The sequence below is a fragment of the Carya illinoinensis genome, chromosome 11, assembly GCF_018687715.1.
Source record: "Carya illinoinensis cultivar Pawnee chromosome 11, C.illinoinensisPawnee_v1, whole genome shotgun sequence".
NCBI lineage: Eukaryota > Viridiplantae > Streptophyta > Magnoliopsida > Fagales > Juglandaceae > Carya > Carya illinoinensis.
The window spans coordinates 37,906,538-37,977,227 of NC_056762.1; the positions used below are offsets into that span (position 1 = coordinate 37,906,538).

Below are 70,690 nucleotides of genomic sequence, written 5' to 3' on the forward strand. Positions count from 1 at the left end.
GGGCCAGCCGTGCTGTGCATACATTTTTCTTAATTGTTTTGATGAAAAATCTTTTAAGACACTAAGGTAAGTAGTTGCATATGCTAAATCATCATTCAGCAAATAGCATCTTTAAAATGGTGGCAATATAAATTGTTAGCACCTAAATACATCTTCAAGATTAGGCACCACTCTATTCTATTGGGTTGTCACAAATTTTGCTTGAGGTGAGAGAGACAGTAAAAAGACTTTATATACGGCATTCAAGTAATTTTGATCTTGTTACTTGTACTATAATTTATAGGTTCTTTAACATCCTCCAAAATTTAATAATTTTGTGAATCCATTGGTTAAAAAACAAAATAGGCATGAGTTGTGAGAAAAATAGTGTCGTTGACAAGGAAGTGGATGGCTTGGCTTAACATGAACATAATTCTCTGCTTTCAACATTGAGTACCCTACTTACAAATTAAATACACCACTTAGCATGAGATCTCTTACAATTATAAAAAAAAAGTTAAAAAAGAAGACAATTTTTTTTTTTTAAACTTTATAAACTAACTAGTATGGTGGATTTTGACATGAGCAATATATTTAGGTCATGTTAAAAAAAAAAAGGTCCATGCCTAGTCCAAAATGACCCATGTGCACGCCAAGCTAATACCATAGGATGCTCAAATGCTTTTAAGACCCAAACACTTCTATACAATCCAACATAACACTATGATAGACATGAACTGAGTATGCGAATAATGCTATGCCAATGCATGATGAAAATGAGAAGCCAAACTTCATTGAGACATCTCACCAAACACTTGGAGTGCATCCAAGTGAGAAACTCGGGCATAACCCTTTGGGAGTTTCAAGAGCCTCCTAAATACAAATAATAGACAACAAACACTCCAAAAGTGTTTCAACATACCAAAAGGGCGGAGGGTTTTCAAGCATTTCACTCCAAAAAGAGCAAATCGAAACCCACAACAAAAACACCACAGAAAACCCCAAAAAAATTCACCATTTCGAAGATGAATAGAGGAGATGATTCTTACCGTGATTTTTAGAAGGTTTCGTGAAGAAATGGAAGAAATCACGCCTAGGGCAAAAGAAATGGTTCAAAAGAGCAAAAGGGAGAAACTGTGCGAAATGAGCTCGAGAGGCGCACAGTTTGCCTTTTATAACAGACTTTGCTCGAGCGGACGTTAAACCCTCGAGCGAGGATCGAGCGAATATCAATCGACACATCTTTCTTGATATCGCTCGAGCTACGTGTCGAGCGAGTTCGAGCGTTCCAATCTGCCTGATCTCGCTCGAGCTAAGTGTCGAGCGAGATTGAGCGTGACAATCTGCCTGATACTCGCTCGAGCTAAGTGTTGAGCGAGTGTCGAGCGGTTAACTCTGCCTGAACTCGCTTAAGCAACAAGTTGAGCGAGAGTCGAGCGACTACTTCTAGCTACTGACCAAAGAAGGCACACTTCAAGCCAACATGCTTCAACACTTGTTACAATATAAATTTACACAGGTTTTCACAAGAATATGCCAAAAAACTCATTTTGCCCTCAACAATAAATAATATGAGGTAAAAAAGTAAATAACGTTAATATTGGTGATATAATTTGTAGGCAGTAGTTCAAATCTTATTATGCTGGCAACTTGCTCAGTTCATAATATTGGGCAAATAAGATCCTTCTATCCACAGTCTAATCCCTTGTCAGTGAAAATTCTACATTCTATTCAAAAAGGAGCAATTTCCATATAGTTAATATGCACAACCTAATCACTACACCTAAATTTGACAATGAACTTTATCCAAACCAAACAAAAACTATTACAAATGTCAATACCCAGTATAAACATAACAATTTTCGCTCTTGAATTTTGAGATTCTTCACTCTCTATCTTACTTTTCTTCTATTTTCTGAACATTATATTCATGATGTAATACATCATCCCATGTCTTCGGCGCCTTATTCTCTCTTCACGGAAATTCTCCTCTAATAAATGAAGTATATCCACCCAAACGAAAAATTCACACTTCGTATTTCCCTGCACCCAGTACGAACTCCCAATTAACATGATAAAAAGCCACCCACAAGAACCAAATCATATCGAAAAAACTTTAGAAACTGGAATTTGCTTTACCGTATTATAGTTTGGGCAAACAAAAAATCTCCTTTCAGGGCTTTTCCTTATGTGAAACGTCTTTTGTATGTTTTTAAACCACACTAACATGTTGGTGATTCAAGTACAAAGTCATTAATCAAAGATGATGATTGAGACGATGGCATGACTGTAGTTCTAAAAAATCAAATACAAATTCAAACAATAGTGTACATGTAGGAAGCAAAATAACAAAAACTTGGCATATAGTTAATGAGGTTGCTGCAAACCTATTTTATCTTATACAAAATTTGAAATAAGTATTCGCCCAGAGTGTTGTTGGACTTTTCTGAATATGTCAGTTTCGTAAACAAGATTTGGAAATTTGAATCATATAGACTATAATGATATTCAAGTCTACAAAAAATAGACAATCCTAAATCAGACAAGGAGTGCATATTCATCAGGGGAAACAACTCACATAGAGCGCTACTACAAAAAGCAAAATGCCAAGGCTGGGACAATTGATTTAAACGGAAGACCCTGTTTAGCCAATTATGGCCTGTTTTGCTCTTTAATTACATATCTCGACCACCTAGCCAGTCAAAAGAATCAATTTATCCCAAAAAAGGTGTGGTCGAATTATGTCGAATGGGTGGACCAAATAGCAGTGGCAAAGATATGTTTATCAAAACCAAAGAGACAAAAGTGAAAAAGATAAAAAAAAGAAAATATCAAATCTAGGACATTATGTTAAAGGAACTATAACCTTGCCCTAGTTCATGTTTTTATTTTGTTATCCATTAAATGCACTTATTTGAGGACCCCTTGACTGTAGAAAATGAACAAACACATAGGCTTACTTTTGTCATATAATTTTATTTTACTTGTATAACAAAAGAAAGACCCATAAAGGAGGACAAAATAAATAAGGTTTGGATAAAACAAGAGGAAATTCACATATATAATTTTTCACACAATTGACTATTCAATCTTCACCAACCAACACTATAGTACATAGAGTCATCATAACAATCTATACAACATACTAGAATTGGTTTGTTCTAGATGTGATAAATCTATCAAAAAAATCTCTACATTCTCAACATAGAGCAATAAGATTATTATTTATAAATCTAAATAAAAATGAGAAAAGAAAACAACACAGAAGAAGGCCAAAATATGGATCACACAGTTTTTATTGCTAGGGATTAGGAATTGATTTTATTTGCTCAACAACTCATCTTATTTTCCAATATTGAAGAAAAACAGTTTCTATAAATGAGACTATTAACAAAAACAATATAAGTGATCCATCCAGATATGGTTCTGTTACTCCTGTAGCCACATAAACGTGTTATGCAACATCAGTTGTAAAACCATATATATCCCAAAATGAAGATACGAAGGAGATTTTCAGATCCACTTGGATCTGAAAAGAGTTGCTACAAGATCCACTTGGATCTTAAATAAATAACAAAATTTTGTTTGTATTTCTAATCCAAATGGGTTGTTGCAACAATGAAGTTAAGAGACGTTAATTTCTACTTCACTCACATAGGACGAGGAGCTGGATTTTTCAGGCTATTTTGGACGCAGCTCGTTGGGCAGGGGTTCGGAGCAGGTCATTGGTGAGGGGGATTGGAGCAGTGAGTTGGTCGGGGCAAGGAGGAGATGTTCTCAAAATTTTTTCCGGCTCCGTCGAGACCAAGATTGCCGTTGGAGCAAAGTGGGACTGCAGAACTCTTTCTCAGGTTCTGCTTGAAGATCCTAGACCAGTGCATTCACGTGGATGAGTACTGTCGCACTGTGTACATATTTGATATTTTGGGTATAATAGTCATGGGACCCACAACTTTCCCATTTTTAAGATGTTTAAAATTTTCATTTCAACTTTATTTCCAAACATATCTATATGGAACCCATATGAAATTTTACACTCAACTCAAAATTTTTTACTAATATTAACTTAATAATATTCATAAAATTTTTAAAATTCTCATCTTATCTCAGTGGCCAACACAACTTTATTATTTGAGCTTATCTATTTGGTGGTAGAAATTATTTTCCACCGACTTTGCTTCTTGCTGCCACCTCTCTCTGTTTGACGCCAGCTTAGCCAAGGCTATATTAGTTTAAGAAAAAAGCTAATACTTCTTATCGCTTTATATGATTGCTCGGTAAATTTTTTTATTTAATAATTAAACAAGTAATTTTTAATGTATTTTTAAAAATATATTAAAAAATATATGTAAAGGAAAAAAAAATGTATAGGTATTAATCAATATAATATATATAGCCCACCCTATCATCCTTCAGACAATTATTTATAACGTACCGTCTCTATATAATATGATCAATCTTTATTTCCGCGCGAGCTAACTAGTTCTCTATGGAACAAATAATGTATGAATCTTCATTAATTACAATTTGTAACATGGAACGATACTACTGATTTCAATTATTTTGCTTGAAAGTGGACTCAATTCAGCTAGCCGCTAGATAATTATATAAGACCTGAGACTTCGTCAATGAAGCCAAAATTAGGAGATACTTGGTCATGTATCAATAAACAAAATTATAATCTAATTATTTTTTAATTGTCGGAAATTTATAGCCTTCGAGGAACGCTACGGTACGATAATATTACTTAATTTTATTTGGAAATTAAGATCATTGCTAATTTCAAGTGGGAAATGATTGTGAAAGTACGGTATTGTACACTAAGCAAAATTTTAAAAATCTAATTTTGAAATTGATCTTGTTTCCATGGAGTAGAAATTTTATTTTTAAAAAGTTAAAGTCGGAGGCAGAGTCGGACTAACTCCGACTTTGTTTTGATGTACGAACTTTGACTTTATCCCTCAATTTCAACTTAAAATTTGATTGATATTATACATAAGTGATAAAAATATATGTATTTTTTTATTCATTCAATATATATAGGACTGAACAAAAAAACCGAAATTTCGATCCGACCCGAAACCCAAAAATATCCGACCCTAAAACCCGGACCGTTTATGATTAAAATTAAGAACGGGTATTACCCGTTACCCGATTTCAAAGGAGCACGAGGAAGAAAATTAAATGGTAGAAAGAGGGTGGGGAAGTGAAGAAGTTTCCACCGCCTCTTTCGTCATTGAGCCCGAACGGCCAACGAAATTTCTTTCTCCGTGCAGTAAGGAAGGATGGACGGCTTGAGCTCACCGAGATGAGGATCAATAGAACCGAGATTCTTCGGGCTTCAAGAGAAAACGGACGCTTGAGACTTCACCTCATTAGAGACGACGATATCCAAGACTCGGTAGAAGAGGAGGAGGAGGAGAATGTAGTAAATGAAGAAATAGAGGCAAAACAAGATAAAGAAGAAAAGAAAAGGAAAAAGCAGTATTAGTAGAAAAAGAAGAATAGCAAGCTGAAGAAAAGGAAATAGGCGATTTTGTGTGACCAAACTGTTGAGGTACTGCTAGTGCTCGGAGGCGAAGGCAGATTCAGTGCAGATGAGGGAGCTTCTAGTGGTGGGTTTGGTCAAGACTTGGGAGGTAGAGTCAAGTAGAGATCGCGGTCCTGTGAAATGTCAATGCGTTTGGATGAGACTCCGGTTTCTAGATCTTTCTGAGTTTTTCTATGAAATTTACATTCATTTCGGGTAATCGGTTAACTATTAATCGGTATAAACCATATTCAGATAGGGTCGGGTATTTCTATTTTCGGGTCGGGTCGGGTCGAGTCGGCGAACATCCCTGGATATATATATTATATAACTATAACTTTTAAAGTTAGTTAAATTTAATAATAAGATGAGCTAATTATTATAAAATAATATTTTATCCTATAATATAAATAAACTAAATTAATTAATAATAATTTAGAATATTTAATCATCATAATATGTGTAAGCAAAATTAAAGAAAAATCCTCTTCCAATGAGTGGCCGTGACGATACGTTGCTCCACGGTCACAGACACTGATCGCCGATCATGTGGTCCCTTCGCCATCCAGGAAAAAGATCGTAACCATCCACGTACTCATCCCTCAGACCCCTTGGATTACCCTAGCATAAACATTTTTTTAATGGAAAAAAAAAAAATGAAGAGAATTTGAGATAGAGAGTAGAAGAAGAAAAAGTAATTAGGGCTCGGAAGTTGCAGAAGCTGACCGAGTTCGCGAGCTACTGCTCTGTTCTTTCACTCACTCAGTCACTTACTCAATCTCTTTCTCTTTTTCTAAAGAGGTATGCTTTACTTCCCTTGACTTATTGTTTCGCTTTCGATCTTCTTGCTTTGTTTTCCTGCTTGTATGCACGTGCATTTAATTTTTATCATAACATCTCTTTGGATAAATAGAAACAATGGTAAAAGAGAAAAGATCATTTATAACTAATTTAAGTTGGATTTATCGTTAAATATTCTCAAAGCGTTGATCAAGCCTGATTCAATTCAACCGTTTTCTTTCAGTTCTTGCGGATTTTACGATTATTACTCGTGTTTAGGAGACTGACACACGGTAATGGATGAAAATTACTCGGCTGTTAGAGAGGCTTAAGGGTGAAGTGGGTTTTCGTTGTCTTGGCTTGAGTTTTATGAAGCAAATTCTGGCTCAGAATAAACCTACTTTCAAGGGGAAAAGTGGGAAAAAAATTCTCCTGACCGACCTCAATGATATATTTCATAAGCGGAAGGGAGTCTGATCTTCGTAATATTATTTTATGAAATATGCGTGGTTTTTGAATTGTGATGTTCTTGAAAAAAGAATTGGTATAATTGATTAGTATGCTAGAGAGGGTGTGGATTAAATGGCATATTATAGCATATTGTAGGGTGTGGATAAGTTATAGATTAGGCTCTTGCAGAAGTTTTACAATTCAATGGATGATTACAATTAAATATCAAACGTTGATGGATTAGTGGTAAAGGGCTAAGCTTAATTTTTCACCTTTATTACTTGTGACTTAAAAGCTATGGCCACCAATCAGGACTATCTGTTTTAATGCTTGGTGGGAGGTTGGACTAGGTTCAAGATGATGGGTGATGTTTTACACATTTTGAGCCACTTATAAGTGGTTTAGTTTGAATTGGGCCCTTGCCAACGCTTTGCTGATGCCTAAGGCAGTCAAACTCTGGAGACTTTAATGGAGAGCTGGTATTTGTAAACAGTATCACAAGATGTAGTGATGTAATGATTTTGTTCTCTATTAGTTTCAGTTTTGTGCTTGAATATATTTGTCGAACTTCTTGTTAATATATGCATTTCCTATTTATTTGCTTTGATGGTTGTTATTTGTGAGCAATGTTAAGTTGTACTTCTGGAATATGCGCCATCCAAGATGTTCAAGGGATTTTGCAAGAACTTTTAATAAATTTGGTGCATAATTTTTATGGTGGATGGGAAGCTCTGTATAGAGTAGGTTGTGGTAGATTTAGCACAAAGATTAAGTGCTCGCTGAAGCCTTGAATCCTCCTTCCCTTGGTGTTCTGTAGTTGAGTTATTACTTGGGAGTTTTGAACTTCTCGCCTTTGTGATAGTAGTGGTGAAAGTACTAATAGTTGGTTCATAAGTTGCTAGCATTTATTATCAATTGCTAAAGGAATCATTAGAAGAATGCTTATGTAGTTCCTGTAAAAATGGCAGTTGTGCCATTCTAGTTTCTACTAGGTTTGGAAGGTGATTTGACATTTCTTATATATTTTCATTTATTCTTGTGAATTTTTACCAATTCTTGGTATTGCTTATCTTTGTTTTGCACTCAGATCAGGATTCAGCAAAACATTCTATAGAATTCTGATGCTCTGTATCATTTAATGTAGATGATATTGCTATTTGTTTCTTCACCAGATACCTTAGTGTTGACTTCTCTACCATCCAGCTGTATCTTCGATATACAGATGCTTCATAACGTGGTAATTGATTCATCTGTAGGGACATGTCTTCGGATACTGCAAAAGAAAATGCATCTGTTGTCGATTCATCAGTAACTGAATGGAAACAAGACATGGGAATTTCGGATGACCCTGGTAATAATTGATGCAAATTAAACCTAGTGTATTTAATCCTCTTATAAATTCTCATTGAAATATGAATGTTTAATATAGGAATAATCTGAAATTTTTATGTCAGAGAGCTCTAGTTACAAAGCTAATGAGGTTAGCTATCCGTCAAGGGCAGATAAAGCTGGGAACTCTTATTATCCACTGGGAATTTCCACTACTGACAGAAAGGGTAAATTGGACAATACGAGATACTTCATCATTAAGAGTTTGAACCTTCATAATATCCAACTGTCAATTGAGAAAGGAATTTGGGCTACCCAAGTCATGAACGAACCTATTCTAGAAGAAGCCTTTCATGTAAGATCCTTCTTACTCTAATTTCTTGCTCTGCTTTTGCAATTATTTTTGCTTTATATACAAAGCATATGGTTTTATTGCAGAACTCTGGTAAAGTAATTCTTATATTTAGTGTAAACATGAGTGGTTTCTTCCAAGGATATGCGCAAATGATGTCTTCTGTTGGGTGGAGGCGAGACAATGTTTGGAGTCAAGGAAGTAGCAAAGGCAATCCCTGGGGGCGCAGCTTTAAAGTCAAATGGCTGTGTTTAAATGACTTACCTTTTCAAAAGACTCTTCATCTCAAGAATCCATTGAATGAATACAAACCTGTCAAAATTAGCAGGGATTGCCAGGTGTCCTTTTTATTAAGTGCTTCTTTCTTCTCTCGTTTTCCTTCTTTTTCTGTATTTTTTTGGGTGGGGGGTGTGGGGGTGGGCTGGTTGGGAGGGAGGTTTTATCCATTAAATCCAGTTTAAGAAAATGATTTTGAGTCGTATTCTCTTCAGGAGTTATCTCTAGATATCGGAGAAGCTCTTTGTGAGCTCCTTGATGGAAAGAGTGATGTGGATGACTCTCCAAGTAGGTATGTCTCTCAAGCAGCTGAATGGTCGACATGCTATGTTGAGGAAAAAAAAAAAGAGAGAGAGACTTCTGCCCAATTCCTAATCGATAACTTATTGCTTATTATTGCTATATGCTGAAGCAGTCTTTACCGGAGTAATCTTCCTTCAAAAAGGCTCTGTGTAGAGTCTCCATGTTCTTTAGGGGATGAAGAGTATAATGTGCCTCCAATGCACATGTCATGGTCAAGAACACCCATTCTTTATCCTTCGCCGCTGTATCCACATCAGGCTGAGGCGAATAGATTTCATTTAGCAAACCAGATTTCTGCAGGGGTTGCTTTTCCTAAAAATCTTTCAATCACTGCCGGTTCATCAAAAGTTGAAAGGATGAAACGCTCTTGCAATATCGGAGAAATTTCTAATTTACAAGCGGAAATGGATATGTCTCCTCATTTTGATGTTTGGGGTTTGTATGCAGAAAGCCCATTTGCTTGTACCCTGACTGAGGATGATCTTCTTGAACTGGTATTAGTGTCCTAGTTTAGTTTCTTTGTTCTGTTTGGCATCACCAATCTCTCTCTCTCTCTCTCTCTCTCTCTCTCACATACATTTTTATTGAACATCTCAAGGCTATCTTTTATGTGAACATTTCCTTACAATTTTGTGGAGTGAACTTCTCTATGACTATGAGATTATAAAGTCTTAGTAACCCTCTCTCTGTCCCTCTCTCCCACCAGCCGCTCCATCACACCAAAAAAAAAAAAAAAAACAACTAAAAAAAGGATTGGCGAAGTCATCATGAACTTGTTGATTGTTTTTCCCAGTGAAGCTTGATGGTCAAGGACTTTTTTTGGAGAAGGGTCTCTCCCTCAAATAATGGCTTTATTTTCACTTTAAGGAAAAAAAAGATAAATCCCTTTGTTAACTCTGTTTCTTATGTTGCACTTATCTCTTTTAACTGTGAATTGGGACTAGGCTATTAATGAAGCCAGACTGGCATACTGCTTCCTGAGCTATTAAGAATGGATTTTATTATTATTATTATTATTATTATTATTTTTTAATTTTGTTTTCCTTGTTTGTTATGGCAGTCTTATGAAGAATATCTGGAGCGTAGCAGAAGCAGTTCACGATTATGCCTCCCTGTCAGTATGCTTATCCAACAACATTTCACTCATTTTTTTCTCATCTTTTAAGTAGGTGTTCATTTTATTGTATTTTCAGACTATTGTATCTTTCGTGAAATGATGCATCTTTTGAGCACAATATATCATCTTGACATGCTGACTTTGTCCCCGCTATTATAATTGTGGATAATCTCAGTGTCCCAATTTGTAGCTTATGCCCTTCTTTGTTTTGGTGTTGGAGGATTTTGATGATAATTGTGGATAATGATCATGCCACTAGTGATCAACTAAACCTTTGCTTATGATCAGTCCACCTGCCATGTGATTTTTAAACCAATAGATCTGATCAGTGACCGTCCACCCACCATTTGATTATAAAACAAAGAGATCTGTTGAGGCCCATCAGTTGGATGTTCTAATTCACGATGTGAGCAGGGACTAGATAATGGCCACTGGAGTTGTTCCAATCACATAAAAAGTTTTCTTGACTCATTCTATTGTTGTGACAACATTTAGAAATGTAGGAAGATGCAGGACAGGTGGGTGGAGCATCTTTTTGTTCAAATACACTCCTAAATTGGGCCATTACCACCCTTTGACAGGTGGCTGGACCATCCAGGAAAATGCAGGAATCATCAAGAAGCAAAAATCAGGATGAAAATCTGTGAGTTTGTTTATGAAAACCTGACCTGTAACATCACAAATTTCTATTTGTTTTACCTGATGAAATGTTCTGCAGGAATTTGGGCTCTAAAGCTGACCGGCGAAAGATGACTCATTGTTCGTCCCAGAAATTATAGTTTCCTTGATGTGGGAAAAGAGGTTCTCTTTGTTTCTTTCTTGGGATGGTGTTGCTCTTTTCAGGAGTTTCGCCATTTCCTGATAAGCAATGACCAACTCAATGTCTTGTTATGTTGTACACAATTGTACCATAGCATCAAAATCTCAATACCTGACTCTACTGGGGAATGTTGCCAGCTTGTACATAAATTGATGCAGCATTGGCCTTACATCCTTTGATTTGCTTCCTCCTGATAGGTGTTAGTTGGGTAGATTTGATTATTTGATTCCATATAAGTTGGTTGGGCATACGTGATTGTAGGTAGTGGAATCTAGAAATGTGAGCTCATAAACTTAAAAGCTGTGTTGCTTGCAATGAGGATAAGATCAAGATTTTTGCACATTACCAATATCCAACAACTTTGAGGTAAAGAATTCTATCAGAAGAGGCAACCAATCAAATAATTCTGACAGATGCTCCTAAAAAAAACAAAAAATTAACTGAGATTTTCAAAGGAAGAACAAACAAAAAGGGACCAAAACTAGCAAGTTTTGGGGTGTGGAAATTGCGAGGTTCTGATTGTATGTACGTTACGTAGAATGACCAAGTTTTATTTAGACTAGGGAAACGGAAAATAAATTTAGATAATGCCATCTACATCATATTAAAGGATAAAATCTAATTTATTATATACATATTTTATTAAATGTGTTATTCATCACATGGCTTGAGAATATAAATTTTCTAAATTTAGGGTGCAAACACTTGATTATTATAATCAGTTGACAGCATCCTGCGAAATTTGTATTACAAATTGACATAATGTTAGTTTTGTTACTCCTTATCCTACGTACAAATTGAATTATTCTACTTATGATTTCTACGTTATATATTTGTTAAGGAAAGAAATAAAAAAATATAGAATTTTAATATTCATCATCTTTATACATTATCCATCATATTTATTTTTAATTTTTAGTTTTATTCTTTCTAAATTAATTAAATTTTTTTACTTATTATTTATATATTACACATTTGATAAGAAAAAAAATAAAAAATTAGGTACGATATATAATATGAAAAGGATGAGTAGAATTTTTTAATATTATAATACGAAACTTGAATTTTTATAAAGAAATAAAAGGTAGATAAATATTTTATTATTCTAAATTTAAAATTGCAAAAATTTTTATTAAGTGGTACAATGGCTATTTAATACTGACCTATAGGGGGCTTGGAAGATATTTCCCCTATAGAAGTATTCTCTCTCTGACGCAGGGGAAGCGATGGAGATCAGTCCCGAGATCATTGGCAAAGACGAGGTCATAGCGAAACTCAAGGACGATGGCGACTTCGACAAACTCCGCCTCAAAATCATTCGCAAGCTCAGGGACAACGTCAGTCTCCTCCTTCTCATTTATCTTCTTCTTTTTTTGTTCCTGCAAATTTGAAGCTTGGAAGCAATTTTCTTTATTTTAAAGGAAAATAAAAACTCTCTTCCGTCTTGCTTAGAAAGTTGAATAGATTAGAGTGATTAAAGACGAAACAATGCCGAAAAATTTTCTTGAAAGCAGTTTGTTTTTTAATTCGTCGGAGTGTTTGAAAAGGAGGAAGCTTTATTTTCTTGTTAATTTTTTTTTTAATTTTTTTAATTTTTAATTTTATTTTTTCTGTATGAATTCGAGTTTGCTTTATATTTGAGAAAATTACGCTGAGATTATCCCTATTGTGAATCTCTGATTCAAGGTTACATTGAAATATCAATTTCGTCCATTTTTCACGGAATTTGTCTATTTCAAAGCGAAGAACATGTAAATATATTTAACTTCTGAACCAAAATCGAATAGCTGGGGAGTCTCTGCGTTCAGATCTCAGTAGACTTCGTTGCTTTGATTCTAACATACCCTGAAAAGAATGTACAAATGAAAATTTTAAGGTCTCGTTGGTTGGCATATGGTTTTTTGAAGCATTTCATGGATGGGAAGATAATTCAGCTCGTCGTTTTCAATTGATGTATGTGTGTATGTTATCAATTATGTTCCTTTTAATTTTTAAAACCCCTTTTCCAGTGTCTGTGATGCTGACCAAGGAGAGTAAACGCAGGAGGAGTTGCGGAATGAGATTATTTTGACAGTGAAGCAGTCAGCAGCACTTAATCGAGCAGGTGCTGAGAATATGAAACCCAGACAATTATCTGATGCCATATATGATGACGTTGGGTAAGTTTCTAGTTTTTCTCAATTTTTTTTTTGGTTTATAATTGTTATGTTCCTCCCCAAAAAAAATTCTCGCAAACCATGGATTCATGTTTAACTTTAAAGAGATTAATTAATTATGCATATTTACGAAGAAAAAATGGATAATGAAATCTATATCCAATATTGACGCAAGTTGGTTTAATAATTTTGAGGATTGAATCTACAGTTCTAATTAATGTGCTTTCTGATAAAACTCTTTAATTGGGTTGTTATTTTGGGACAATAAGGATATATAATAAAAGACTCAAATGAAATCTGATGACCCATTATGCTGTTTCAGGAATAAAGTAATGAGCCGGATATCTGATGGTTTGTGGGAAATAATTAGATCAGGTGATGGCATGAAAAGTGAAATTACAGAAACTGTGCAATCTGTTTATAACAAATTATTAAACCCAAAATGGAAAGAAGAGGGTGAATCATCCACCCATGGCATGATGCCAAAGCAGAAGGAAGCTGAAAATAACCGTTCCATTGCAGCCTCAGCTAGTGAAGCTGATGACATGTTTTCTGATAGCGAGCCGAAAGAACCTCCAGGTTTTTCTCTCCTAAATAACAATCAGAATAACAAGAATGAGGAGCAACACAGACAGGAGCTTCAGCCTCCAATGCCTCACAAAAGAGAACCTGTGGAAGCACAGGAGGAAGATACACACTACTCAAAGGTTGTCTTGGAGCCAGAATACGTTGATCTTGGTGTGCCACCTGGCTTTCCTGCAGAATTGGAGCAGAAGCAGCCATGTGATGGTAGTGATGAGGACCCTGATGTGCCTCCTGGTTTTGGGTGATGCGATGACAAGCAATGCAATTTATCTCTCTATCCTGAAGCATTAAATTTTGTAGAAACTCTGTGATCAAGGATTAGACACTGTTACCGCCGTAGTCCCGTCTTATTGTGTGCTGAATTTACCCTATTAGAGAGGCTTTTCTGAGTCCACCATAGTTGAAGGTCAGATGCTTAAGTTATTATTCCTACAATGACTTTTTTTTTTTTTTTTTTTTAGGTTTTTTTAATCACTTGGACTTGGACTTAATTCAGATAGAAAACTTACTTCCTTAGGTTCTCAATGCGTGTGATAGTTTAATCCGCAAGGGGCTATCAATAAACGATGGAAATCATTTTTCCCCAGTTTTTTTTTTTTTTTTCATCATTACAATAGATCAAAAACAGGTTTTGGTTTTTAATTACCAAGTTATCAGGTTTTGTTTTTAATAGTAGTGAAGCTGTTTATATATTCAGTATGTTTCCTTCTATGCCTTGCTAATTGGTCTCTTTGGACCTGATTGTATGACTGATGTACCACGTCTGGATGTTGTGATCAGAACGGTAGAAATCAATGTGAAAACCAAGTTTCTGAGTTCCTATCACCAAGTTTTATAGGGCCATTGGAGTACCACCCCATAGCACAATAACTGCTAGTGGGTATTAGGAGAAAGCAATTCTGTTGGACCTATGTATTTCAGGTTGTTTTGGCAGCTTATGGCGGGGTTGGTGTACTAGAGAGGGTAATGAGACCTATGGTGTGGGGGGTTTGGAAGCATATAAGATGAGGGTGGGGGATGTTTACTCGCCATACTAAATTTGTGGTGGGTGAGGGTACTTGTATAAAATTTTTGAGGGACATTTGGTGTGGGGAGAAGGCTCTAAAGGACTTTATTCCATCTGTTTTCCAAGTGGCATGTGATCAAGAAACTTCAGTGGTGGACCTCATGGTTTATTTAGGGGACCAATTCCAATGGAATATCACCTTTAATATAATAGCCCAAGATTGGAAAGTAGACAGCTTTGAAGCAGCCTAGTGTACTCTGTGAAGTTGAATGGACTACGAGCAAATAAGTTGTGGTGGACATCTGCAAAAAACTGACACAACTGACCGACATTGACTCAAACCGGCCGTCGAAGTACGGAATTGGTTGAAACTGGTAGGGAATCGGTCGGCTTGTGGCACAATTTCTTCAAAACTGACGGTGGTTAGTTTGGCTGTAGTTTGGCCTTAATTCAAACTGCTGAACTGCCAACGTCATTTATATATATATTTTAAATTATTCTTATTTAAAACGATGCCACATCGTTTAAGTTACTCTATTAAAAAAAAAAAAAAAAAACTAACTGAAACGACGCCATTTCATCCTAGGGTTTAAACCCTTAGGCCGTTTCTCTCTTCTACTCCTTCAGACTTCTCACTTGGCACCCATGGCCTCCACTCTCCACTCTCTAGAAGTCTAGCGGCCAGCCCTCTACTCCAGCTTTTCCTCACTAGCCTCCACTTCCACACCATTCCAACCTCCAGCAAATGGTGAAATTGCAGTGCACTATTTATAATCCCACATTCCCACTTCAATTCCATCCTTCTCACAGAGCCCATTGCGTTTGGAAAAAAAAAAAAAAAACCCCACGGAGTTCGCAGCAGGCTAGTGTATTTTGTAAAGATATGATTTATCGTTTTTGTAATTTTGTTCTCACTTGAGCCTCAGTTTATCTTCTCACGTCGGTAGATTTTTTTTTTTTTTTCATTTTTAGTGTATATTTGGTTTTGATGTTTTTAATTTTTCATCATATCAATTTATGTTCCATATTATTTGAATTTGTTGTCTAAATTATTTATTGTGTATGGAGAGGGATTGAAAATTTGAGGTTCTTTTTGCACTATGAAATTAAATTCGAGACCTAATTCGGAAATACCATTGTGAGTGTTCCTATTAGCTCAAAATCAAATTATTAACTTGTGTGGCATTTGCTAATTTAATATTGTGGACTCTGTTATAAAATTATTTTGATTCTTAAAATAATTTGTGAAAAAATTTAGATTAGAGTTTTAGACTTATGATGTTTACCACATTGCAAACTAGTTGCTTTGTAATTGTGTTGATATTCGTTCTTTGTTTTAATTGTTGTGTAATGATGTGATGTATATAATTTTTCACATGTTAGATGAATTTTTCATCAAGTCTAATTGATCTTGATTGGAACTCCCAAACAATTAATTTGGGAGAGACCCATACACCAACACCCCCAAGTGCCCCTAATAATAGTAGTTGTCAATTTCTTAAAAAATAGAAGGGGAATGATCCGTCAATTATTTGGGATCATTTTACAAAAACTAAGCGTTGTGCCATAGATGATCATGAGGCCAAGTGTAATTATTGTGGTAAGATATATGCTTGCCACTTAAAGATGAATGAAACTTTAACCATGCAAAATTATCTTCCTTTATATCCTAAAAATTTTCATAAACATGGACCTTTTGATAAATATAAAAAATAATGGCGGATGAGGCATCCTTAGAGAGGGTTGAAGAGAGTGATAGTGTTTTAAGGAATCTTGTAACCCATAAATATGGTAAAGAGGCTGTGAAGTTGGCGCTTGTGAAGATGGTAATCATCGATGAATTGTCATTTAGAATTATTGAAGGGGGCAAGGATTTAAGAAGATGGTTTGGATGCTTGAACCTAGATTTAAAGTGTCATGTCGAGCCACGGTTGCAAGAGATTGTATGAAACTATTTGCATCTGAAAAGACTAAGCTTAAAAAGTTATTTAAAGATGGGGAAATGAGGATTTCATTAACTACCGATACGTGGACATCGATACAAAATCTTAATTATATGTGCCTATCTGCACATTTTGTTGATGATGATTAGAAATTGCAAAAAAAAATTATGAATTTTTGTTTAATTCCTAATCATCGAGAAGATACTGTTGGAAAATATATTGACTCGTGCCTCCTTGGGGCATTGATAATATATTTACTATTATTGTGGATAATACTAGCTTAAATGATATTACAATTTCATATTTGAAGCATTTTTTAGTAGGGAATGTGTTGTGGGGGAAAGTATATGCACATGAGATGTTGTATTCATATTTTGAACCTTATCGTAAATGAGGGTCTTAAAGAGTATAATGATGTCATTATAATGGTTAGAAATACGGTTAAATATATGCACTCCTCCCCTACAAGATTATACAAGTTTAAGAAATGTACAAAAAAAGAGAAAGTTGATTGTAAAAAAATGTTGTCTCTTGATGTGCAAACCCAATGGAATTCAACTTACAAAATATTGGAGGTGTCTGAAAAATTTGAAAAGGTTTTCAGGCGAATGGAGAGTAAGGATTATAATTTTTTCTCTTACTTTAAAGATGGAAACATTGGACTTCCTAGAGCTGACGAGTGGGAGACTGTGTGTGTTTTCGTGAAATTTTTTAATATGTTTTATGATGTCACTTGTCGATTTTTTAGGTCTTTATATGTCACGAAAAATACCAATTTTTTAGAAATTTGTATGCTCCAAAAATGGTTGGTTAGGCTGAGTGGAAGTGACAATAGTTGTATGATGAATATGGCCATAAGCATGATAATGAAATATGATAAGTATTGAGGTTTATTGGATATGATGAACTTCTTGTTGTTGATTGTAGTTGTCCTTAATCCACGTAATAAGTTAGAACTTTTTACTTTCCACCTGAAAAAAATTCATGACGAGAGTCGAGTTGAAGAGTTGGTGTCAAGTGTGAGACATTTATTATCAGACTTGTATGCGAAGTATAATGGTACATTCAGTTCTTATCTCGATTGGCAAAAAACATATGCCCTCTCTGGCATCTGCAACCACGAATGATGGTAAAGACAATCATGAGTCACAAGTTTTTTATAAGTAGTTGCTAGCATCAACTGCCTTTGGATCTTTAGCTGCCAAAATAGAGATGGACTGTTATTTATCAAATGATTGTGAGACATTCAACCAATCTTTTGACTTGTTGAAATGGTGGAAAGTCAATGAGCCTAGCTATCCTATATTTGCGAGGATTGCACGAGACTTATTAGTCATGCTTGTTTGTACACTTGCATCAGAGTCAGCATTTAGTACGAGAGGTCGTGTATTTGATCCTTTTCAGAGTTCGTTGACTTTGAGAACTGTTGAGACACTTATTTATTTTCATAATTGGTTGCAATATCTACCTATCAAAAAATAATAATTGGTTGCGACATCTGTCAACACCAATTAATATTCGAGAGTTTATGGATAACGTTGAAAGCTTTGTGATAGAATCTGTTAATGTTTTTCTCATTCAATTTTCATATTATTATTTATTTACTTTTATAATTTAATTTAATTTTTTTAATTATCCTAATTTATTAATATTGATTATTTGATGTTTTTCTATATAGAGTTCGGAGCATCGTTCATCACAACTATTTATGACTCAAGTCGAAGACTGCATTGAGAATCTATTTGGAATATTGAAGAATGAAAATTTTTGAAATTTTATTCAAGAATAATTATTTCTTACTTGCTTAAGACAATTTGGTTTTGTTTGTAATATGTATTAAACATCTATTGTGTCGCTTTTTTTTTTTTTCCAGTTATCTATTAATTAGTATATAAGACTATAAGTAGAATTATTAGTATAAATGTAGTAGTTATTAGTTACTAATAGTATAAATGAAATTAAAATTAAAATATAATTGAATACTTAAAATTAATTTTAAAAATTCAATAAGAAAAGTTCAAAATGTTGATAATCTTGAATAATGAATTGTGCTTAAAAAGAGGTTGAATTGGGTTTTAAAAAGGCCCAAAAAGAATGGCCCAAATCAGCCCAAACCTTGGCTGACAACCGATCTGGCCTGTTTTACCCCCATTTTTTAAAAAATTAGTCAAATGTCACATTTCGAAGAGTGACTTTCTCAAATTTATTAAAAAGCCTTCACTTGTGGCAGGGGATACCGTGAAAACAATCCAATGTCACTTTAGAATTTACAAAAAATTTCACAAGATCAAATAACTTAGGTGCCAAAAAATCACATAAACAAACCAAAGAAACAAAAAACAAATTCAAATCGTCTCTTAAAACGTAAAAACCCACCAAACTCCTAACCAGACGCCAAATCCAAATTATTGACGCCTAATATAGGGAAGACCCTATTTAGTACAAAGCCACAAAAACATCTTTCTCTAAACTCCTCTTTCCAAAAGTCGAAATGTCAATCCATCGACTTTTGCACAAAACCGAACTAAACAAAACAAATATTATTGATGAGAAAATCTGAACCAAACAAAACAAATAAGGTCCTATTTACATACATTTTATCATAACCAAACAAATACTATTACAAATGTGACAACTCAATATAAACACAATAATTTTTGCTTTTCATTTTGTAAAGTAATCTCTTTCTCTCGTACTTTATCTTCCCTTTTACGAATTTTATGCTTGCACAACAATATATCATCCCACATCTTATTGACTTTATTATTTTTTGTACGAATGTTCTCATTTAGCAAGTGAAGTATATCCATCCAAATGAAAAATTCACATTTTCTCGCTTCTCTAGCAAGTCATCTTCCTTCCTACTCAGTTTTTGACAGGTATTGAGTTAGGAAATTACAAAGTATTCCTTCCTCATAAAGCTTTGTGTGTGTTACATCCCAGTAATATTATTGATAGAAAATATGAAAATGCATAAAACCAAGTAAGATTTGGAGCCGAAATATTTAGAGTTTAAACTTCCAAATACGAGAGTGATAGACTCTCAAGAAGAGGGCAACTCGAAATAAGACTATCAATTGCATTAGAGGCAACAAAAACTTGGTAAAGATTGGTTCTTCAAACACAAAAATCCTTTAAAAGTAGGAGTTGAGTAGTCAGGTCACAAAAAAATGTGACATAGTGGCCCACTAAGCCACAATAACAGCAACCCATCTGAGCCTATAGCATCGCTATCATGGTTCTACAACTTACATGAGTATGGAAAACTCTAAGGAATGCCAAAAATTGTTCAAAATATAAAGTCTAAACATTAGATACCGTGGGCAAAATAACAATTGGTTTACATTGAAACAATCAATTTACCAGATTTATAATAAAATCACAAGCTTAGGATTATTACTAAAAATATTTTTTTAAAAACATATTTCCAAAAATAATAGAGGCCAGTTCACAATCATAACTTAATTTATGGAATTTGAATGATGTTCTAAGCCCCAAACAAAGATAAAGCAAAGATAAAATAAGAAAAGGAAAGAAGAAGGCCAATGACAGTTTTTTTTGTTTATGCAGCAACTTCTTGATCTTTAAATTCCGAATTCATAATTTTTCTTGACAATAGATAAACTAATTAACATCTCTCAATAACCACGATTTCCCCACTGCAAAGAATAATCCTTAGGACAGAAATGGTGGTACATACTCCATAGCGCAAAATTACAAAGTACATATTGCCTACAAACCTAGATTCTAAGATCCATTTTCAGTAATTTGAGATAAAATTTTAAATTGACTACAAACCCTAAAAGTTTCAAATCTATTTGTATATCAACGAAATTGAAGTGTGTGCGCGTGAGTGGTGAGAATATGAGTGTGAGTGAGTGATAACAGAGAGTATGTGAGAAGTTTGAAAAAAATGTTTAGAGGCGTCGGTTGCGGGTGGGGGAGATGATGGTGACGCTAGGTGGGGGTGGGGGAGAGGATGCCGATGCAGGGTGGGGCTGGAGGAGTTGGGTGCGGACAGAACGCCGCCGCGCGGGGGGCGTGGGGGGGAGCTCAGCTTTGTGAGTTTAGAGAGGAACGTGTTTTTTATTGTAGGGATAAATTAGTAATTTTATTAAAGTGTGCACTGGATATTGCGGAACAGCGGCTGCTCCTAATATTTTCTCTTTATTCTATTTCTATTCTTATTGGTATGAGGCTGCAGGTAAGATCCGGAAAAAAGGAGAGAAGACGGGAAATCTAACTAGATGAAGAACTGGGAATTCAAAGCGTATCTAAAACAAAAAGCCGAGATAAAAGAATGGCATTTTTCAGGTCGGTGGCCACAACAAGCACTGCCATAGCTGCCTCTGCTCTCCCTGCAGCCCTTGCTCTCTCCTCTCTCTCTTCCTCCCAATCTCCACAGTCCCAGAAACCCATAAACATCATCTCCCTCTCCCCCGCACCTAAGCAAACCCCAACTCGATTTGATCTCGTCAAGACTTTCGCTCATTCGCCCTCGGCTCTCCACATGGACGCCCCAGCATCTCACCACAAACCCACCTCTCAGGTTCTCTCTTCTTTGCAGCCCACTTCTTCCTTTACTTTAATATTAGCTAGGCTTTCATCAGACTTTTAAATTTGTTTATGTTTTAATCTCAGGGTGATGATACCTTACCAGAACTACTGGTAAGCTTCAGTTTCCAATCAATCTGATTCTCTCTTCTTTCATTTAAATCTCATCTTACCCCTGTTATTAATTCTATCAAGTCTTTTGCAATTTCTTGGGGATTGAGATGGTTATTAAGGTTGTTTTTTTTAGGATTGTCGAGATTGGGTTTTGATTAGCCGAATCAAATGTTTGAGCTACATTTGTTTTATATGAAAATACTTGTTAGTGATGGAAATTCAGTGATTCTGTTGGATTATTTAGCGAAGTCTCAGACTTGGGTATTGGTTTTGTATCAGACGGAGTACATGGTGGATATGAAGTGTGAGGGTTGTGTCGACGCTGTGAAGAATAAGTTACGGACTGTTAGTGGTAAGTGATATATGATGGTATTTAATTTCATACGTGGTTCTTTTTTTCTTTTTTTTTTTCCCTCCCTTTTTTCGGGTTTATGGCAAAAAGATATGTTTTATGATCTTCTGGTGAATTAATCTAGGGGTAAAAAATGTTGAGGTGGACTTAAGCAATCAAGTGGTGAGGATTCTTGGTTCAACGCCTGTGAAGACAATGACTGAAGCATTAGAGCAGACGGGTCGAAAGGCCCGATTAATTGGGCAAGGGGTGCCTGAAGGTGGCTCATTCTTATCCTGGTTGTTTTACAAAATTTGTTAATAGTAGATCTCACTCTTTTTTAAAGTGATTACATCACGTTTATGCACTTCATGGTTGTATGTAGAATTACTCTTGATATTAATACATCGGTGTTATTCTTCTTTTTTTCTTTTATCTTTTAACTTGACGTGTAAACTATGTCATGAGTCATTGTGCTCCTACTAAATGCCTACCTTGTTTTCTTAACTTTCAAATAGGAAGCGATTTTCATGAACACTAGTAGCTTTTTTTCCTGTGTTGGTGTATGGTTTTATTCTCAAGGCGACTTAAATCACACTTTTAAGTTCAGTCTTCCAGCATTTGCAGCATAGCTTGCTCTTCACAGTTGATAGTATTTGATTTCTCTTTGTCATGGCTTTGGTTTGTTCTTAAGTCAAGAAATGATTAAAGTTTCTTCTTGATTGCTCTTGCTCTACAGATTTTTTGATCTCTGCTGCAGTTGCGGAATTCAAAGGTCCTGAGATTTTTGGTGTGGCTCGCTTGGCTCAGGTGAATATGGAATTGGCTAGGGTTGAAGCCACTTTTAGCGGGTTATCTCCTGGAAAACATGGTTGGTCCATTAATGAATTTGGAGATCTGACAAGAGGTGCCGCAAGCACTGGAAAAGTGTTTAATCCAATAAACGGAAGGAATTCAGAAGAGGTTCTCTCTCTCTCTCTCTCTCTCTCTCTCTCTCTCTCTCTCTCTCTCTCTCTCTCCCTCTCTCCATACCAGCCCTAAATTACTGAGATAGTATTTAGTTTAACTGATAGCGTTGCTTGGTTAGTAAACTTATAGTTTAATGAATGCTATCGAAAGGGTACATAATCTCGCTGCAGTTGATGATGATTAAATTGTGATCGTTGTATTTATGTCAGTTTACTGATTTCTTAGATGTATCATAATGAAATTGAGCTGTCGTTCTTTTTATGATTTTGTTTCTTGGGTGTGTGCCCTTAAAATAGCTACCCACTTTCATGGTTTATATTAACTATATCTTTGGGAAAAAGAATTCAGTTCAGATGTAGGATACCTATGCGTGCAATTCAATCATGTATGATGGAATCATCAAAGATTTGACATTTCAAACTGTCTGTAACATATCTATCTGTCCTGATAAAAGTGAACTGGATTTGCCTAGTGTTTGGGAAACTACATCTACACCTGTCATAGATGGCCTTCCAAAAATTTGGGAATTCCTAAATAGCCCATTTTCCAACCACAACCAGATATAAGATGGGGGAGGGGGGAGGGGAGAGAAGTCTGCAACTTCGAAGTATGATAGATTGTGAATCCATGACCCAAAATATCCACAAAAGGAAATCTACATCCTCAACTACCAAATATGATAAAACCTTAATAATCACAACAAAATCACTCTTTACAATCATCACATGACGGCATTTCTAATTGAAGTTGCATGTTATATTCAGCCACTTGGTGACCTGGGAACGTTAGAGGCTGATGAGAAAGGCGATGCGTTCTTCTCAGGCGTCAGAGAGAAGCTAAGGATTGCTGATCTCATCGGGCGATCTTTAGTGATATATGGAAGTGAAGATAAATCAGATCCAGGTGTTACAGCTGCTGTCATTGCTAGAAGTGCAGGGGTTGGTGAGAACTACAAAAAGCTTTGCACTTGTGATGGAACCACCATATGGGAATCAAGTGACAAAGATTTTGCTATCGGCAAGGCTTGATATCATTGGGTAAATCCCACGCTATACTTCATCTAATATCATAAGTGCCGGAGACCCCCCTGGTGAAGAAATGTAGTTTTCATCGTTTTACAAAAGAGATTGTACGCAATAAAGACAGCATGCTATCTAATAGACGATATTATTTAGGGTTCAATCAAAATGTAAACAAGCTACTGAACTTGTCAATGCAGCATGCTTATTGTGGTGTAGGATAGGGCAAAGTTGATCTAGTGCTCGGATCCAAAGCTTATTTACTTGGCTTATCCTTCTTTAAAGCTTGTCATCCCCCCGCCCCCTTCCCTCGAGATCTACATGATTTTGCCGAATGGACTGTCTTTTTTCAAATGTATAATTATTTGCTGAATAAATGCAACCACCACTTGGTCACGGCGGTATTAGCTTTTATGAGCTCTACGGCATTTGCCGAATACACACAGCATTGCTCATGTTGAATTTGTTTTTAAGAATAGCCTGCTCTTAATGCACCATCCTACTCGACTGTAGTTCTTAACGTTAGAAACAATAAAAGGGTTAAAACAAAAAAGTAGAGCAAAATTAGAATCAACCATACACAATACAAGGATTTATTGAGATGATAACTGATATAATATGGAAGCCGTACAAAATTTGATTTAATAAAATCTATGGCAAATCCTAATTAGCATATTCGGTCGGATTAAGAGCCAAATGGACTAGATTAAATGTCAAACCATCTAAATCTTATGTTGTATGTAATTAATTTAATTTATTTCTTATCGTTACCTATCATTAACTCACTAAATTTTGATTTCTTTATAGAATATTTCATCATTGAGATAATTCCCTTGGTGTTTGTCTCTATATTCAACCTTGTTTTAATTGGCACCGGGTATCCGAGAACAAAGTCACAATTAATCCCACATGTGCACAGATATTCATCACAAAAATTTTCACAAGTTCATACCAGATAATTCAAAGAAAAATTTCCCCAATCCGATGACCTTTAAAAATTATTTACCCAACAAAAAATTTAAACCTTAGACCTAGAGAGAGTATACTAGCAATACCAAGACTTTTACCGCTTGAACCAATCCTAGGGGTTTCTAGATACAAACTTACCTGAAAGGAAAACCAGTATCATTGAAAGTCGGAGACCGTTGGTTAAATAAAGTTATTTTTCGAATGAGTTCGTTGGGCATTCCAATCCGGAACACAAGGAAATTATAGTTCAAATAGAAACAAGAGGTGAATAGGCATCGATGCTCATGTAGGACCATGTCTTATGACAGGCTGCTAGTAAGAGAAAAACCATATATTCTTAACCTAACCCAATGGAGAAAAAGGAACCGCTGAAAAATTATATTAATTGCCATTCTATGTATGCATCCATCCAGTTCATAAGGTCCCGATATAGTACTAAAATGAAGATTAAAATTTCCAAGAAACCCAATGACGCCTGCTTTTCAGTGTTCTTCAACAAGTCTGGGCTCTGACAACCATGAAGATAACTGCATAACCTATGGTCAAATTAACTCAACCGAAAGGGAAGAAAAAAATAATATACCTCCAAGATATAACAGAAATTCCGTACCATACAAAACATTGTAGCTCCATCAAGCCATCTGTCGAGATGTGGTAGATTTCAATAAGTGACATCAAAGATCACTACTTGTAAGTGTTTGGGATCGGATTACACAATTCCATTCTCCATCGAGGTAATCCAAGTAAAATGATTATCATTTGAAAAATGAATTTGGAGTTTAATACCGCATGGCGAATTCATTCAGAATATAGAATGACTAGTGCCGTGATTCCATAAACAGTCAACATGAAGAGCGCCTTGTGGCTGAAAAGTTGCAGTTTAGGCCTCTGAATGTGGTAGTAACCCTTCTCTCATGGCCATTTCATAAAGAGCAACGGCCATTAGAACCTTTGAATCAGGTGTCATGCGCCAGAGTTTTTTATAGGGAACGACACAAACCTCAATCAGCTCACCATGTTCACGAAGACCAGTTTGTTTTCCTTGAAGTTGCATGATAATCTCTTTGCCCACACACCCCCGGTACAGAAAGAGGCTAATGTCTTCATCGCATCCACCCTAGGCATAAAAAACAACGGAAAATGTTAAACTGAACTAGAGGGGAAGAAGAGGATTCGGATGATTTTATTGAAAAGGATACTACAGATGATTCAATGGATAGTTAATCCCGGGTTCTCATTTTTTAAATCATACACTTGCCTGATCCCAGCCACTTGCAGACCATACATATCTGACCCACTGCAAATGATATTAACCTGGAACAACATGCTCCTAAATCCCAACATGCACTGCTATTCCTATTCATTTATTTTTGAATTTTTCCTTGGTATTCAATGCTCTCGCTATAGGAAACGAAAATCACACAACTTAAAAACTCACCTACTATTAATGTAGTTAATGTCACAAATAATAATTCATTTAGACCAGATGATTCTGACTAGCAGGATTTTCCTTAATGAGAAATGCACTTCCCGCACTAAGGTTCTTCGGAAGTTGAACGAGAACTTAATCAATTCATAGAATTTCTCACCATCAGGCGGGCTACTAGTCAAGCACACATGACGTATAGAGATACACCTAAACATAAAAGGTGAAAAGAAGAAAGAAATCATGGAAAAGAGATGCACTCTTTGTTTATGGTAAGTACCTTCAACGACACTGCTTTCATTCCTGAATCTTGAAATAAAAGTTTCTTTGTGCACTAATTCTTCAAACCCAAGTGTGAAACAATCAAAAGGTAAACCAGAACAACGACCACCGCTAACATACCGGGGAAGGAAAGACTCTTGATCCAGTGGATGGTTCCAGGAAGGCCGTGAGATCAACCATGTCTTCTAGATTTAAGTGTATACCAGTCTCCTCCTCAACCTGTCATAATCAAAAGATCAAAACTACATCCATTTTTAGCACAACTTTGATAGATGTGTGAGCACCGCGAGGTGAAGCAATCTCATATTATACAAAACTACTTCCACTCTCATAAAGACATCAAAGAAAGTCAACCTATTCCTGCAATTTCAGTCAGTCTCACTGCCTCCTAAGTTGCTGCCTCCTACATGCTCATTCGCAATTCTTACCATAGTAAAAGTTTACTAAACAAGATCTGTGTCACATACATATTGGTCTGCTAGAAATGAAATGCACAGGAAAAAAGGGATAAGATAGATGCATAGAAACACACACACATATATTAAATCATTTTTGAGAGAGACAAACTGACCTCCCGAGCTGCAGTGCCAACAAAATCACCCTTGTCATCATCCAACATTCCAGCAGGCAATTCCAAAATAAGCCTCCCAACAGGGACCCTAACCTTTGACGCGTAAGAACTTTCAATTAGGTCCGGAGAAAGTAGCAGTATGGTCATTATCTTAAATCAGTGCCAAATGCATAATAATATTTATGCTTTCAATAAATTCGGGTAAAGCTTCAGACAGAACACTGGCTTACATCAAGGTTAACACGCGCATACACACAGATAAAGCTAACCTGTTTGGTAAGCACAGCATAAGTTTCACCCTCCGACTCCAAGAGGATCAGTATGGCTACAGCTGGACCTCGTGCAAATACAATACCTGGAACCTAAGAACATTTTAGTACAAACAGAAACAAGAGGATAGCATTGGATGCGTCGGATGGAGAATGAGACAACAAATGAGATACATATCTTCCAAGGTAAATGAGGTCTCAAGTTCATCTATCAGCAAAAAGATTAAAAAAAAAATCAAGAATTACCATAACATTAGTAAGGCTATTCTGTTGGACATAGCTGGGATAAAACAAGAGGAACGAAAAAACACAAATTGAACATAGTTAAAATGTCCAGAATACAAAATGAATCCAATTGAACTTCCATTCAGAAGCAGAGCATAGATATGATTAAATACCTTTTTTCCTGTCTCCTTGTCCAAAATGTCAGCTTTGAATTTGAGAAAACCAACGCGCTCTCCAAACATATCGACTCCCTGTTACAGACAAGAAAACACCATAAAAACTGAATACAATCATTATGACTATTATATCGATACAGACCAAAATAATTTTTTTTTTATAGGTGATACAGACCAAAATAATAAAACACCCCAAATGATGATTCAATTGAATTAATACTAAATCAGACAAAAACATTAGGAAAAAGACATGAATACTGCTTGTATACGTAGGAATGAGATAGCTACCTGGATAAGCACACGTTTCAGTGACAGCGCATGGTTCGCTAAAATTCCAGTTTCGGTTTGCAGGTTCTTCAACCATTGCTTGAACAAGAAGGAATTAATAGCATTCCTGCACCATTAGGAACCTTCTAAATAGCAACAAAGTCCTGGTGAGAATTACGGGTCGTTTGTTGGCTCCTATTTGAAAGTATTTTTAGCCCATAAAGTGATTTTGGAATATCTTTACCATATTCCTGGGAAAACTAAAGAGAACTTAGATACAAAGGATCCTACAAAGAATTCCACACACTGATGTGGCACATAGCAATGTGCCACGTCTTTTTTTTTCCCCTCTATCTCCCTCTTTCCCCCCCTCTCCATGCTCTCCCCTCCTCCCCTTCCCTCCGCCGGCCACCACACTGACCACCGGTGACCCACAGGCGGTTGGTTTATGACTGCAGCCATGACGGCCCCCTCTTGCGGGGGTCGTGAATGCCGTGAACGGAGCTCTCCCGTGTGCACCTCTCCTTGTCTTAATATTTATGTAATGTAAACGTGTACAGTCTCTAGCCAAGTATATAAGTTAGATATTTTATGTACAGGAAACTACTTTTACTTTACTTGTAACTTGAGAACTTCAATATACAGAGCACTTTTCTCTCTGCTGTATTTCTCTTCTGTAACCTAGAATCCAACTTCAACTTTCTGTTATGGTATCAGAGAGAGAATTCTGGATCTTCCGCTCCGCCTCTTCCTCCAGATCAAGATGCCTCCAGTTCCTACTTTTTACACAATGGTGATACTCCAGGTGCTCAACTCGTTTCTCAACCCCTTTCTGATGAAAATTATCATACATGGAATCGATCAATGACTATGGCTTTGATTGCTAAAAATAAATTTGGTTTTGTCAATGGTACTTTGCTGAAACCTTCTGAGGATAATCCTCTCTTCAATTCTTGGATTCGTTGTAATACAATGGTCCTTTCGTGGATCTTGAATTCTCTAAACAAAGATATTGCTGCTAGTGTTATTTTCATTGAATCTACTGCTGATGTATGGAAAGATCTTCAAGAACGTTTTTCTCATAGCAATGGCCCTCGTATTTTTCAACTCCGAAAGGCTATTTCTAGTCTGAGTCAAGAATAGTTGTCCGTCAGTGCGTATTTTACTCATTTGAAGGCACTATGGGATGAAATGCAGAATTATCGTCCATTACCGACCTGTTCTTGTGGTGCTATGAAAACTGTAGTGGAGTTTCATCATCAAGAATATGTTTTACAATTTCTAATGGGTCTTAATGACTCTTTTGCTCATATTCGAGGTCAGATCTTGTTATCTGATCCTCTCCCCCCTATCAACAAAGTTTTCTCACTTGTCCTTCAAGAAGAAAGACAACGTCAGATCAGCCAATCTCTTCCTAGCAATTTTGCATCTGAACCTGTTGCTATGGTTACTCAGTCTCAGCCGGTTAAATTTCAACACAAGTTCATTGGAAAACAGTACAATTCACGCAAGGATAAGCCTTATTGCAGCCACTGTGGGATTCAAGGTCACACAGTTGAGAAATGTTATCGGATTCATGGCTTTCCACCTGGCTTCAAATTCACCAAGAACAAACAAGCATCTGGACCTCCTTCAGCCAATCAAGTTTGCACTGATGCTCTTACACCTAGTTCTGGTCCAGTCATACCTTTTTCTCAGGAGCAGTGTCAACAGCTTATCTCCATGCTTCAATCTCAATCTCTTTCTCATAATTCATCCTTTAATCCACAAAATCAACCATCTGCTAATCATGTAGGTATTGTTTCATCATCTGACAATCCTTCAAGTTCCAATGTTCCATCATTTTCAGGTAAAAATTCTTCTCTTCTTTCCTATTCATCTGTCTATTCTGTGAATAAAGATTTTTCTAAGGAATCTTCTATTCATTCCTGGATTTTTGACACGGGTGCAACTGATCATATGATCAGCTCCCTTCATTTGTTTACTTCTGTTCCTTCTTCCATTAATATTTCAGTTCATTTGCCAAATGGTAAGTTTGTTCCAGTCACTCATATTGGTAATGTTCAACTCTCTACATCTTTATTACTTAAAGATGTTCTCTATGTTCCTTCCTTTCATTGTAATCTCATTTCAGTAAGCAAATTAGTTTCTCAAATCCCTTGTTGTCTCATATTTCTTCCTCGTTTTTGTTTTCTACAGGACCTCTCCAGCTGGAAGACGATTGGAGTGGGTAAAGAAACTCGAGGCCTTTATCATTTACTGCAAGGTTCACAAAAGACTATTGATGATTCTTCAATTTGTTTTTCTTCTTGTAATTTCAGTTCTACTGTCAATAATAATGCCTTTGAAATATGGCATCGTAGACTAGGACATGTATCTCATTCTCGAATGAAATTTTTACTTCATGAGTTTCCTAAGGAATTGTCCAAGGAATCTTTCATTTCAGTTTCAAGTCACTCTTCTTGTAAAATCTGTCCTCTTGCAAAACAGAAAAGATTACCTTTTCCTATTAGTAGTTCAACATCTTCCTCTATATTCGATTTGGTGCATTGTGATATTTGGGGACCTTATTCAATAACTTCATATAATGGTTTCAGTTATTTCCTCACTCTAGTGGATGATTTTAGTCGATGTACATGGGTTTATCTCATGAAGTCTAAGTCAGAAGCTAGAAATTACATTCAATCCTTCTTCCAATTTGTTCAAACTCAATATCAATGCACCATCAAGGTCCTTAGATCTGACAATGGACCTGAGTTTGACATGAAACAATTCTTTAGTACTCATGGTGTTTTACATCAAAAGAGTTGTCCTTATTCTCCTCAACAAAATGCTGTTGTAGAGAGAAAACATCAGCATATTCTTAATATTGCTCGAGCTATCATGTTTCAATCTTCTTTACCATTAAAATTCTGGAGTGACAGTATACTAACTGCAGTCCATCTTATTAATATCCTCCCTACACCTTTGTTACCAAATCACAAATCTCCTCATGAAATTTTATTCTCTGTTAAACCAAGTTATCAATACTTGAAAACATTTGGCTGCCTCTGCCATGCTTCAGTTCTTACTCATAAAACCAAGTTTGATGCTAGAGCTCAGCCTTGCATCTTTCTTGGTTATCCCATTGGTGTAAAAGGTTATAAAGTTTATAGCCTTCTTCATCGTACTGTCCATATTTCCAGAGATGTGATTTTTCATGAAACCACATTTCCTTTTAAATCCACTACTTTAGATTTCTCATTTATTTCTGCTCCTTCTACACCTTCCATACCTAATCCTGTTCTTCCAATTCCATTTTCCCTTCCTCTATCTGTTTCTACAGATTTTACTCAATCTACAGATTTTAATTCCCATCAAAATAATTCCTCAGATCCTCAAATTCCAGCCCCATCCCATACTCTTCGAAGGTCATCAAGGTCTCATAAGCAACCACATTACTTGCAAGATTACCATTGTAACTTGGCTTCATTTCAGCATCCACTTCATCAATCTTCCCTGGATGATGGTACTGTTTCTGCACAAAAAGGTATTAAATATCCTCTTTCTTCTTGTATCTCTTATTCTAAACTTTCTCCATCTCACTTAGCTCTTACTTTAGCTACTTCATCTCATTCTGAGCCTAAATCATTTTCTCAAGCCATTAAAATTCCTCATTGGAAAGAAGCTATGCAAGCTGAGATTTCTGCTCTTGAAGCAAATAACACTTGGACCTTAACTACACTTCCTCCTGGAAAACATCCTATCGGTTGTAAGTGGGTCTATAAGTGCAAACTTAGGTCAGATGGTACTTTGGAGAGATACAAGGCTAGATTAGTAGCCAAGGGTTACACTCAACAAGAGGGGATTGATTATTTTGATACTTTTTCCCCTGTGGCAAAACTCACTACTGTTAGATGTTTACTTGCTCTTGCTGCCTCTCAAAATTGGTGTTTGCAGCAGCTTGATGTTAATAATGCATTTCTTCATGGAGAATTACATGAAGAAGTGTATATGGTGATGCCCCCTGGTTTTGCCAAACCCAATGATGCCCGGGTTTGCAAGCTTAATAAGTCCCTATATGGGTTAAAACAAGCTTCTAGGCAGTGGTTTTCCAAATTTTCCACTACCTTAATTGCTTATGGATTTGTTCAATCAAAGTCAGACTATTCTCTCTTCACTATGATCTCGGGTTCTTCCTTTATGGCTCTCTTGGTCTATGTGGATGATATTGTTGTTGCTAGCAATGACTCCTCTTCAGTTTCTGCCCTCAAGTCCTTCCTTGATTCTAAGTTCAAGCTTAAGGATTTAGGAAATCTTAAATATTTTCTAGGACTTGAAGTTGCTAGAAGTTCCACTGGTATATCTGTTTGTCAGCGTAAATATGCTTTGGAACTTCTCTCAGATTCAGGTTTATTGGCTGCTAAACCTGCTCAGTCTCCTATGGATCAAACTTGCAAGCTGTCCAAGGAAGATAATAATGTGTTGGCTGATCCTAGTTCATATAGAAGGCTTATTGGTCGTCTTATTTACTTGACAATAACTCGGCCAGATCTTTCCTATGCTGTAAATACATTAAGTCAGTTTTTGGACAAGCCATGTCAATCTCATCTTGATGTAGCAACTCGGGTACTGAGATATGTGAAGCTGAACCCTGGACAAGGTCTTTTCTTTTCCAGCTCATCTTCTCTTCAGTTAAAAGCCTTTTGTGATTCAGATTGGGCAACTGTTACCTTGCACACAGGATGGACCGCGTGACAGGGGAGGGGCGCCGGAGGCCACCTTAGCGTCGTCTGCTTCCCCGGAGACGGTCCTTGACCGCCTGGCCACGGTAGAGACGATCCTCGACTGCCTACCTGCCTGGCCATGGGATGCTGCATGGGTGCAGCAGTGGCCGTTAACTCCTCGGCCCAGTCGAGCCTCAGCGCCCAGCATGGGTTCCGGCGGCCACCATGTGAACCGCCGGCGTTTTCTGTGGCGCACGGCGGACAACGGTGTCCTTCATGGCCAGCGTGGGAGATAGGGCACAGGGGTAGGGGGAGAAAAAAAATTGGGAATAAAGAAAGGAAGAGAAAAAAATTAGGAGAAGAAGTGGCACATTCCCACGTCGGTGTGTGGTATCCTTTGTGTTTATAGCATTTTTAAAAAATATATATATAGCTAGCCCCCCCAAATCTGCACTTACTTGGAATTCGTTGGCAAAAAACTGAAACTAAGCATAATTTTTCACGGTAGTTAGTCAATTACAAATAAATGTAACTCGCCTGAACTCAGTATTGGAGATGCCAGGTGCGGCTACAATCTGTACGGGCTCACGGGGTCGACTCGGGAGGGTGATGGAGTGAGTCAGGGGGGCCGACTCGGCTGACATTTTGCAAAAGAGGGATCTCGTACGTCGAGTGTGCAGCAGAGTAAGAGGAGAGGAAAGCGAGTGTCTCTTGGAGAGAGTGCGGAGAGGCCCGGAAGCCTGAAGAAAGTGCGCCATTCCGTTCTGGGAATGGTCCTCTGCACCTGGATAGCTATTCTTTTTTGAGTTTGGGGTTGTTTGGACGCAGGTATCACTTCCACCCAAACGGGCTCTATCATAATTAAGTAAAAAAGTAGGAGAAAAAATATTTGCACGCAGTAAACTAGATACGGTTTTATAACGTGTAAATATCATACATTCTTTTTAGTTTATAATTAAAAAAATATTTTTTTCACGTAAATATCAAGTATAAAAAAGACTAGTCTCTTTAATGAAATCCACTTTTTTATGAAATAGCTACGGAAGATTTAACCATTTTAAATTTTAGACTCCATAACTTGCGAACAATTCTTTTATGTATTACTTTTGAATAATGATAGGTTTATTATCTTTTTATTTTTTTAATTTTTTTATTTACTTAATAGTTAAAGAAGTGATTATTATTGAGATTTTATATTTTTAAAATTTTTTTCTTAATGATTAAAGTTATTAAAAATTACTTTAAAAAATAAAAAAAAATTCAAATAGATTAGAATAATAAAAAAAATAGTAAAAAAGTAGTAAGTATATATCATCATCCTTAAATTTTTATTAGAAGATGATGTAAAAGTCAAAAGGGTTTGGTTTTGAGTTTAAATTTACAGTTCTTATAGGTACAAGTTACAAGCGATCTTATGTATCAATTGATTGCCTGCGTGGCTTTATTTGTTTTTATTAACAAAAAAAAAAAAGAACCGATGAAATCGATTTTGCAGAGCTGTTTTGGCCCCAACCATTTTTGTCCAAAATATGAATTCGCACAAGAGTTTTCGCCACCAACCATTTTCATCTAATATATGAATTCATAGATGTTTCTGAAAGCCCCAAACATTCAGTTTGGCATATAAAAATTATCATTTCAAACTCAAAATTTTAAATATTATCATTACAACTTTTCCAAATTCCTATACAAAATATAACAAAATAATTTAACTTTTTCAAATCCCAAAACAATAATAATATTTCATTTTAAAATTCAAAATTCTCATATCAAATTCTTTACTACCAAACTGAACTTGACTCTTTCTGTTACCTCAAACTATATGGTGGAATTATTTCTTATGTGCTACAGTTAGAATTATTTCTTATGTGCTGGCAAAAATTCATTTGTTTTGATACTTTCACAAAGAGGGAGAAACTCGCCATCACAGCTCGCAAGAGCAAACACATCCACCACAGATCACAAATCTCAAGACCCCATTCCATGGAGCCTCCTACTGTGCCACTAAATTCAAAGTCGAGCTTCATTCTAAAGCTCTCCCGCTTACTTTTGAGCCCATACTTGTACCTCATCTTCCACCACCAGAAGATTGACAGTGACCTCAAGAAGTCAATTGTCCTTATGTAGATAGATGGAGAATATGTTACGCACAGTTTGATGCTGTCAACACTTTCTTTCCACTCCAAACGCTCCAATATCTTTCTTTAATGAAACGCATAATTTCATTTTTCAAATCAAAATTGAGTGCGCAATTGACGCTAGATCGCCTGAATCAAGAGTTTTCTTAGACTTAATAATGGGGAAAGAAAAGATGCTAACATTATAAAACATCAGTTCTTCTACATGCAGGCGCGCCGCAGATGAAACTGCGCACCAACGCTAACGTGGCCGGTCATTTAAAAAATAAAAAAATAAAAAAATACAGGAAAACGGAGGGAAGCGTATACAAAGCTTCCGAAGCATGTTTGCTGTCAGCTCACCCATCTGTGGCTTGCGAGTGCGAGGACCTCTGCGACCGGCCTCCTCTACGACCGGCTCCTCTCCGACAGCCTCCTCCGAGGTGACTTCCACTTATATTCTCCAACATTTTCACTCGCGCGACCAACTCCTATCTCATTCTGTATTTTCATCTCTCATTTTCTCTATTTCATCTCATTAGTCTCTGTTTTGCTATATTTTCTACCATTACAGAGGTGTCTTGGGTTCCTCATTTTCTGTTCTACATTTGGCATTCCGAAAAGTGCAATCTGAAGTGCAAGGCTCGTCATCTTCTCGAAAAGTGCAAGGTTCCTCATTTTTAGTTTAGTGATTTTTGTTGGGAGCTGTTCTGACACAGAGACGATTCTAAATAAAAAAGGGACAAAATTTAACGTGGTTCGGCAATTGCCTACGTCCACAGCTGCTGTTATTTCACTATGAAATGATTTTTACAGAAAAAAAAAATTTCTCTCTGCTCACCCACTCTCTTCCTCTCTCCTTTCTCTTCTGCACTCTCTGTTGCACGCTGCTATCTACACCCTTAAGCTCTCCTATTTATAGGAGAGCAGATCACTACGTTGCAGCAATTTGCTGCATGATTCTTGGGGAGGTGGGGAGGTGCCTAAAAGCACCGAACGATGCCTAATAAACCAAAGAAGCAGACGGTGCATGGCTCACCGTTTGCTATTTTGTCTCCATCTGCAACAATCTCCCACTTGGAGACAAATGAGTCTACATATCTTTATAGCAATCATCACAGCAACTTCAAGTCATGCCTTTAAGTACGAAGTCCAACTGAAGTTATACACAGCTTTAGTTTGTCAGCAGTAACTAATTTTGTGAACATGTCTGCTGGATTCTCTGTTCCTCGTATCTTCTCAAGTATCAGCTGTCCACTATCGAGAAGAGATCGGATAAAATGGTATCGCAACTGTATGTATTTTGTTCTGGAATGAAAGGCTGGATTCTTTGCAAAAAAAATAGCACTCTGACTATCACTGTGCAGAATGCCTTTTTCATTCTTCTTTCCCAATTCCTCCAAGAATGACTGCAACCAAACCATTTCCTTTCCTGCTTCAGTTATAGCAACGTATTCCGCTTCTGTAGTTGAGAGAGCAACAATCTTCTGTAATTTAGAAGCCCACGATACAGCTGTACCACCCAGCGTATACACAAATCCAGTAGTACTTTTTCTGCTGTCAATGTCACCTGCTAAATCAGCATCTACATATCCCTGTAGTTTTAAACCTGCTTTTGTAAAGCATAGTGACGTATCTGAAGAGCCTTGTAGATATCTTAAAATCCACTTGACTGCTTCCCAATGCTACTTTCCTGGATTACTCGTGTACCTGCTCACAGCTCCCACTGCTTGTGCAATATCTGGCCTTGTACAGACCATGACGTACATAAGACTACCAATAGCAGATGCATAGGGTATTCTGTCCATGCATTCTTGCTCTTCCTCCGTCTTTGGCGACTGATCCTTAGTTAGTCGAAAGTGACTAGCTAAGGGTGTGCTCACTGGTTTCGCCTTGTCCATGTTAAACCTTCTGAGCACCTTCTTTACATACTCCTCCTGGGAGAGCTTGAGAGTATCATTAGACCTGTCTCTAATAATTCTCATACCAAGGATTTGTTTTGTAGCACCCAAATCCTTAATCTCAAACCGCTTTGACAACTGCTTCTTCAGTTCATTGATTTCCTCGATGCTTGACCCTGCAACGAGCATATCATCTACATATAACAGTAGGATAATATAAGAGTTGTCAAAGTTCTTCATATAGCAACAATGGTCGACCTGCAGTCTTGAAAATCCATTACTGCACATGAAGTTGTCAAACTTCCGGTACCATTGTCGTGGAGCTTGTTTTAGGCCATACAAGCTCTTCTTCAGTTTGTAAACTAGATTCTCTTTTCCCTTCACTGAGAATCCTTGTGGCTGGTGCATATAGATGTCTTCCTCCAAATCACCATGAAGGAATGCAGTCTTCACATCTAACTGCTCAAGATGTAGATTCTCTGCAGCCACAATTGCCAACACTAGCCTGATCGTTATCAATTTTACAACTGGAGAGAAAATGTCTGTGTAGTCGACACCTTCTTTTTGTTGAAACCCCTTCACGACCATTCTGGCTTTGTAGCGCTTGCTACCATTGTGTTCTTCTTTAATTCTGTACACCCATTTATTGTGCAAAGCCTTCTTGCCTTTTGGAAGCTTAGTTAGCTCCCATGTCTGATTTGACATCAGTGACTCCATCTCATCTTGCATGGCTTTCTCCCACTTGATCGAATCTTCAATTCGTAGAGCTTCATCATAACTTTCCGGTTCACCACTATCTGTTAGCAAGATGTAGTATAGAGATGGTGAGAACCGCTGTGGTGGCCTAATTGTTCTTGAAGATCTTCGAGTAGCAGTGAGTGGTGTACGTTGTTCGATCTGTGTATCATCATTTTCTTGATCCTCGTTCTGATCAGTGTTGACTCGAGTAACATCAAAGTCAACAACCTCAGGTTTCTTTGGCTGTTCCTCAGATTCAGCTTGTGACTTAGCTTTGTACAGAATCTGCTCATTAAATATCACATTTCTACTTCTGATGATTTTGCAATTTTTATCATCCCAAAATCGATAGCCAAATTCTTCATCACCATAACCGATGAAAAAACATTTTCTAAATTTGGCTTCTAACTTGTTACGATCAGTAGAATCTATGTGAACATATGATAAACAGCCAAAAACTTTCAAATGGGAAAGATTTACCTTTTTTCCGCTCCAGACTTCCTCTGGTAGATCAAACTTTAAGGGAACTGAAGGTCCCCTATTAATCAAATAGGCTGCAGTGTTAATTGCATCAGCCCAAAAACATTCAGGTAATCCTGAATTCAGCCTCATGCTTCTGGCACGTTCGTTGAGAGTTCTGTTCATGCGTTCAGCTACGCCATTCTGCTGCGGTGTCCCGGGAATAGTCTTCTAAAATCTAATCCCATTTGCAGCACAGAATTCTTTGAACCCTCCGTCGATGTACTCTCCTCCATTGTCTGACCTCAGACATTTTAACTTCAAGCCTGTTTCATTTTCAACCATGACTTTCCACTTCTTGAAAGTATCAAATGTGTTAGATTTATTTTTCAAAAAATAAACCCATACTTTCCTGCTTGAGTCATCAATAAATGAAACATAGTACCGCGATCCTCCAAGAGAAGCGACTGGGGATGGCCCCCACAAATCTGTGTGCACCAACTCCAACTTTGTAGATTTTGGAGTTCTACCATTTTTCAGGAAACTAACTTTTTTCTGTTTCCCAAAAATGCAACCTTCACACATGTCGAAATCAGTTGATTCCAACTTTGGTAACTTCCCATTGGATAATAGTACTTTCATTCCTTTCTCACTCATGTGACCAAGCCTTTGATGCCATAGGTTGGCATTTGCATCAGCAATTGCAATAGTATCTCTAATGCTTGAAGTCATATATAGAGTACCTGTTTTTGTGCCTCGAGCTACTACCATAGCTCCTTTTGTTATCTTCCACGTGCCACCGGTAAATAGTACCGAATGCCCATTAGCATTAAGTTGTCCTACAGAAATTAGGTTCCTCATGAGCTTGGGAACATGTCGCACCTTCTGTAGCAACCATGCACTTCCATTGGGCACATTGATTGGTACATCTCCCATGCCTTCGATTTTCAACGCTTCACCATCTGCTAAGTACACATTCCCGAAATCACCAGTGACATAATTCTGCATGATTTCTCGGTGTGCTGTAGTGTGGAACGAGGCTCCTGAATCTAACACCCAAGATTCAATTTGGTTGTCGACTGAAAGGAGTAAGGCATCTCGGAGCTCTTCTGTTGTAGCATTAACAGAGTCATGCTCATTCTTCTTCTTTGCTTCCTTGCAATTATTTTTGAAGTGGCCAATCTTGCCACAATTCCAGCACTGTACTTGTTTTCCGGATCTAGATTTACTTCTGCCTCTTCGGGACTTCGATCTGCCCCGATTTGAACTTCTACTAGCTCATCTACCTCTCGTCTCGAGGTTTAAGGCAAAACTGGAAGTTGATGCTTCTCCCGTATCTCTTCTGCGAACTTCCTCGCTAAGAATATGGTCCCGGATATCTTGATATTTCATCTTTGTTTTGCCATAAGAATTGCTGACAGCTATTCTCATGGCCTCCCAGCTCTTTGGCAATTGAGCTAGAGCAATCAGTGCACGCACTTCATCATCAAATTCGATCCCCACAGAAGCTAATTGATTGATGATGGTATTGAACTCATTCAGATGCTGAATAACTGGAGTTCCTTCTGCCATTCTCAAGTAGAATAGCTTGTACATCAAATGCACTTTATTATTGGCTGATGGCTGCTCGTACATGTCCGATAGAGCTTTCATCAAATCCGCCGTGGTCTTCTCCTTTCCCACATTGTGTGCAACTGATCTTGACAGTGTTAGTCTAATGACTCCCAACACTTGTCTATCAAGGAAACTCCAATCTTCATTGCTCATGTCATCTGGCTTTCTTCCTAGGAGTGGAAGATGTAGTTTCTTCCCATAGAGATAATCCTCTATCTGCATTCTCCAGTAGGCAAAGTCTGTACCGTCAAATTTCTCGATACCAACACCTTTAGCTTCTTCTCCAGCCATAACTTTACAAATGAGTTCAAATTCAAACAAACAAAGATCACCGTTGCGTCCGAAACACTCGAATTAGCTGGAAACGAGTTCGGAATGATCCAAATAGTTTGTCAGCACTATTTGATCGTTGCGATGGAACTCCAACTGGCGTGATCTAGCCCAAAATGATCTGCAACACGTGGATGGTTCAGATCCAATGTACTGATGCCGAATCTCAAAATTTCGACTGTACGGATGAGTCCGGAATGATCCAAATAGTTGGAAAGCACTATTTGATCGTCGAAATCGGACTCCGAATGGCTTAGATCTAGCCAAAAACAGATCTGAAAAATGGACGATTCTGATCTGTTTGGCGCGTGAGATACACGCGCTGCACAGTGCTCGTGGGCAACGCGTGGGCGCGTGTAGAACACGCGCGTACAGTACTGTGGCGCGTGGGGGAGAGTGAGGCACGTGTGACACACGCGCCGAACCTCTCTAGGGCGCGTGGGGGTGCGTGGGTGCGTGTCCTTCACGCGTCTTCAACCTCTGGCGCGAGTGGGGGCGCGTGGGAGCGTGTGGTGCACGCGTCTTCAACCTCCGAAGCGCGTGGGGCGCGTGAGTTGCAGCAGATGCACGTGCCGATCTTCTAGGGGCGCATGTAGCCTCGTCCGACCTCCGTTTTCGATTCCGTTTGTGGCAACAGATTCGTCTCGACGCAAGGAATAGCTTGGAGTTGTCAAAAATTAATTTTGAACAACTTGAATTTTCAGACAGCTCAAACCAATGCTCTGATACCAGTTGTTGGGAGCTGTTTGACACAGAGACGATTCTAAATAAAGGAGGGACGAAATTTAACGTGGTTCGGCAATTGCCTACATCCACAGCTGCTGTTATTTCACTATGAAATGATTTTTACAGAAAAAAAATTTCTCTCTGCTCACCCACTCTCTTCCTCTCTCATTTCTCTTCTGCACTCTCTGCTGCACGCTGTTATCTGCACCCTTAAGCTCTCCTATTTATAGGAGAGCAGATCACTACGTTGCAGCAATTTGCTGCATAATTCTTGGGGAGGTGGGGAGGTGCCTAAAAGCACCGAACGGTGCCTAATAAACCAAAGAAGCAAACGGTGCATGGCTCACCGTTTGCTATTTTGTCTCCATCTTCTGAAAAGTGCAATCTGAAGTGCAAGGCTTGTCATCTTCTCGAAAAGTGCAAGGTTCCTCATTTTTAGTTTAGTGATTTTTTTAGAACAAACATGTAAGTTTTTTGTAATTTTTTGCTGTTGCATAAGGAGATGGTGTTTTCCATCCCCTGATAAAGTGTTATTGATTTTGGTTTAGAAGAAAAAATAGTCCCCAAGCTTCTAGATAGAGGAAAGGAGTCGACAAACAGAGAGTGAACTCCAACCCAAATTTAGGTTAAAAATCATAAATTACATGGAAAGTTGTTTTATTGTCATCTATGCATGTTGAAAAAATCCATTTTGCTGATAAATGTCATATAGGGGTCTGTGTGAAACCTTGACCACCACGGGGTGGCTGGAAACTTCTCAATTTTTCATAAGTTTTGGTCATTTAGAGAGAATTTGTGTTTAGCATTCTTAATTGGAAGCCTCTCCCAATTATGACAGTTTGGATGGCTCCCTTTAATTTCATTTGTAAAGGACATCCCTTTGGCTAGACCTTGCCCACAATGGGGTCACTGTGAACTTCATATTTTTGCATGAGTTTTGGTCATTTAGAGAGAACTTGTGCTTTTTCATCTAGCCATTTTCTTTGTCTGTATACATTTATTTTCAAGCTTGGGATCTTCACCCAAGGAAGAGCAGAAGCCACCCGAGATGGAGCTCACATATTGGTCATTGTAATTATCACCGATTGCCAAATATGTCACCCTCTCCCAATTATGACAATTTGGATGGCCCCTTTAATTCATTTTGAATGGATTGTTGCCCATTAAAGAGTGTGAATATAATCTCTAATTTATTAGTTGTAGATTACACTTGCCAAAAAAAAAAAAAACCTATTAGTCATAGTTTACAAGATTAATATCTTTCAATCCCTCACAAGAAAATGATGGTATTGTATAAGTCAGAAATAGAACTTACTGGTTTCAATATGTGTTATGTACTTAGAAGTACTATAAAGACGATTGTCATAATCTCTGATATTATCCATCCAATATTGGGTTTTTTTCCAATATTTGTGATGCCAATATTGAGAATAATAAATTGAGACTAGAATCACACGGGTTCCGATAGCATGTGAAATAATATGATTTGAATTTAAAACAAATTTTTACATCTTGTCTTTTCTATATTTTTTTAATATAGAATTTTTTGGGGTTCTGATTTCAATGTAGCATTTTTCTAATATGAATACACAATCTGAATTTGCAATTTTTTTGTTATGTTTTGAATATAGAGAGGATTGGGTGCAATTTGCAAAAGATATAACATTACTTTGTATCATTTGAATAAATTTATATAATATGAATTTCAATATTCTCTAGATGGAGAAAGGGAAGGAGCATGCATCTTCTACTACACCTCCTACCGAAGAACATGCAACAAATCCATCAACCCAGGTACATATTTGTGAATGGTAAAATTTTGTACTTTTTTTTATTATCATCACTAGTCTTGGGAACTAGTTGCCACAAGACCATTCTTGGGAATTATGTTCCAGGCCTCTTACTGTCAATTACTTTGGACAATATTCTCTAGATCTTTGTTTCATAATCATTTTTGTTTTAAATGTTTAGGCGATACCAATACAATTTTATCCGGATTTATCAAATTATATGCATGGTTGCCATCCATCAATTCCACATGCATGGTTACCGCCATTTGTGGCGCGTCCTGATGCCAACCCAACAACATGAAGTCAGGTGATAAATTTGTTTGTTAGATAGTGGGCTTATTTCTATACTGGGAGTGTAATCAATTTATTTCATTTTGTAGGTGTAAACTGCAGGCAAGTCCGATATTCCCATTTCACTCAAGGACTAATCCTCCCATTGGGGAACACTCTGCAAGTTCAAGCCATGCCGTTGAGCCTGAAAATATATCACCTGACTCTACGGGAAAAACTATGTCTACGCCTTCGTATCATGATACTATTGAATCAAATCAAACGAACCAATCTGGGCCAGGGCCACAAAATGTATTGCATACTGAAGGGGCCGAAATCGTAGAGGAGCCGAAGTTGAGTATGGTGTTTCAATCTGAAGAGGAGTTACTTTCTTACTACAAAAGGTATGGGCAACAATGTGGTTTTGGGATAATGACACAAAGGAGTCATAGGTTTGAGGATATGAGTGTTAGATATGTGACAGTGGGTTGTGCTCGTGGTGAGAAGGTACGGAACCGTACATCAAATGTCGCAAGACCATGTCCGACATCAAAGACAGATTGTAAGGCAACGATAAATGCCCTATTCAGAAAAGGGATGTTGACGTTGTCGAGTGTTAACAATACCCATAATCACAGCCTAAGTCCACAAAAGTCGAGATTCTTTTGCTGCAATAGAGAAGTCAGTGAGTCTGTTAAGAGGGTGTTAGATATAAATGATCAAGCTAGGATCAGAATGAGCAAGAGTTTCGCCTCTCTTGTGCAAGAAGCGGGTGGGTTTGAAAACCTCCCTTTCAATGAAAAAGACTGTTGTAACTATATTGACAGGGCACACCACCTTCGACTTGGGAAAGGTGGCGTTGGAGTCCTCCGTGAGTATTTTACTCAGATGCAATATAAGAATGACAGGTTCTTTTCACTCATGGATATGGATGATGACGGGCGGTTGAGGCATGTATTCTGGGCAGATGCCCGAAGTAGGGCAGCCTACAAATATTTCGGTGATATTGTGACATTCGACACGACGTATTTGACAAACAGATATGGGATGCCGTTTGCACCATTTGTTGGTGTAAACCACCATGGCCAGTCAATTTTGTTGGGGGCATGATTAATTTCGAGCGAGGATACAGAAACGTTTACATGGTTGTTTCATACTTGGTTGAACTGTATGGATGGTGAATCTCCCAAGGCTATTATCACAGACCAAGATAGAGTCATGAAAAATGCAATAAGTCTCGTTTTTCCAAATAGCCTGCACAGATTTTGTTTATGGCACATATTGAAAAAAATCCCTGAGAAGTTAGGTTCACATGGTGCATACAAGACCGGGTTGAAGAGTCAGTTGCTAAATTGTGTATATGACTCTCACACAATAGAGGAGTTTGAGGTGTCTTGGGAGGTGTTCATTATGGAGTATAACTTGCAGGAAAATGCTTGGTTGAAGAGTTTATACGATGAATATACGTATTGGGCACCAGTGTTCATGAAAAAAGTTTTTTGGGCTGGAATGAGTACAACCCAAAGAAGCAAGAGCATGAATGCTTTTTTCGATGGCTACGTGCATGCTAAGACAAACTTGAAAGAGTTTGTCGATTAGTTTGATAATGCCTTGAGGAAGAAGATTGAGAATGAAAGTGCTGCAGACTTCCACTCATTCAACGTCACAATTCCCCTCGTCTCTCCCTCTCCACTTGAGAAGATTTTTCAAGACATTTACACTTGCAATAAATTCAGAGAAGTTCAAAAAGAAGTGATAGGGATGCTTGCAACTCTTCCAACTCTTCACCGGAAGGATGGTGTAATTGCAACTTACCATGTAGAAGATGAAGTGAATGTCGATGGTTTCATTAAGGATGTGACCCACACAGTCTACATTAATGAGGCCGAATGCGAAGTGAAGTGTTCATGTGCCTTATATGAGATGAGAGGGATTTTGTGTAGACATGTCTTGGGCATTATGAGAGTTAACAAAGTCTGTTCGATTCCAAATAAGTACATACTAGATCGATGGAGGAAAGACAGAAAACGAACTTACACCCTTATACAAAGTAGTTATGACGTGGTTGATCAGAGGCCTGAAGTTCTGAGATATTCACGCATCATCAAGAAATGCTACGAAGTAGCTACAAATGCAGCATCATGTGATGACCATACTGAGGATATGCTACGTAAGCTAGAAGAAATGAACTTAAGCTACCACAGCAACAAGCCACCGTCGAAGGTTGTAAGTTCTACACTCGATACAACGACTGAAGCGAGTTCGAAGAAAGTACTGAATCCCCATGTGGTGAGGGGAAAAAGCAGACTGCCGTCTCTTAGGAAAAAATCAATGATTGAGCGGGTGAAACCCATGACGAAGAAGGGTAGTCAGAAAGGAAAACGTGAACAGGTACATTGATATGAAGGATGATGTAGAACTTTCAGCTTCTATTTGTTCATTTAACTGTTAAGAGTGAAATATACTTCCAATAAATATTTTTTTCTGTTTTTTTGTACTTCGTAGCCGCATGGACTAGAAGGAGAAGTTGTTAGAACGTGTAAGAACTTATCTGGCCAAACAGATGTTGGGAGATAACAAGATGTCCCAGTTCAGGTAATATTATAATTTTGAACGTGGCTTATAGGAGGTGGAGTAATTGTGTTATTAATACGTGGTTTTCAAAATTATATATTATTCGGGAAAGACTTTGATCTAACATTTTTTGGATTTCTTGTTAGCCGCCTCACAACACTACCGAAGTGTTGGACTTTAATGCCACCGAGTATGGATTGGTCGTGAATAAGACTCAAGAAAGTGTAAATAGTCTTATTTAAATACAGTTTTTATTTTCTGTTTATTGGATTTGGATATTGCCATTATATGTTGGTTTGATATATTTTAAAATATTATATCTCACAGATGCAATTTGGGGTAGATGGAACCCAGCCGGATAGCTTGCGTGAGACACACCCGTGGGAATAAATCTGGCCATAATGGGGTTTGTATCTCAAATGCACGGCCTATTATTTTGGGAAGATGAAAATTTTTTCCCAGCAATTTTCATCATATATGTTTAATGCATCTTCGAGTTTTATTTATAATGTTTTTATTTAGAAATATGTAGTTACCTTATGGGTACTGATTGAGCTGAAATATTGCATATTTTAGTTATTTAAAACCAATGTATTTTAAATTCATCATGATATTATTATTGGTTTTAGATGGAAAAATAGTTAATAAGCATAAATACGAGTTGCGATTTTTAATTGATTAATATCATGTTTATGCTTAATTTTATAACTATGATTTAATGGGACAATATTTCCTCACATATATAGTTTATTTGTGATAATATATTTTTTCTTTTAATTTATTTTTTTGAGTGTTATTTTTATTTTCAGTTCAAATAAATCCAATTGGAACTGTTGACGATGAAGAAGAGTACCCTTGCTTCTGTTCTACGTGGTGGAGATGGTGATGATCAGCCAAATCAAGAGAACGAAATTTTGATGATGAAGATGAACTGATTTTGAGATAGAGCTTGATGTAATGGGAATAAAACCCAAAAGGAGAACATGGGAGCTGGACGTGAATTAAAAGGTTTGGATGAAACGCTTCATTCTCACATCATTCGGAAACATGCTCAACAACCACACTCGGTGCAGCACTCACACATCAGCAGGAACAACATCATTCACATACGGCTGGAGCACTCATGCTATTTTTCGTGAGGTGGGTTCTTGGCTGGCAGACTTCACGGATGGCACAGGAGAAGAAAGGAATCCTTTTTCGTTTGAGTGGAAAGAGGGCTACGACTTTTTCGTTTAGTCAAGCTACTTTTCGTTCATTTGAGGAAGAGATACGGATTGAGAGAATTGGAGAGAGGAGTACAGAATTTTCAACTACACGAAATGAAGGAAAATAAGCAAGAAGAAGAGTCAACATTTTCGGAAAGCAAGGGGCTGGAATTGGAATTAGCTGAAGGGGTAGGCAGCAGCAGAATTGGTGGGAGTTGAGAGAGGGAGAGACGTGTGAAGAAAAGTCATGAGCAAACAAAAAGAAATAAAAAGCAAAAGCCGGAAAGAATAGGCGTGAGAGTGGGTGAGCATGGAATTTTAAAGTAATCCGGTGAGGTTACGTATGTTACATGAGTAGAGAGGGTAGGAAAGGAGAAAAAGTGAGTAGGGAATGAGTGTGTTAGCTGAAGTTAGCTGAACGTGGGCCCTCTCATTAAAGAAAAGAAGTGAGATGTTGGTTGATAGGGGATGCAGCCGAGATTGAAGAAGTGATAAGTGGGGTCAGTTTGGTAGAGTGGAGAACGATTGGTTTAACTTGAAGAAAGGAAAGGGCATTCTTCTGGACTGGATAGCTGGCAAGAGGGAACGGACGAGCAGCAAAGCAGGGGTAGGCAGCAGCAGAATTTGGAGGGGGAGTCATTCTTCTTTTTCGGCTTGGACTGGAAAGCTGCTGCAGCAAGAAAGAAAATCACAATGCAACCACATTACACATGCAATGAACACAGCAACACACGGCTATAAAAGGAAAGAAAGCTGAAATGAAGAGGAGTCGATTTTCGGGAGCAGTAGCTTAGTTTAAAGTTTCTTTTCTTTTTGTTGAAACGATGGAAGTTGTTTCCAGGGGGAGTTTTTAGTTTTATGTTTTCGAGTAGCAGGAGTGGGGGTAGGAGCTTGAAGTACTCTCTCGGGCAGTAGCTTAGTGGGGCCTTTCTTATTTTGTTTTGGTTGGGACTTCCACTTGAGCTGGAGTGAGACCAGCTGGGGGGATTCGGACAGTAGCTTAGTTTAGTTTTGTTTTTGTTATACTTTTCATTTCGGACTTAGGAGTTTTAGGGGAGTTGAACTTGTTGTTTTTCATTTATTCTCATTCGGGACAGCAGGAGGAAGTTTGTTTATTTTCTGTTTGCTTTGTATTCTCATTCGGACAGCAGTTGTTTACTTGTTCAGTTGTTTTATTTTCTGTTGTTTACTTGTTTGTTTGGCTGTAATTGTTTTAGGAGTTCAGTTGCTTTATTTTTCTGTTTAGAAGCAATGGCACGGCAGTTTTCATTTATTGTATTGTTTTCTTGTTTTATTTTCTGTTTAGAAGCTAGTAGCAGCATCACGTAAAGTTTTAGTTTTTGTTTACTTGTTTCACTTTCATTTTTGTTTACTTGTTTTACTTCTCATATTTAGTTCTTATTCTTTCGGTTGTAGCATTAAGTCTTTCTTTTTCCGTTCTCTCGTTTGTGTTCATCGTTTGGAGTTTGCAAGTTTAATTTTCTTCATGCTCTTTTATTTTTCCTTTCACCTTTAATTTCTGTCTATTTAAATTACTGTCATTTATTTTTCCTTGCACCTTGAATTCCTCTATTTAAATTAATGTCATTTATTTTTCTTTCTCCTTTAAATTTCAGTCTATTAATTTCAGCAATTTTAATTTACGTTCTTGCATTTTAATTCCTTACATTTCATCGCTGCACTTAAAACCAACAAACATGAATCTGGTTCACGACCAGTAAATTTTGATTTTCATTGCACTTTTCCATCCATTGTACATATCATCCTCTTATTTTCTCTTGTGAAGTTTTTCACATTTTTTTAAACAAGTTTAATTTTAAGCAACTTTCCCTGAGGAGACGATCTAGGAATTTATTCCTAATTATTACACGACATCCTCCTGCACTTGGGATAGCATTAGTGCTACTCATTTTTGAGTGAGTCAGGTACTAATACTTGGGCATTTTTTTGATGTTTATTCTTGTCACTTGATTTTTGGTGTTCCCATTTCAGTTCAGCAATGGTAGATGAACAAGAGTTTTGTACAAAAGTATCCGCCACACATTTTTTGGTGTAATTATGTGGGTTGGATCAACTCATTGTTTCATACAAGTGTCATCGTAGATTCTGTATTGCAAGATGCGTGGAGATAGACTTGCAAAAGATATTAATGGGGTGTACATATTTTGGTTTTGGAATGGCTGGACAGTTGCAGTGTTGCTGGGTAAATTTTCTGTTGCGTCGACATAGGAGATATGGGTTGTGGTTATTTTTTGATGTGTGGATAGAAGATTTTGGTTATATTTAATTTTTGATGTTTGGATAGGAGATGGATTGTGTAAGGCAATTTTTTGATGTGTGGAACCCAGATGGATAGTGTAACAGCCCGCTAAAAATTCAATTGTGAAATTTCTATTAGCTTTAGGAATCTCGTGAAGACTCCATAAGTTTTCACAAATTAATCGTATAGGTTTTAGTCTAACTACATAATTAGTGTTATTATTTACTATGGTATCAAAAGTATTTTTTTGATGATTGGAGATAGTTAGAAGTGTCAAAATGTATTATAGTTTGTACCATTAGACTCGGAGGGTCATTTAAACTCTTATGGCGCAATAACATTTTTTCATATTTTCGGACGAAACGTCGGTTCAAAATTGTGAATATTATTGGATAAAAATATCTTAAATTAATTTTGTGGATATTATTGGATAAAAATATCTTAAACTAATTTCGTGGATATTATTAGATAACAAATATCTTGAGATGATTTTTGTAGATATTATCGGATAAGAGAGTCTTACACTTAACTCTCACTCTGGGCAAGAGAGACTATGAAGCCCCCAAATTCCGTTTGGGATCGGACGGACATTTGAAGCGTCGAGACATGCAACACAAGGTTACCTGCCCCCGTTCATGACATATAAGATGCAATATTCCTAACATACATCTAACAATATGCAATATTCGCAGCGGATAAATTTTTTTCTTTAGCAATACTATGCACCAAATTGAAAATATCTCAAATGCTTAAAACATACTTCATACATAAAAACCCACTGAACAACTAAGATCACAACACTAGTCCAAAATGGTTATGATCCAAAAAGTACTAGAGATGCAACTCAATCATACAAGTAGTAATTCATGTTAATTACTATATTAACATTGATGTCGCACCGTCGCTTAGTTAACTGTGTCTAGTTGATCAGCTCCTGATTCTCCTTCAAGTCCTGTAACAAGATCTACCATTCGGGGGGAATGGTAGTTGGGACTACCAAAGTGAGATTTGATTACAAATCTCAGTAAGTTAACAAAAAAACTTCCACACAAGCTAATGATGCATGGATGACAGTAAAAGCATAAATGTATAATCAAATTCATAAATAATTAAAGCATAACTTGGCATACAATATAGCATAATTGACATAACTTAAATTGACTTAACATGAATATGATATGAAACTTAACTTATCGTGAACTTGTTCTGAAACTTGACTTGACATGAACTTGATCTGAAACTTGACTTAACATGAAAAATACATACTCCACAGTTGTTGTGGCCCCATGTATTCTACACAAAATGGACTTAACATGAAAAATACATACTCCATAGTTGTTGTGGCCCCATGTATTCTACGTGTAAATACATACTCCACAGTTGTTGTGGCCCCATGTATTTTACGGAAATTTATTCTTTAACTGCTTAAATACATACTCCACAGTTGTTGTGGCTCCATGTATTTTATGTGTCACAATTGCTGTGTCTCACGTAGTGTATGCATCACAATTGTTGTGACCCTATACATAAGTAATCAAAATGAAACGTGACTGGAATACGAAATGACTGAAGCCCTGACGTAACATAACGTGACTTGAATATAACTTGAAATACATGACCAACTTGAGATAGAAACATTTCGTAACATGGCATAACATATAATAGACAACATATTTAACATGACATACTTGCAATGTACAGTAATACATGACAGAATATATTATGTAACAGATAAAAATTGATGACAAAATAAATTTTGTATAATAGACAATTACGTGATAACTTGGCATGGCATGACATATATGATAACATACATACATACACTGTAGTTCCTTTACTTAGCACACATACACAGTAGACCGCTAGTAAGTTAAAAGCTAACTTACCTCGATCTCCTCGTTTCTTATAAAACTTCAAGTGCGATCACGAGGAACTGTAATTAGTAAGTCTAAAAGTTAGAACTAAATCAATAATAATTTGAAATATGGAAAAATACTAACTTAAAGAGTAAAATTTTCATTTTACTCTCTACATGTGGGAAAATGACCGTTTTACCCATAACTTAAGGATTTTCCATACTAATTCCAAAAGTTTTCAAAATTTACATTCCTCATGTAAATTTTGTCCTAAACTTAAATATCAACTCAAACAAATTTAAAACAAAACACAACTATGGAAAACACACTATGACCGAAACATCCATAGGCCATTTCCCTTGATTTTTGTTGCAATTCCTTCCAACTTCAAAACTCATGCTTAAACCAAAATTTTGCAACAAACATCTTTCAATCCTAAGTTCAAAACCATACTTAAAACATCCATTAAGAAAAAATTAATAATCAACACCAAACTTTTTTGTAAAAAGATCCAAGCACTTGAATCACAAGTTTTGACCTTAAATCAAAACATCTCCAAGAATTTCAAAAATCAAATCTTACTTCTAACATATTCATAATATCATCCTAACATCAACCATGCTTTAAATCATCAAATTAAAGTCACCAAAATCACAAAATAACAATTGGAGTTTTTGGTTTTACACTTAGTCCAAAATTAGAAACTTTTTCCTCAACTAGTTTTGATAAATCTCTTGATCTATGACTTATAAATATATGATCTTCAAACCAAATCATCACATGGTTTAAAAAGATGTCCTAAAACATATATAAGCCTCTAATTCAAGATCACATGGTTAGAAATTAACCAAACATAAATTTAGCCAAGAATATCCACACTTTAACTTATCTGAATATCTCTTTGCATAAAATTTCATATCTTTGAAACTAACATCAAATATTTTCAAAATAATAATATAACATGTATATAAGATGCTTAAAATCCTCCAATAAAATTATCAAAGTCATTAGAATAGGTTTAGACCACCAAAGAGTTAAACTTTCTCAAAACAGAAACTGTTTTTCTTCTTCCAGTTTCTAAGTTTCTAAATCTAAGAAAAGCTTTCATCAAAACCTTTAATCATGCAAAAATCCTCAACCAATAGTCATATATACATGTTGACAATACTTCATAAAAATTTCGGACCAATATCTATCCATTAGCTTGGTCAAAAACTCCAAACTATAACATATTCTCCTGTTTATCTCTCAGAATGACCTTTCTATAGTTTATATAATATTTGACTGATCAAATAATCTTCAAATAGGACAAATAAGATATCCATGTAAACTAGACTAAAAAAAACAACTTATATGAAGGAGACTTTATGATAAAACACTTACAAAAGCTTCGAAATGGGCGTGCAAAAGAACTCCTAAAAGCTGTCCGAGAGAAAGTATTTGATATTCTTTTAAAGGAACGTGTAAATGAAGATAAGTTTGTAGGTGATGGCTGGAGATACTTATGGACGAGATAAGGAAGATGATAAGGCTGGAGTTGAGAGTTGAGTGTAGTTTTCTCCTACCTAAAATATCTATAAAAGATTATCTTATAATATTCTATCCAATAATATCTACAAAAATCAACTTAAGATATTTTTATCTAATAATATCTATAAAAATCAACTCAAAATATTTTTACCCAATAATATTCACGAAAATTACCTCAAGATATTTCTTTTTATTTTTATTTTTATCCAATAATATCCACAAAATCAGTTTAGGCTATTTTCCAAAAGTAGAGAGTATACTTGGAAGAGTAAGGTGGCTAAAGTCTTTCCATGTGTCCTATTAAAACTTTTTAACTATTTCCAATAATCAAAAACATACTTCTGATACCATAGTGAGTAATAACATCAACTATACGATTAATAGATTAGTGAAAACTTATTGGGTCTTCACGAGATTCATAAAACCAATAGAAATTTCACCGTTAAATTTCTAGCGGACTGTTACAGAGACCTACACTCAACTCTCACTCCAGCCTCATCTCTTCCATATCTCATCCATAAGTATCTCCAGCCACCCCCCCACGAAATTATCTTCATTTACACTTTCCATTAAAAGAATACCAAACACTCTCTCTCAGACAGTTTTTAGGAGTTCTTTTGCACACCCATTTCAAAGTTTTTGTAAATGTTTTATCATAAAGTCTCCTTCATATAAGTTATTTCTTTTTTAGTCTAGTTTATGTGGATATCTTATTTGTCTCATTTGAAGATCATTTGGTCAGTCAAATATTGTGTAAACTATAAAAAGGTCATTATGGGAGATAAACTAGAGAATATGTTATAGTTTGGAGTTTTTGACCAAGCTAATGGATAGATATTGGTCCGAAATTGTTATGAAGTATTGTTAACATGTGTATATGATCATTGGTTGAGAATTTTTGCATGATTAAAGGTTTTGATGAAAGCTTTTCTTAGATTTAGAAACTTAGAAACTGGAAGATGAAAAACAGTTTCTGTTTTGAGAAAGTTTAACTCTTTGGTGGTCTAAACCTATTCCAATGACTTTGATAATTTTATTGGAGGATCCCAAGCATATTATATACATGTTATATTATTATTTTGAAGATATTTGATATTAGTTTCAAAGATATAAAATTTTATACAAAGAGATATTTGGATAGGCCAAAGTGTGGATGTTATTGGCTCAATTTATGTTTTGGTTAATGTTTAACCATGTGATCTTGAATTAAAAATTTATATATGTTTTAGAACATCTTTTTAAACCATGTGATGGTTTGATTTGAAGATCACATCTTTATAAGTCATAGATCAAAAGGTTAATCAAAACAAGTTAGAAACAAAAATCAATAGAAATAGCATATGAGAATTTCGGCCCTATGGAATTTTAATAGTTGTGATTAGTTTTAAATTTTTCTAAATTGATATTTGAGTTGAGGATAAAATTTATATGAGGCATGTAAATTTTGGTGACTTTTGGAGTTAGTATGCAAAATCCTTAAGTTATAGGTAAAACGATCATTTTCCTACATGTAGAGAGTAAAATGAAAATTTTACTCTTTAAGTTAGTATTTTCCATATTTTAAATTATTAGTGATTTAGTGCTAACTTTTAGAATCACTAATCACAGTTTCTCATGATCGCGTTTGAGGTTTTATAAGAAACGCGGAGATCGAGATAAGTTAGTTTTTAACTTACTAGCAGTCTACTGTGTATGTGTGTTAAGTAAAGGAACTATAGTGTATGTATGTGTGTTATCATATATGTCATGTCATGCCAAGTTATCACGTAATTGTCTGTTATACAGAATTTATTCGGTCATCAGTTTTTATCTGTTATATAATATATTCTGTCATGTATTGTTGTACATTATAAGTACATCATGCTCAGTATGTCGTCTATTACATGTATGTCAAGTCATGTAATATTCACTGTTGCAAGTATGTCATGTTAAATACGTTGTCTATTATATGTTATGCCATGTTACGAAATGTTTCTATCTCAAGTTGGTCATGTATTTTAAGTTATGTTCAAGTCACGTTATGTTACTTCAGGGCTTCAGTTCTTTTGTATTCCAGTCATGTTTCATCTTGAGTTACATTCAGTTTCGTGGGGTCTACAACAATTGTGGCACACGAAGTATGGGGTCACAGCAATTGTGACATATACACTACGTGAGACACAACAATTGTGACACGTAGAATACATGAGGCCACAACAACTGTGGAGTATGTATTTAACTACATTGTGACGCGTATAATACATGGGGCCACAACAACTGTGGAGTATGCATTTAATTGCATTGTGATGTGTAGAATACATGGGGCCACAATAACTGTGGAGTATGTATTTACACGTAGAATACATAGGGCCACAACAACTGTGGAGTATGTATTTTTCATGTTAAGTCAAGTTTCAGAACAAGTTCATGTTAAGACAAGTTTCAGATCAAGTTCATGTCAAGTCAAGTTCAGTTCACGTTTCAATTTAAATTATGTTAATTATGCTATGTTGTATGTCAAGTTATGCTTTAATTACTTATGAATTTGATTATACATTCATTCTTTTACTGTCATCCATGCATCATTAGCCTGTGTGGAAGTTTTTGTTAGCTTACTGAGATTTGTAATCAAATCTCACTGTGGTAGTCTCAACTACCATTCTTCCCAAATGGTAGATCTTGTTACAGGACCTGAAGGAGGATCAAGAGCTGACCAACTAGGCACAGTTGACTTAGCGACGGTGCAACATCAATGTTAATATAGTAGTTAACGTAAATTACTACTTGTACTATGGAGTTGCATCTCTAGTACTTTTTGGATCATAACCATTTTTGACTAGTGTTGTGATCTTAGTTGTTCAATGATTTTTATGTATGAAGTATGTTTTAAGCATTTGAGATATTTTCAATTTGGTGCATAATATTGCTAAAGAAAAAATTTATCCACTGCGAATATTGCATATTGTTAGATGCATGTTAAGAACATTGCATCTTATATGTCATGAACGGGGACATGTAACATTGTGTTGCATGTCTCGACACTTCAAATATCCGTCCGATCCCAAACGAAATTTGGGAGCGTCACAGGGTGGTATCAGAGCAATACGTCTCTGGGAAGTAAATCCACATGTCCTTAAGAAATGCACCAAATATTAGGCTTAAAATTTTAGTCGTCATTAGACTTGGATTTCTTAAAAGTATGAAAGGTAGTATGTGCTTTTAATACATGTACTCGTGTGTTTTAAGAAAGGACACATGACTCATGGTAGAATATCTCAAAATCCTAAGGGAGATAACAATCAAGAGGATCATAATTCCCCTATGGATGAAGGATTAGCTGAGGTTGTAAGTTTGCTAACCAACGTGCTTAGACATCAATAACTACGGCAAGTGCACATACCCATTAAAGTGTATGCTGTCACTCAGAGAGACGTAGATGCTGGTGTCCTAGGAACTGCAGGAGCTGGTATCATCACTAGTATTTTACTAGGACCTATGTGTGGTTAAACATAGTTAAGGTTGATCTGATTGCAATTGATGGTAGTATTGCATTATTATTATTTTGGAGTAGGTCAAGTCATTGGAGTTGGTAAATTGTACATTGTTTGATTCAAACGAGTCATTGTTTCTGTAACAGCCCGCTAGAAATTCAATTGTGAAATTTCTATTAACTTTAGAAACCTCGTGAAAACCCCATAAGTTTTCATGAATCCATTAATCGTATAGGTTTTTGTCTAACTACAAAGTTAGTGTTATTATTTACTATGGTATCAGAAGTGTGTTTTTTATTATTGGAGATAGTTAGAAGTGTCAAAATGTATTATGGTTTGTGCCATTAGACTCGGAGGGTTATTTAAAGTCTTATGGCGTAATAACATTTTCTCATATTTTCGGACAAAACGTCTGTTCCAAACTGTAGATATTATTGGATAAAAAGAAATATCTTGAGATAATTTTCATGAATATTATTGGGTAAAAATATTTTTAGTTGATTTTTATAGATATTATTAGATAAAAATATCTTAAGTTGATTTTTTGTAGATACTATTGGATAGAATATTATGAGATAATCTTTTATAGATATTTTGGGTAGGAGAAAACTACACTCAACTCTCAACTCCAGCCTCATCTCTTCCATATCTCATCCATAAGTATCTCCAGCCACCTCTCCCCATGAAATTATCTTCATTTACACTTTCCATTGAAAGAATATCAAACACTCTCTCTCGGACAGCTTTTAGGAGGTCTTTTGCACACCAATTTCGAAGTTTTTTTAGGTATTTTATCATAAAGTCTCCTTCATATAAGTTGTTCCTTTTTTATTCTAGTTTACGTGGATATCTTATTTGTCCCATTTGAAAATCATTTGGTCAGTCAAATATTATATAAACTATAGAAAGGTCATTCTGGGAGATAAACTGGAGAATATGTTATAGTTTGGAGTTTTTGACTAAGCTAATGGATAGATATTGGTCCGAAATTTTTATGGAGTATTGTTAACATGTGTATATGATTATTGGTTGAGGATTTTTGCATGATTAAAGGTTTTGATGAAAGATTTTCTTAGATTTAGAAACTTAGAAATTGGAAGAGGAAAAACAGTTTCTGTTTTGAGAAAGTTTAACTCTTTGGTGGTCTAAACCTATTCCAATGACTTTGATAATTTTATTGGAGGATCCTAAGCATCTTATATACATGTTATATTATTATTTTGAAGATATTTAATGTTAGTTTCAAAGATATGAAATTTTATGCAAAGAGATATTTAGATAAGCCAAAGTGTGGATATTCTTGGCTAAATTTATGTTTTGATTAATTTCTAACCATGTGATCTTGAATTAGAAGCTTATATATATTTTATGACATCTTTTTAAACCATGTGATGGTTTGGTTTGAAGATCATATATTTATAAGTCATAGATCAAGAGATTTATCAAAACTAGTTGAGGAAAAAGTTTCTGTTTTTGGACTAAGTGTAAAACCAAAAACTCCAAATGTTATTTTGTGATTTTGGTGACTTTAGTTTGATGATTTAAAGCATGGTTGATGTTAGGATGATATTATGAATATGTTAGAAGTAAGATTTGATTTTTGAAATTCTTGGAGATGTTTTGATTTAAGGTCAAAACTTGTGATTCAAGTGCTTGGATATTTTTACAAAAAAGTTTGGTGTTAATTATTAGCTTTTTCTAAATGGATGTTTTAAGTATGGTTTTGAACTTAGGATTGGAAGATGTTTGTTGCAAAATTTTGGTTTAAGCATGAGTTTTGAAGTTGGAAGGAATTGAAATAAAAATCAAGGGAAATGGCCTATGGATGTTTCGGCCATAGTGTGTTCTTCATAGTTGTGTTTTGTTTTAAATTTTTCTGAGTTGTTTTTTTAAGTTTAGGACAAAATTTACATGAGGAATGTAAATTTTGGAAACTTTTGAAGTTAGTATGCAAAATCCTTAAGTTATGGGTAAAACGGTCATTTTTTCACATGTAGAGAGTAAAATGAAAATTTTACTCTTTAAGTTAGTATTTTTAATATTTCAAATTATTAGTGATTTAGTTCTAACTTTTAGAATCACTAATTACAGTTCCTCGTGGTCGCACTTGAAGTTTTATAAGAAACGCGAAGATCGAGGTAAGTTAGTTTTTATCTTACTAGCAGTCTACTGTGTATGTGTGCTAAGTAAAGGAACTACAGTGTATGTATGTGTGTTATCATATATGTCATGCCATGCCAAGTTATCACGTAATTGTCTATTATACAGAATTTATTCTGTCGTCAATTTTTATCTGTTACATAATATATTCTGTCATGTATTACTATACCTTACAAGTACGTCATGGTAAGTATGCCATCTATTACATGTATGTCAAGTCAAGTAATATTCACTGTTGCAAGTATGTCATGTTAAATATGTTGTCTATTATATGTTATGCAATGTTACGAAATATTTCTATCTCAAGTTGGTCATGTGTTTCAAGTTATATTCAAGTCACGTTATGTTACGTCAGGGCTTCAGTCATTTTGTATTCCAGTCACGTTTCATCTTGATTACTTATATATGGGGTCACAGCAATTGTGACGCATACACTACGTGAGACACAGCAATTGTGACACGTAGAATACATGGGGCCACAACAACTGTGGAGTATGTATTTAAGCAGTTAAAGAATAAGTTTCCGTAGAATACATGGGGCCACAACAACTATGGAGTATGTATTTACACGTAGAATACATGGGGCCACAATAACTGTGGAGTATGTATTTTTCATGTTCAGTCAAGTTTGTGTAGAATACATGGGGCCACAACAACTGTGGAGTATGTATTTTTCATGTTAAGTCAAGTTTGTGTAGAATACATAGGGCCACAACAACTGTGGAGTATGCATTTACACGTAGAATACATGGGGCCACAACAACTGTAGAGTATGTATTTTTCATGTTAAGTCAAGTTTGTGTAGAATACATTGGGCCACAACAACTGTGGAGTATGTATTTTTCATGTTAAGTCAAGTTTCAGATCAAGTTCATGTTAAGTCAAGTTCAGTTCATGTTTTAATTTAAGTTATGTCAATTATGCTATGTTGTACGCCAAGTTATGCTTTAATTACTTATGAATTTGATTATGCATTTATGCTTTTACTGTCATGCATGCATCATTAGCTTGTGTGGAAGTTTTTTGTTAACTTACTGAGATTTGTAATCAAATCTCACTTTGGTAGTCCCAACTACCATTCCCCCCGAATGGTAGATCTTGTTACAGGACCTGAAGGAGAATTAAGAGCTGATCAACTAGACACAGTTGACTAAGCGACGGTGCGACGTCAATGTTAATATAGTAGTTAACGTAAATTACTACTTGTACAATGGAGTTGCATCTTTAGTACTTTTTGGATCATAACCATTTTGGACTAGTGTTGTAATCTATTCAATGAGTTTTTATGTATGAAGTATGTTTTAAGCATTTGGGATATTTTCAATTTGGTGCATAGTATTGCTAAAGAAAAAAATTATCCGCTGCGAATATTGCATAATGTTAGATGCATGTTAGGAACATTGCATCTTATATGTCATGAACGGGGGCAGGTAACCTTGTGTTGCATGTCTCGACGCTTCAAATGTCCGTCCGTCCGATCCCAAACGGAATTTGGGGGTGTCACGGTTTCTATTAATTGTGGTAGTGCTTGAGAATTCAGTTTTGAAGCTAAATTATTACCCTAGTGGTAAGAGTAACAATTTTTATTAGAAGTATTATTATTCATATCAATGTAGATACCTTTTAGTAATATGAGAAAGGATATTTAGGATTGATAAATGGTATTCCACATATTTGGAGAATTGTTTTGATTCTGAGAATACGATAGAAATTGTGTTTGGAAGAGTAATTTGATTAGGAGAAGCTTTAGTCTTAGTAGGATTCATTTATGATAATAGTATTACCACACCGCCAGTAAATGATTTCTGACAAAGGACTATCTTTATGGATACATAGATCGATCTTCTTTTAGAGACTATTATATGGGGAGTAAAATCTTGGTCTTGAGGATTTATGTGAACATTAGGAACAAATCATTTAGAGTTAGAATAATTGATAACTCATGATGGATAGAAGAGTTATGACAATCATAAGAGAGAAAGTCTCAAGTTTAAGTTATTAAATGGTCAGTTATCGAAGTAGCACCTAGGAAGAGGACTGATTGTTGCGATTATAAAGAAGTAAGTTAGTCTTAGACCAATAGAACTCCTTGAGGTTTTTATTAACTTGAAGATTACCAAGAGTTTGGATATGCATGATTAAATGCATATTTATATGAGTCATTGGATTATGTCATATATATGAAAATCCCTGAAAGAAATAAAATGAAGCACATAAAACATCTACCAGAAGATAGAAACACAAATATGAATATTTGTGAAGTATTATTTTATTATCACAAAGCAAAATTATAGAAATTTGAGACTCTTTGCCTCAATCTTTAAACGCTCTTGCTCTTCAAAAATATGCATGTCTTTCCTTTCTAAAGGAGTAGCCACTCGAAAAGAAGAGTTAAGCAAAGATTTTAAATCTCTGTTCTCTCGCTTTAGTGCTTCTATCTTCATGTTGAACTCCATAAGAAGCCGCTGAAGGATAGAAATATTCTCGTGGAGTTTGTCAACCCCACCAGTCCTAGATTGTAGTCGCTGAGAATATGCGACAATGGTTGATGAGTATCAGGTACCGAGACTCACAAGCTCGTAGATAATTTCATTATCTGACTTATTAGTCAAATCATTATTGGATTGCATTATAGCACCTACGGAAGAAGCAGAAACAACTGGTGAAAGAGGTGCAGAATACCTCATATATTGGTAATGAGAAGATTGCTGAGTCATTGCAAAGTGAGAAAGCAGAAAGAGATTGCAAAGTAAGAATGCAGACTAATTTTAAAAAAGTGAAGAAGATGAGATGCGAAAGAAGATGAACTGAATAATTCTTTTATAGAGAAAATTATGACGAATCATCTCTCGTGAAGTATTTCTCTACAAGAGACAAGAGCAATGTAGTATCATAGCTGCGGCGCCTGACAGTTACAGAAGAGTAATGTAGTATCATAGCTGCGGTGCCTGATAACTACAGAATAGCAAGTAGTGTCATAGTTATGCGACGCCTGACAGCTACAAAAGACCTTCATGCGGATCAGAGTTATCTGGTCTAAAACAGAGGGCCACCACTTTTGTTAAAGGTTAACGGCTTAATTTTTGATGAATTCTCTACTAACTATGGTATTTACAAGACCACTTAAAGAATACTGCCTATGTTTTTCTAAGAAAGAGTTTTGGAAGATTATTTACTTGAAATTTAGGTTTGGAGGGTATGTCGATACAACTTGGCCAACTTTGTGGAAAGAAGTATAATATAATTGTTGGTTAAAGTAAGAGAGTTAAAAAAATGACATAATCTTAAAGGTAGATATATACGGAATAGACAACAGGTTGGTAAGCAACACCTATTCCTTAACTTTTTATTTCTTACTTACTTCGATTTCGAGGACGAAATCTTTTTTTTAGGAGGGGAGATTGTAACAACCTGCTAAAAATTCAATTGTGAAATTTCTATTAGTTTTAGGAATCTCGTGAAGACCCCATAAGTTTTCACAAATCCATTAATCGTATAGGTTTTAGTCTGACTACATAGTTAGTGTTATTATTTACTATGGTATCAGAAGTATTTTTTTGATTATTGGAAACAGTTAGAAGTGTCAAAATATATTATGGTTTGTGCCATTAGACTCGGAGGGTCATTTAAGGTCTTATGGCGCAATAACACTTTTTCATATTTTCGGACGAAACGTCGATTCAAAATTATGGATATTATTGGATAAAAATATCTTAAGTTAATTTTGTGGATATTATTGGATAAAAATATCTTAAGCTAATTTCGTGCATATTATTGGGTAAAAAATATCTTGAAATGATTTTTGTAGATATTATTGGGTAAGAAAGTTCTACATTTAACTCTCACTCTAGGTAAGAGAGACCTACACTCACTCTCACTCCAGCCTCATCTCTTCCATATCTCATCCATAACTATCTCCAGCCACCCCCCACGAAATTATCTTCATTTATACTTTCCATTAAAAGAATACCAAACACTTTCTCTCGGATAGTTTTTAGGAGTTCTTTTGCACACCTATTTCGAAATTTTTGTAAGTGTTTTATCATAAAGTCTCATTCATATAAGTTGTTCCTTTTTTATTCTAGTTTATGTGGATATCTTATTTGTCCCATTTGAAAATCATTTGGTCAGTCAAATATTGTGTAAACTATAGAAAGGTCATTCTGGAAGATAAACTAGAGAATATGTTATAGTTTGGAGTTTTTAACCAAGCTAATGGATAGATATTGGTCCGAAAGTTTTATGGAGTATTGTTAACATGTGTATATGATCATTGGTTGAGGATGTTTGCATGATTAAAGGTTTTGATGAAAGATTTTCTTAAATTTAGAAACTTAGAAACTGGAAGAGGAAAAACAGTTTCTGTTTTGAGAAAGTTTAACTCTTTGGTGGTCTAAACCTATTCCAATGACTTTCATAATTTTATTGGAGGATCCTAAGCATCTTATATACATGTTATATTATTATTTTGAAGATATTTGATGTTAGTTTCAAAGATATGAAATTTTATGCAAAAAGATATTCAGATAGGCCAAAGTGTGGATGTTATTGGCTCAATTTATGTTTTGGTTAATATTTAACCATGTGATCTTGAATTAGAAATTTATATATGTTTTAGGACATCTTTTTAAACTATGTGACGGTTTGGTTTGAAGATCACATCTTTATAAGTCATAGATCAAAAGGTTAATCAAAACAAGTTAGAAATAAAAATCAATAGAAATAACATATGAGAATTTTGGCCCTATGGAATTTTAATAGTTGTGATTAGTTTTAAATTTTTCTAAATTGATATTTGAGTTGAGGATAAAATTTACATGAAGCATGTAAATTTTGGTGACTTGTGGAGTTAGTATGCAAAATCCTTAAGTTATGGGTAAAACGATCATTTTCCTACACGTAGAGAGTAAAATGAAAATTTTACTCTTTAAGTTAGTATTTTTCATATTTTAAATTATTAGTGATTTAGTGCTAACTTTTAGAATCACTAATTACAGTTTCTCGTGATCGCGTTTAAGGTTTTATAAGAAACGCGGAGATCGAGATAAGTTAGTTTTTAACTTACTAGCAGTCTACTGTGTATGTGTGCTAAGTAAAGGAACTATAGTGTATGTATGTGTGTTATCATATATGTCATGCCATGCCAAGTTATCATGTAATTGTCTGTTATACAGAATTTATTTCATCATTAGTTTTTATCTGTTACATAATATATTATGTCATGTATTATTGTACATTACAAGTACATCATGCTCAGTATGTCATCTATTACATGTATGTCAAGTCATGTAATATTCACTGTTGCAAGTATGTCATGTTAAATACGTTGTCTATTATATGTTATACCATGTTACGAAATGTTTCTATCTCAAGTTGGTCATGTATTTTAAGTTATGTTCAAGTCACGTTATGTTACGTTAGGGCTTTAGTCCTTTCGTATTCCAGTCACGTTTCATCTTGAGTTACATTCAGTTTCGTGGGGTCCACAACAACTGTGGCACACGAAGTATGGGGTCACCGCAATTGTGACGCATACATTACGTGAGACACAGCAATTGTGACACATAGAATACATGGGGCCACAACAACTATAGAGTATGTATTTAATTACATTGTGACACGTAGAATACATGAGGCCACAACAACTGTGGAGTATGTATTTAACTGTATTGTGACGTGTAGAATACATGTGGTCACAACAACTGTGGAGTATGTATTTACACGTAGAATACATGGGGCCACAACAACTGTGAAGTATGTATTTAACTGCATTGTGATGTGTAGAATACATGGGGCCACAACAACTGTGGAGTATGTATTTAACTGTATTGTGATGTGTAGAATACATGGGGCCACAACAACTGTGGAGTACGTATTTACACATAGAATACATAGGGCCACAACAACTGTGGAGTATGTATTTTTCATGTTAAGTCAAGTTTTAGAACAAGTTCATGTTAAGACAAGTTTCAGATCAAGTTCATGTCAAGTCAAGTTCAGTTCACGTTTCAATTTAAATTATGTCAATTATGCTATGTTGTACATCAAGTTATGCTTTAATTACTTATGAATTTGATTATACATTCATGCTTTTACTGCCATCCATGCATCATTAGCCTGTGTGGAAGTTTTTGTTAACTTACTGAGATTTGTAATCAAATCTCACTGTGGTAGTCCCAACTACCATTTCTCCCGAATGGTAGATCTTGTTACAGGACCTGAAGGAGGATCAGAAACTGACCAACTAGGCACAGTTGACTTAGCGACGGTGCAACATCAATGTTAATATAGTAGTTAACGTAAATTACTACTTGTACAATGGAGTTGCATCTCTAGTACTTTTTGGATCATAGCCATTTTGGACTAGTGTTGTGATCTTAGTTGTTCAATGATTTTTATGTATGAAGTATGTTTAAAGCATTTGTGATATTTTCAATTTGGTGCATAGTATTGCCGAAGAAAAAATTTATCCGCTGCAAATATTGCATATTGTTAGATGCATGTTAAGAACATTGTATCTTATATGTCATGAACGGGGGCAGGTAATCTTGTGTTGCATGTCTCGACACTTCAAATGTCCGTTCGATCCCAAACGGAATTTGGGGGCGTCACAGATAGTGTAAATATTTTGTGTAATATGATGGGTGGATAGGATGTGAATTATTTCTTGTTTGGGTATCTTTGAGTTTGGTACTTAGTTCAGGGGCCGAAAATGTATTCAGGTGTTTTTGTATGTTCTCAGACATTTACAGATTTTATGGTGTAATTAAAGGGTAGATGTGATGCAGTACAAATTTTTGAATCATAAACAATTCACACAGATTTTATTTTAGGTGTTAGGAGACAAAATCTTAGATGCAGTTTGTTTTTTCTACAATCTGGGCAACCTCTCCTAGTTCATTTTATGTGTAATTCTGGCCATAATTCAATTGCTTTGACCTGTATAACGTGCTGGGATTTTGCACCGGATATGTGCTGTTCCAGGTACTATATTATGGCCTGATTATGTCCACAAAAGTCTGGAAACTGCAGCCATTATAATCACAAGATGCACAATCATACAATACAAAACCAGTCTATTTTTAATAATTTTTCTGTTTTCACTAGTCAGCAAGTACACAATCAGATCTAACATTGGAGGTGGATCACTAGCCAATGTTCAATTTTGTTGTCCCAAGTGTTCCAAAATTCAGTAATCTAATTCTTGTACATTTTGGAATTTCCAAATTTTTGTTCTAAAGCAAAAAGTCCCCAATTCCTCAAAATTATACACTAAGTTTTACGATTAGAGGATATTCACTGTGATCATATAAAGTACAAATAAAATATAATACAAATTATACAATAGACCCTTAGATGTTTGCATTGACGCCGCACTACGGACTCCCTCTTGACAATTTTAGCCTCTATTTCTCGAACCTCTTCTATGGCATTTCGAACCTCTTCCTTTCTTTGTCGGAACTCTTCCTCTCGTGATCGAACTTCTTCCTCTATTTGACGAAGAGCTGCCAGAGTTTCATGAAGCTCTTCCTCCTTCCTAGACATCTCAATTTCAATGTTGAAAATTTTCTTTATCTATTTAATGACCACTATCTGCCCATTTGAAATAGTTGCAGTGTGGTAACCCCTGTATAAACAAATAAACAATAACTTTAAAATTAAAATATACTGTTCTGTCTCAAAACCAAATGCAAAGCTTTGTAATTCACGTTATTTGTACCTTCGTATTATATTTTGAACACCCAAAGTATGATCGGCCCGGATTCCTCAGCGTATTCGATGTTCTAAGTTTTGTGGGTGACCCACAAGTGCACGTTGACATGATTTTGGAAATATGATTAACAAGTGAAGATGAAGAATCTTCACTTGAAACCTTTTCTTCAAACAACATGAGGGATTCAGGTTGACACAATGGGCCTAATATAAATTAATCAACCAAGTTGGTCCTGCCCAAAATATTTTATTACAAGAGAAAGCTCATACATGGACTTTCTGCATATGTGTAAGGGTAACAAGAGCCTTAATGTCATGAACAAAAACAGAAACTGAAATTTCATCTTATCCATAAATAACAGACCCTAATCCAAACACGTAAGAAAATACCTCAACGGCCAATTCACAGATGAACGCAACCAACTATTATGGGCCAAGTGTGAGTGTTTTAATATATATATATATATATATATATAAACACTCAAATAAATACCCCAAACCAAAAAACAGTAGCTGGGGCAACAACCATTTTTTGCTTCTCTTCAACTCATACCCTCTAACCACCAATAGGAGAACAGATATTCACACATGCTCATACACCAGTGAGTGCAAAAGCTACCACATTCACCTTATAAGCAACCAAAGCAGCAGCACAAATTCTCATGAGAATGGCATTCAAAAACAATGTAAGAAAAAAGGAACAAAACAAAATGAACAATTCTAACAGATTGTACAAATGTAATACGCACAACTGGATGTCACTGACATATCAAAATGAACAACCCAACAAGGAAAGAAAAAGCAAGACAAAATGAACAAAAAGAATTAAGCCAAAACTATCAAACATTAAAATTACAGTTCATTCCTATACATCCATCTATAGCCTCTGTAGCCTATAAGGAGATATGTTTCTGTAGTGTAAAACAAATTATTACTGCAAAACGAAATCGTAAAAAATATATAAGCATTTTTCCAAGATATTAGAAATTGTTTAAGGTTAGTTTATATAGAAGTGCATTGATAAAAATAGATTATAAAATATAAATTAAATTGTTTGTCATGGCTGAATAAATGAGTTTGGTGTATATGTTTTGTGTTCAGAACAATTTATACATCGAGATGATGAAGTAGATAACCTAACCAATACCTACAACAGAGTTAAATTCTATTAATTATTTTATGTGTGTTTTTATCCCTCAGCATTCTTAAGGTTTCGAGAAACATGCATTGGTCAGTTTCTGCACTTTAATGCATGCTAAATTTCACTTAAAATTATTTTGTATCAACCCAGAAGATAAACTCTATTTTGTTCTTTTAAAATATAATTTCAAATTTTCTGTTGCTATATATTCTTCTCCAATTTCTCAGTAGCCAAACAGGACATGAAAACCAAAACTTTCTTGCGTCTCAACATTAAAAGAGTTGACATAACTGAAAGAAATAATTTTCTCACACTAAGTAACCCTAAAAAATTAAAACAGAAACCACAATTAGATTGCAGCAACACGTACAGATCTAATAGCTAAAGGAATCCATCAATATATCTTAGGAAAACTCTGAATAATATATACAAAATCGATTAACCAAAACCACCAGATAGAGAGAGGGACAGAGAGAGAGACCTGTTAAGTTGGATTTAGGATTTCCAAACACCTCGGATCTACGCTGCCGAGTCCAAGCACAACAGAGATCAAGATGAAAACCATATCAAACCGCAACATATCATAGTTAATAGATTTTTCCTACATCAAATAACCAAGACCAGGGGAAGAAGAGAGAGTGAGAGAGATACCTGTTAATCAAGGCTAGGGTTTCGTGAGGCTCGGATCTACGCCACAGAGTCCACGATCAGACAACCCTCCCAAAGAACAAACCACCAGATGGGTTCAGAGTATTACAGCCGCTCGGTCTTGCGAAAGTCAGTTTGGGGGGAGATTGATGGCAGAGGTGCTCTCGGTGAGGGGTTGCAGACGGGGGACTCGAAAACAGAGAGGATTTAGTGAGATTGAAAGTGTAGGGAGATCAAAAGATAGGAAAAGGGCCAGAAACATGAAATTTCATCTTCCTGCTTCAGTGAAACGCGCCCATTTCATTAATCCACGTCAGCGTTGGTGTGCAATTTCATCCGCCGCGCACCTGCATTCAGAGTTTTCCATAAAACATTCAGTGGGATACTTCTGCCACGTGAACTGACTATTTTATTGAGAAAAAAAAAAAAGCCCCATCGAGAACCGAAGAAACTGAAAGGAATAGTTATTTTATGTATTAGTTTAACTTGTATTCGACTAAAAAAAAATTCGAACTTAAAAAATAATCTCAGAAATAGAACTAGAAATTAGAGAAAACCGAATATTTTAAAAGGTTAGAAGCTAAAGGTTAACGTTAAAAACAAGGTTTTTCAATTATAAATAAAAAAGAAAAATAATTGATGCAGGTATTTTGGTACAAGAATTGCGTATGAAAGGAAACGTTAAATTTGAAACAGTGAAAAGTGTGCGCAATTCCTGCACCAACTTTCTTGTTCGTAGCATTTTTGAATAAAAAATATCTAAAAAAATCCACTTGGGCACGTGGGGTCCACCCTCAAAAGTCAAAGCCAACACCCCACCCCACCCCACCCCACCCCACATGGGCATGATGGCTATTTTTCACCAATTATTTTTATAGTTTTCCCATTTTATGGTAAAATTATTAATAGAAAAAAATATTAAATATAATTATGTAATTTTTTTACAAAATTGATATTTGTCAATAAAAAATAGTAATATTATATATACTTATAGTTTTAATTACATTTTTATTTATAATATTCATTTTGTTAGTTTTATTTTAAATTTTAAATTTCATAATTTTCAACCTATCAATAATCACATGGAACACTAATTTTTTGTAAATTTTTCTTAAATAAGTTTAGCATTTTTCTAAGGAAAAGTATAGTTGCAAGAATAATTGTACACTAATCTGTGCACCAATATAATGTAATTAGTCAAAAAGTAAATTTTATTGAAAACAGTATTAATTTAAATTTTAAGTATGAATAAATCAGTGTTGGTACACAGATTAATACGCGACTGTGCTTGTATATAGCAAAACTCTTTTTGTAACTAAAAATATGGTCAAAAGTCCCCTATAACAAATACAGATCTGGAATTCAAAATCCCCTATAACAAATGTATAAAAAAAATAAAAAAATTCAATAAAAAAAAAAATCTCTAGCGAGGAAAACGAGAAGTTGAAGTTTTGCGGCAAGAATTTTATACATTGGAGGTAAGTATTAAAAGCCTGTCATTTTTCGTGATAAAAATATGTAAATAAATAAAGCTAACCTGTACCGATCATTGCACGAATTCCTTTTATATAGAGGACATGCCATTCGCTGCAAACTACAGGCTAAAATATTGCTTAGTTCAAAGGCCGACAACAATGGAGAACTTGACTACTTGTCTTCTTTTCCCTTTGGTCTGCTTGATATGCAGCCAGGCCCTTCTTCACCTCAGAAGCTGGCTTTTCAACAAGAAAAAGCTTCCTCCAGGCCCAACTGGCTTTCCCATAATCGGGAACCTCCTTGCAATCGGTGATACGCCGCACGAGTCCTTAGCCAAGTTGGCCAAGAAGCACGGCCCCCTCATGACCGTACGACTCGGGTTCGTCCCAACGGTGGTTGCTTCTTCAGCAGAAATGGCGAGGGAAATCCTCCAGAAGAATGACCAAGCATTTCTAGGGAGAGCCATGCCAGATGCTGTAGCCGCAGAGGCTAACTTCGAGCTGTCAATGGTATGGCTACAGGGGGATACAAAGTGGATAAAGCTTAGAAAAATATGTAATAGCCAGATGTTCACAACACAGAGACTTGAGGCGCTGCAAGGCCTGCGACACCAAATGATGGACACTTTGGTCCTGAAAGTGGTTGAAGCCAGTGAAACTGGGGAAGCCATTAATATTGGGAGGTTAGTGTTTGGAACCACGTTAAGTTTGTTGTCCAACACCATGTTCTCGGCGGACTTAATTGATCAAAAATCAAATAGTATTCAAGAACTAAAGGAGCATGTTGGGACGATATTGGAAATTCTGGGGAAGCCTAATGTTTCGGACTTTTTCCCTTTGCTAAAGCCATTCGATCTACAAGGCATCAGGCGGACTATTAAGGTATCTTACGATCGATTGCATACGTTGCTTGATGAGGTGATTGATCGACGTTTGAAATGCAGAACCTCTGCATCACCGAGGTGTAACGACTTTTTGGATGCCCTCCTTGACCATGGCGAAGAACATGGCCCTCAGGAATTTAACCGCGAGGATATCAAGATTTTGCTAACGGTGATCTCTCTCTCTCTCTCTCTCTCTCTCTCTCTCTCTCTCTCTCTCTCTCTCTCTGTGGAATCCATATTTATTTCATTTACATCGATCTTCACATACATGAGTTTATAACATTATCAGGACATGTTCATCGGAGGAACTGGTGCAACTACCACTACAGTGGAATGGGCAATGGCTGAGTTACTTCGCAATCCAAGAATAATGGCTAAGGCAAAACAAGAACTGGCTAAAACAATCGGATTAGGACTTCGAACCATTCAAGAGAAAGATATCTTACGACTTCCCTATCTACAATCAGTCTTGAAAGAAACGATGCGGCTTCATCCAACAGCACCTTTGCTCCTGACTCATCGTGCTTTGATCGATGTACAAGTTTGTGGACACCCCATTCCAAAGGACACCCCAGTGATCGTGAATGCATGGGCAATAGCCCGAGACCCCATGTATTGGGACAAGCCAGGAGAGTTTATACCAGAGAGGTTCATGGCTGGCGGCTCTACAGAAGTGGATTTCAGGGGCACAAATTTCTCGTTCATTCCGTTTGGTTCTGGGCGGCGGATTTGCCCAGGTTTGGCTCTTGGGGTACGAATGCTTAGCTTGCTGCTCGCTTCTCTTATTCATCTCTTCGATTGGAAGCTCCCTGATGGAATGGCATTTGACGAGATTGACATGAGAGGCAAATTTGGAGTAGCAATGCAGAATCCGCTGGTTGTCATTCCCAACTTGGTTGTAACCAAAGCCAATGAATAATTATTTATTGGAATCTTTTTCTTTCTTTTTTCTTTTAAGGAAATTTTTTATTCGAAAAATAATTTACGCAGAGCGCGCCAGATTGTGTAAATTTATGTACTTTCTTGGAAAAAAATAAGAGAAATTTGGGGCACATGAAAAACTAAATATATTTTTTTTTTTTTAGTAATGCCACATGCATGCCACGAGAAAAAATGGTTTTTGTAACTAATATTTTACAACTAAAATGAAAATGGAAATAATCCTTTTGATTGCAAAATATTGGTCATAAAAACTCATTTTTCTTATAGTCATGCAAGTTTTGCGTACTTCTTTTAAAAAAAAAAGTGATATTTATTATTAAAAAAATTATTTTTTAAGTGAATTTCATGTTTATCTACTTTTTTCAAAAGGAGTATGCGAAACT

The 70,690-nt window shown here is 36.0% G+C and overlaps 7 protein-coding genes and 2 long non-coding RNA genes across 16 annotated transcripts; 7 read left to right on the top strand and 2 right to left on the bottom strand.

Annotated features, from left to right (window-relative positions):
* The first annotated feature begins 6,151 nt into the window (after positions 1-6,151).
* On the top strand, positions 6,152-23,378 carry LOC122281202 (YTH domain-containing protein 1-like). 6 transcript variants are annotated; one of them, XM_043092538.1, is made up of 10 exons: positions 6,154-6,310; positions 6,534-6,582; positions 7,996-8,090; positions 8,194-8,423; positions 8,507-8,758; positions 8,912-8,988; positions 9,112-9,493; positions 10,060-10,113; positions 10,698-10,759; positions 10,835-11,278. In XM_043092538.1, exons 3-10 carry the CDS (start codon positions 8,000-8,002, stop codon positions 10,893-10,895), a joined length of 1,209 nt encoding a protein of 402 aa, XP_042948472.1. In that variant the 5' UTR covers positions 6,154-6,310; positions 6,534-6,582; positions 7,996-7,999; the 3' UTR covers positions 10,896-11,278. The 6 variants fall into 6 exon arrangements, 5 of the variants coding, with proteins under 5 accessions (XP_042948471.1, XP_042948472.1, XP_042948473.1 ...); XM_043092537.1 differs by lacking the exon at positions 6,534-6,582 and having other exon boundaries at positions 6,152-6,310; XM_043092539.1 differs by lacking the exon at positions 6,534-6,582 and having other exon boundaries at positions 6,159-6,310; positions 7,884-8,090.
* Positions 12,109-14,112, top strand: LOC122281206. Its single transcript, XM_043092544.1, has 3 exons — positions 12,109-12,273; positions 12,980-13,095; positions 13,415-14,112. The coding sequence occupies exons 1-3, from the start codon at positions 12,163-12,165 to the stop codon at positions 13,920-13,922; spliced, it is 735 nt and encodes a 244-aa protein (XP_042948478.1). The 5' UTR covers positions 12,109-12,162; the 3' UTR covers positions 13,923-14,112.
* Positions 20,806-23,897, top strand: LOC122281204 (copper chaperone for superoxide dismutase, chloroplastic/cytosolic). The gene is made up of 6 exons (XM_043092541.1): positions 20,806-21,175; positions 21,268-21,294; positions 21,574-21,646; positions 21,771-21,905; positions 22,365-22,588; positions 23,359-23,897. Exons 1-6 carry the CDS (start codon positions 20,927-20,929, stop codon positions 23,620-23,622), a joined length of 972 nt encoding a protein of 323 aa, XP_042948475.1. The 5' UTR covers positions 20,806-20,926; the 3' UTR covers positions 23,623-23,897.
* Positions 23,898-24,933: 1,036 nt separating this feature from the next.
* On the bottom strand, positions 24,934-33,313 carry LOC122281205 (nudix hydrolase 14, chloroplastic). 2 transcript variants are annotated; one of them, XR_006230178.1, is made up of 8 exons: positions 33,042-33,313; positions 27,820-27,925; positions 27,529-27,606; positions 27,131-27,223; positions 26,862-26,954; positions 26,411-26,509; positions 25,193-25,699; positions 24,934-25,109 (listed from the first exon to the last, which is right to left on the bottom strand). XR_006230178.1 is itself a non-coding variant. In XM_043092543.1 (7 exons), the coding sequence occupies exons 1-7, from the start codon at positions 33,260-33,262 to the stop codon at positions 25,463-25,465; spliced, it is 927 nt and encodes a 308-aa protein (XP_042948477.1). In that variant the 5' UTR covers positions 33,263-33,313; the 3' UTR covers positions 24,934-25,462. The 2 variants fall into 2 exon arrangements, 1 of the variants encoding a protein (XP_042948477.1); XM_043092543.1 differs by having other exon boundaries at positions 24,934-25,699.
* Positions 33,314-42,476: 9,163 nt separating this feature from the next.
* LOC122282467 (protein FAR1-RELATED SEQUENCE 5-like) lies at positions 42,477-43,559 on the top strand. The gene is made up of 2 exons (XM_043094418.1): positions 42,477-42,481; positions 42,560-43,559. The coding sequence occupies exons 1-2, from the start codon at positions 42,477-42,479 to the stop codon at positions 43,557-43,559; spliced, it is 1,005 nt and encodes a 334-aa protein (XP_042950352.1).
* A 60-nt stretch (positions 43,560-43,619) lies between these two features.
* LOC122282468 (protein FAR-RED IMPAIRED RESPONSE 1-like) lies at positions 43,620-45,413 on the top strand. Its single transcript, XM_043094419.1, has 4 exons — positions 43,620-43,943; positions 44,049-44,840; positions 45,170-45,247; positions 45,351-45,413. The coding sequence occupies exons 1-4, from the start codon at positions 43,620-43,622 to the stop codon at positions 45,411-45,413; spliced, it is 1,257 nt and encodes a 418-aa protein (XP_042950353.1).
* Positions 45,414-45,713: 300 nt separating this feature from the next.
* LOC122282970 lies at positions 45,714-47,575 on the top strand. Its single transcript, XR_006230512.1, has 2 exons — positions 45,714-46,031; positions 46,097-47,575. It is a non-coding gene; the product is annotated as an uncharacterized LOC122282970 (long non-coding RNA).
* A 17,031-nt stretch (positions 47,576-64,606) lies between these two features.
* Positions 64,607-67,367, bottom strand: LOC122282884. 2 transcript variants are annotated; one of them, XR_006230487.1, is made up of 3 exons: positions 67,010-67,367; positions 66,840-66,877; positions 64,607-65,131 (listed from the first exon to the last, which is right to left on the bottom strand). It is a non-coding gene; the product is annotated as an uncharacterized LOC122282884 (long non-coding RNA). The 2 variants fall into 2 exon arrangements; XR_006230486.1 differs by having other exon boundaries at positions 65,225-66,877.
* A 1,254-nt stretch (positions 67,368-68,621) lies between these two features.
* On the top strand, positions 68,622-70,356 carry LOC122282851 (geraniol 8-hydroxylase-like). Its single transcript, XM_043094902.1, has 2 exons — positions 68,622-69,534; positions 69,655-70,356. The coding sequence occupies exons 1-2, from the start codon at positions 68,641-68,643 to the stop codon at positions 70,282-70,284; spliced, it is 1,524 nt and encodes a 507-aa protein (XP_042950836.1). The 5' UTR covers positions 68,622-68,640; the 3' UTR covers positions 70,285-70,356.
* Positions 70,357-70,690: the final 334 nt, after the last annotated feature.

Coding starts and splice junctions, on each gene's coding strand:
- LOC122281202 (XM_043092536.1), top strand. Junction 10,114..10,697: donor GTTCACGATTATGCCTCCCT/GTCAGTATGCTT, acceptor ACCCTTTGACAG/GTGGCTGGACCATCCAGGAA. Junction 10,760..10,834: donor AAAAATCAGGATGAAAATCT/GTGAGTTTGTTT, acceptor AATGTTCTGCAG/GAATTTGGGCTCTAAAGCTG.
- LOC122281206 (XM_043092544.1), top strand. CDS start 12,163: ATGGAGATCAGTCCCGAGATCATTGGCAAAGACGAGGTCATAGCGAAA. Junction 12,274..12,979: donor TTCGCAAGCTCAGGGACAAC/GTCAGTCTCCTC, acceptor GAGTAAACGCAG/GAGGAGTTGCGGAATGAGAT. Junction 13,096..13,414: donor GCCATATATGATGACGTTGG/GTAAGTTTCTAG, acceptor ATGCTGTTTCAG/GAATAAAGTAATGAGCCGGA.
- LOC122281204 (XM_043092541.1), top strand. CDS start 20,927: ATGGCATTTTTCAGGTCGGTGGCCACAACAAGCACTGCCATAGCTGCC. Junction 21,647..21,770: donor TAAGTTACGGACTGTTAGTG/GTAAGTGATATA, acceptor GAATTAATCTAG/GGGTAAAAAATGTTGAGGTG. Junction 21,906..22,364: donor TGGGCAAGGGGTGCCTGAAG/GTGGCTCATTCT, acceptor CTTGCTCTACAG/ATTTTTTGATCTCTGCTGCA.
- LOC122281205 (XM_043092543.1), bottom strand. CDS start 33,262: ATGGCGCACTTTCTTCAGGCTTCCGGGCCTCTCCGCACTCTCTCCAAG. Junction 26,510..26,861: donor TTGGCACTGCAGCTCGGGAG/GTCAGTTTGTCT, acceptor TGATTATGACAG/GTTGAGGAGGAGACTGGTAT. Junction 25,700..26,410: donor CAAGAGTCTTTCCTTCCCCG/GTATGTTAGCGG, acceptor TTTTATGCCTAG/GGTGGATGCGATGAAGACAT.
- LOC122282468 (XM_043094419.1), top strand. CDS start 43,620: ATGGATGGTGAATCTCCCAAGGCTATTATCACAGACCAAGATAGAGTC. Junction 43,944..44,048: donor CACCAGTGTTCATGAAAAAA/GTTTTTTGGGCT, acceptor TTTGTCGATTAG/TTTGATAATGCCTTGAGGAA. Junction 45,248..45,350: donor TGAATAAGACTCAAGAAAGT/GTAAATAGTCTT, acceptor TATATCTCACAG/ATGCAATTTGGGGTAGATGG.
- LOC122282851 (XM_043094902.1), top strand. CDS start 68,641: ATGGAGAACTTGACTACTTGTCTTCTTTTCCCTTTGGTCTGCTTGATA. Junction 69,535..69,654: donor ATATCAAGATTTTGCTAACG/GTGATCTCTCTC, acceptor TAACATTATCAG/GACATGTTCATCGGAGGAAC.